Source organism: Rhinoderma darwinii, chromosome 2, assembly GCF_050947455.1.
Source record: "Rhinoderma darwinii isolate aRhiDar2 chromosome 2, aRhiDar2.hap1, whole genome shotgun sequence".
Lineage (NCBI taxonomy): Eukaryota > Metazoa > Chordata > Amphibia > Anura > Rhinodermatidae > Rhinoderma > Rhinoderma darwinii.
The window spans coordinates 142,404,911-142,476,999 of record NC_134688.1 but is presented as its reverse complement, the minus strand read 5'-3'; positions in this window follow the sequence as shown (position 1 = coordinate 142,476,999).

The window sequence follows — 72,089 nt, the reverse complement described above, 5'->3', positions numbered from 1 at the left end:
GTATTTGACCTTGCCATCACAACTCTCTTACTCATATAAATAAATATTTACCATATTGGAATAATGTATATATATTTATGTATATATATATATATATATATATATATATATATATATATATATAAAATGTATATATCTATAAATAACAAAGCACAGTACTGCGTGTTTCTGCTAAAAATCTGATCTATTTTCGATCGGAATAAAAAAAGTGTATAAAAGCCCATCCTTATTCAGCAACAATGGGCAGGATAAAAACTAACTGATTTTGATAGAAACATATGAATATGACCTGGTTCAACACTCAAATTTGTGCTGTTTTTACAAAGGTGCCAAAAATGTATAGTAAGGCTACCTGAAATTGAATTGATGATATATAGTGCAAATGAAATATCCTAACCATAGCGCTGTCATCCTTTACTAACATTAATGTTTGCATCACATGAGATTGTATATTTTAAACATTTTTAAATGAAAGGTGCTTTAGAAGGTTAAAAAGGTCCCCTGCGGATGTTTTGTCATTGGTTGCCCCTGGTTGCACTGTATTATTAGGTTAACCAATAATATTGGATTATTTTATATATATGCTATTTGATACTGAGGGCCCCATATGATATATATATACATATATATATATATATATATATATATATATATATATATACATATATATAATTTAACAATTAGCAGAGGCTAACACTAACCCCCCAATATTACACCGATACCCACTGCCATCAGAGGTACCGGGAAGAGCTGAGTACGATCCAGTACACCACCATCTGTAGTGAAAGCTGGGAAAGCTCAAAAGCAGTGGGCCTTCCAACCCTGATAATGCTAGGCTAATGCTGCTATGTTATATCTGGCTGGTTATCAAAAATGTGGGAGACCCCACGTAATTATTTTTTCTAATGGGAAAAAAAACCGTTGTGCGGTCAGCCCAATTTTTCATAACTAGCCAGGGTCAGATGACCCACTGTTTTTGGCCTTTCCCAGCCTAATAATACCAGCCTGCAGTCGCCCCAGTACCCGACCATCACTACAGATGGTCGGGTACTAGATCGTACTCAGCTCTTCCCAGCAGAGGCGTAGCTAGGTTCTCCTGCACCCGGGGCAAAGATTCAGATTGGCGCCCCCCTCCCCCAACTTATTTCCCGACATCTCCTTCCCCCTCGCCATGTTTTCTTTCCCTACCAATCAATGAGGTGTAGTTTTTTTTTTCACAATTTTTTTTAATGTAACTCGAGTATAAAAGCATTTCTACATTTTACAAGCAATATAGTTCTATAATGTAATTAACATAAAAATAAATTAAAAGAAAATAAATTAAAGAGGCCACACACAGCCCCCTGTAGATAGTGCCACACACATCCCCCCTTGTAGATAGTGCCACGCACAGCCCCCCTTGTAGATTGTGCCACACAGCCCCCCTTGTAGATAGTGCCACACACAGCCCCTTGTAGATAGTGCCACACACAGCCCCCTTCCCCCCTTGTAGATAGCAGCACACTCCCCCCCCCTTGTAGATAGTGCCACACACAGCCCGCTGCCCCTTTGTAAATAGTGCCACACTCCCCCCTTGTAAATAGTGCCACATTCCCCCCCTTTTAAATAGCGCCACACTCCCCCCTTGTACTAAGCGCCACACTGTAAACAGAGTGGTGACCTACTGCTACCACTCTCCGCTCTGCCTGGTGTGACTTACAGGATGAGCCGAGGAGGTCATGCGGCGCAGGCAGCAGCGGAGTTTCTTCTGACTAGGGTCGGTGACAGCCAGTGCCGGCCTTAGCTTGGATGGCGCCCTGTGCGGGACTCTCTATTGCCGCCCCCTACACAAACCAAAAATGAACCACATATATGGACACGCTGGAACATATATACTGTACATACATAAAGACAGATATTTAGACATACAGGCAAATATACATACACACATTCTGGAATATATACAAACAGGTAAATATATAGACGTACAAACACATATACACACACACACACCGGCAGATAAATACACAGACAGGGACATATACAAATACATGAAAGGCACAAATATAGAAGCACAAAGACACATTCACAAACAGACCCATATATACCAGTCCTATGTAACATCACAGATAACACAGTGATAATTCTCTGAGTACAGATAATATAGTGGATGGTACCTGCAGTCCTATGTAACACCACAGATAACACAGTGATAACTCTGATTACAGATAATGTAGTAGCTGTTGCCTGCAGTCCTATGTAACACCACAGATAACACATTGTGCTAAATTACAATCTCAGCTCTGCTACACAGTACAGATAATGTAGTAGCTGTTGCCTGCAGTCCTATGTAACACCACAGATAACACATTGTGCTAAATTACAATCTCAGCTCTGCTACACAGTACAGATAATGTAGTAGCTGTTGCCTGCAGTCCTATGTAACACCACAGATAACACATTGTGCTAAATTACAATCTCAGCTCTGCTACACAGTACAGATAATGTGGCAGACGTTACCTGCAGTCCTATGTAACACCACAGATAACACAGTGATAACTCTCTAATTACAGATAATGTAGTAGATATAAGAGACAAACACATGCAGAGACACAGACAGACAGAGACACACACACACACACACACACACACTGTAACATATACGCATACAAACACAGAGACACACATTACACACACTCACCATGTCTCCTTGCTGACAGCATCACAGGTCAGGACGGGCTGTGGGCGGAGCTTCCTCTTCTGCTTCTCGGCAGAGCACAGAGTAGAGGCAGAGCTGGAAGGCTGCAGCACGGGAGTGGACCTGTCCCCTGACCTGAGTCATCTGACCTCATGTCACTGACGTGAGGTCAGGTGACTGGACTGGTCCACTCCCTGGCCGTCACAGACCCAAGTAAAATGTCCTGGCTCTTCCTAAGCTGCTGCAGGTGTCCCACATTCGCGGCGCCTATCAGCAGCGATCAGCTGCTCTTCAGCGCCCCCCCCCCTTCCCTACCACCGGGTTGCGCCCGGGGCACATGCCCCGCCTGCCCCCCCCCTAGCTACACCCCTGCTTCCCAGTACCCCTTGTGGCAGTGGGTACTGGGGGTAATAATGGGGGGTTAGTGCTAGCCTTTTCACCAGCTAACTATAAGCCCGACCTTAGTAATGGACGCTGTCAATCAGGCGGTATTAATAAAGTTTAAAAAAATACATAGACATAGACATAGAAAAAATATTTTACTGAAATAAAAAAAAACACACACAACCCTCATTAACCATTTTATTGAGAATAAAAAAGCCGTAACCAAAGTAGTCCTCGAATCCGACGTAGTCCAACAACCAAACTTGTAAAAAAACACAAACTCACCCCAAAAAAATTAGTAACACATACTAGTCCTATCATGTGTGATACTGTCTGCTGAGCCAATGTATCTAAACCTATCCATAGCTATAGGGTCGTAGTGCTATAGATATGCTGCCTCACACACACATATATATATATATATATATATATATATATATATATATATACATATACATACACACACAGTTTTTTTGGGGGTGAACATATGTTAGTACAAGGATACTTAGTGTTGGGGCTCTGTATATAAGTCTATCATGTGTGATACTGTCTGCTGAGCCATGTATCTAAGCCTATCATGTGTGATACTGTCTGCTGGGGCCATGTATCTAAATCTATCATGTATGATACTGTCTGCTGAGACAAGGTGGGTATGTCGGACTACCTACAGGGGTCTGCATGGTACTGTCTACAAGGGGGATGTATGGCAGGGTGACTGAGTGTGGAACCATACATGGGGTTGTGACACTATACACAGGGGGCATTGTGTGGGGAGCTCTCTACACGTGTCTTTTGATTAGAGCCACAAGACATTACTTTGCTTGGGGCCTTAGAAATGCCAAATTTGCCCCTGAGGTTTAGTACAAGGATACTTACTGCTGGGGCCCTGTATGTAAGGCTACATTCACACGAGCGTGACAGATTTACGTGCGTAAAAAACACACCTAAATCTGTCTGTGTGTGTTGTGTTTTTACATCAGTATTTTTCACGCACTTGCAAGCACTTTTTGGTTTCTCAGTGTGATTGATGCGTGAAACACGGAAAGCACATGGATGTGCGTCCGTGTACTGTCCATGGTTTTCATGCACCCATTGACTTCAATGGGAGACTAGGCGTGTGAGAACGCACCAATATAGGACATGCAGTGAGTTTCACGCAACGGAAACTCGCTGTGTGAAATCTGAGGCATGTGTGAATGTGTGAATAGCCACATTGAAATCAATGGGGCCGTGTGCTGTGTGTTGTTTCAATGCACAGCACATGGACGAGAACCACGATCGGCTGAATGAGCCATAAGTCTATCATGTGTGATACTGTCTGCTGGTGCCATGTATCTAAGCGTATCATGTATGATACTGTATGCTGAGACAATGCATCTAATTTTATCCAGTGGTGTATCTATAGGAGCCTTAAGGTATGTTCACACGATGAGAGGCATTTACGTGTGAAAAGACAGACTGTTAACAGCTGCCTCGTTTCACACGTAAATGATCCTCCTCGTAATTTACGAGGCGTCTGAGACGCTCGTAAATCTTGAGCTGTGCTTCATTGAGTTCAATGAAGAACAGCTCAAATTACGTGGCAAAGAAGTGCCCTGCACTTCTTTGCCGAGGCAGTCAATTTACGCGTCGTCGTTTGACAGCTGTCAAACGACGACGCGTAAATTACAGGTTGTCTGCACAGTACGTCGGCAAATCCATTCAAATGAATGGGCAGATGTTTGCCGACGTATTGCAGCCCTATTTTCAGACGTAAAACGAGGCATAATACGCCTCGTTTACGTCTGAAAATAGGTCGTGTGAACCCAGCCTTAGGGTATGTGCACACGGTAGCAGGCTTTTACGTTTGAAAAGACAGACTGTTTTAAGGAGAAAACAGCTGCCTCGTTTCAGACGTAAATGCAGCTCCTCGTATTTTGCAAGGCTTCTCTGACAGCCGTAAATTTTGAGCTGTGATTCATTGAGTTCAATGAAGAACGGCTCAAATTACGTCTGAAAGAAGTGCCCTGCACTTCTTTTGACGAGGCTGTATTTCTACGCATCGTCGTTTGACAGCTGTCAAACGACGATGCTTAAATGACAGGTTGTCTGCACAGTACGTCGGCAAACCCATTCAAATGAATGGGCAGATGTTTGCCGACGTATTGTAGCCCTATTTTCAGGCGTAAAACGAGGCATAATACGCCTCGTTTACGTCTGAAAATAGGTCGTGTGAACCCAGCCTTAGTCTTATAGGTATGCTATCTCCGATATGTATGTAAAAAAATAAATATTTTTTTTTGGGGGGAGGGGGGTAAATATATTTATCGATGATTGTGCCTCTTATCTTTTAAGAACTTAGCAACACCTCTGCCCCTAAATTCTATGGCTAGATACCGTGTCATTTGGTCAAAGAATTCTTTAATTTTGTCTTAATGCAAGTAGGTAGAGTAGTGATGAAGCCTTCCCATGATGCAAAGAATTTCTCAACCCTTGATTCCACCCAGCCTATCCTAAAGAGGAAGGACAGTTTATCTAGAAATAACCTACGGGATGGTATGTAAATGAGAGGGCAATCCATTCTTGTAATATTGCTTAGCGAGCTTTAGCAGACACTATGTGTAGTAGTCTTTTGTATCCCCAATCACATCTATAATATTTAGGGTCTACCCAAACAATAGGACCTAACAGAACATCAAAAGTAAATAAATAGCTAAATGGGATATTGCGAAGTCCTCGACTTTTTTCCAAAATTAAGAAATGCAGTCTAAGATTTAGACAGTGTAAACTTAGAGAAGGCAGTCAGAAGATGCATCAAATTCATCACAGTGGTGAATTCTTTAAAATAGATGATAAATTTGGTGCATCTTGCTTGACCTGTTAGAAACTTTTTTTTCTTCTTAAACCATATTTTATTTGGCTTAGTTTGCAACTGACTTTTGTGCCAAATTTGTTGCCATATGATGACGCTTCTTAAGCCAGACCCTTTTTAAGAACGCTTTTTAAAATGTGTCTAGTAAGGCACAAACATCTAGTTTAACAAGAAATGCGCTAAACTACACCAGATTTTGGTGCAATGTATGACACATTCGAACTGCAGGCACATTAGTACATCTGCTCCAATGTGTTATGTCTGCCTGTGCACCACGTATAAAACAGGTATCAGTTGAGAATATACATATTTTGCAACCCCTGGATTGAGAGTCATTTCCTTGTATCTAGCTGAGAGTAGCTTTTTCATTGAGTACTCTAGGACAGTGATCCCCAACCATTGGGCCGTGGACCAACACTGGGCCGTGGATCATTTGGTACTGGACCGCGGTATCTGGTATTTGCCCCGGTTGCCTCAGGGAATTTCGGGCGAAAAACCGTACCAAACTGTGGTGCAGTTTTTCGCCTGGAATGTCCGCTGCAGAAAACTGCTGAGCTGGCCTCCTGGGATGACGTTTCATCCCAGGAGACCGCTGCAGCCTGTCATTAGCTGAAGCAGCGGTCACATGGGATGAAACGTCATCCCTGGAGGCCGGCCCTCTAACGTTATCCAGGCCGGTCTCCTGGGATGATGTTTCATCCCATGTGACCGCCACTGGTCCCAGTTCCAACTGCATCTGTATCCTTAGGATGCAGATACAGTTGAATTGAATGCTGGAGAGGGAGTGACAGCTCCTTGCCCCAGCATTCACTCTGCTTTGAGCGGCTCGGCGCAGGCAGGCACAATGTTGTGACGTCATTGTGCCTGTCTGCGCCAAGTCGCAGGATATTATGCCAGTGGCCTGGGGTATCAATATAGACAATCCATGGTTGCCACGTAATAGATAGCCCTCCATTGTGTGGGTTATAGTAGCATGCATTTTCCCACAAAGCATCATAAGTGAAACCCTAAAAACCGCCGCTCGTAGAGAGAGAGAAAGAGAAACTGATTTTTATTTTGAAGCCAAATGAATCTAGGTAGCCCTCAAAATGTTTTGTGACATTTTGTTAACCTGATGTACTTTTGGGGATTTGTCTCCCTAAAGAAATATGGAAGAAGATATAGAAAATAAAGACCTAAACACTTTAGACAAGAAGTCTGTAATCTGTTTCCAAAAAGTCACAGTGGCAAGTCCACCCTATATGTAAATGTGAACCAATACTAGAAGACCCATGAAAGCATAATAGGGAACTAGAGAGAAACATTTTTTTACATGTGTTGAGGAAGTAGGTAAGTTCTATGTAACACTTATGCATGTTTCTGCTAAGGTCGTCCAATGGCTTTAATTTTGTGGTTCAACACTGGTGCCGCCTAGGCAACGATAACAATATTTGGAGATTTGCTCTCCTCTTTAACATAAATGGCAATTTAGAATCATGCAGAGGTTGCATAAATACGGAATATAACATACAGTAGAGAAGATTTCCTTTTCAAAAAGCAGTCAGATAAGCAAATACATTCATAACAAGTAGGAATTGAAAACTCCAATTAATTACACTGGCCCTAAAAAAAAGTTTGATATTTATTGTAATTTGATCGGTTCATGTGTGAATGGATATATATATATATATATATATATATATATATATATAAAGAAAGAAAATTTGCAGCACTCCAATGTGAAAAAAATGGTGGTTTATTCAATCCAAGAACAACAGCAACGTTTCAATCCTACAATAGGATCTTTATCAAGCCTAGTGACACATCTACTACAGGAAACTAATATAGGGTTGAGACTACTTGACATAATTAGTCTCATTATAATACAATAAAGTATATAGTGTTGGAAAACTCATATAATGCATGGTATAAGGTATCATTATAAAACATAAACATGATACAAAAAGTGCAAATGTGTATATATAACAGTGTAAGTGGCAATATGCAATGACACAAACGTTAAAAACAACTGATTAGAACATAATCATTTATGCCTCAGTGGTGTTAGAATCAATCGTCATAACCCCACTCACCACCCAGAACTTCAGATACATCGGTTGAATCATTAGTATGTAAATTCGTAGGCATATATTGTAGCAAACAGCTGCACACCTAATGTCATTAGACTTCGATACATCCGTATAAAGCCAAGAGACGGAAGTGTATCCTCGATCAGCAGCAAGACGCATCGGACGCATCAATATGATGTAATGCGTGTCAATGCGTTCCACTGAACTGATCATGTGTGAAGCGGCATCATATCACAATATTATGTTATTATATCAGCTTCTTATGGATGATCCACACGTTGGCAAAGAGAGCTCTGTCCGCAATTTGAAGACGATGCTATGTGGTTCCTAATCTCTAGGTAGAAGGACGCTCTGGATACTTAATTGCGGACAGAGCTCTTTTTGCCAACGTGTGGATCATCCATAAGAAGCTGATATAATAACATAATATTGTAACACTATTTTAATATCTCCATTCCTTACCATGAGGAGCATTGATTCATTTATTTGTATTGTTTACAATTCAGACTTTTTGTCCGACACAGCCGTGTTACTAGTTATCCGTTACATAGTTGCATCAGTTGCCTGGCAACCTATGATGCCGCTTCACACATGATCAGTTCAGTGGAACGCATTGACACGCATTACATCATATTGATGCGTCCGATGCGTCTTGCTGCTGATCGAGGATACACTTCCGTCTCTTGGCTTTATACGGATGTATCGAAGTCTAATGACATTAGGTGTGCAGCTGTTTGCTACAATATATGCCTACGAATTTACATACTAATGATTCACCTGATGTATCTGAAGTTCTGGGTGGTGAGTGTGGTTATGACGACTGATTTTAACACCACTGAGGCATAAATGATTATGTTCTAATCAGTTGTTTTTAATGTTTGTGTCATTGCATATTGCCACTTACACTGTTATATATACACATTTGCACTTTTTGTATCATGTTTATGTTTTATAATGATACCTTATACCATTCATTATATGAGTTTTTCAACACTATATACTTTATTGTATTATAATGAGACTAATTATGTCAAGTAGTCTCAACCCTATATTAGTTTCCTGTAGTAGATGTGTCACTAGGCTTGATAAAGATCCTATTGTAGGATTGAAATGTTGCTGTTGTTCTTGGATTGAATAAACCACCATTTTTTTCACATTGGAGTGCTGCAAATTTTCTTTCTTTATATACTACTACACGTCCGAGGATCGGGACGTTTTGCTGGGCACCTGATCGATCGATTCTGTGTGAGTGCTGCTGCTTTCTTGTTTGCTATATATATATATATATATATATATATATATATATATATATATTTATATACATATATATATGATTTGTTGGGTGGTAAAGACCTTAGACAATGTGCTAAAATGGGCAAGGCGGGTAGGACCTTTATGAAATCCCCAGGTAAAGGTTTTCCTATCCACTTTATAAATTAAATCGAAATTTGTGGCTTCTTCACAAAAGTATAGAGTGATAGGGCTTTGGGAAAAGAGGCATGTAGGTATTGGCCCTACCATCCACATAAGGTCAGATATTGAGAAGGGCCCATCGATGGCCAAGGCCAAGGAAACCCACAACAAGGCCCTCTGTCCCGCCGCTGTCGTTGCGCTAATTGTGCAGCAAAATAGTATTTAAATAAATAAGGGACCGAGAGGCCTCTAAGTCTTTTTGGATGATAAGTAAGAGAGGCCTTAATGCAGGGTTTTTCCCAACTGAAATGAATCAGTAAATCTATTTTTGGTGGCACTCCATGTCTCTCCTGTCTATTGGAACCGAAAGACATCCAAACGCATAGAATATTTGGGGTATGATGGCCATCGTAGTTGGACCCCCACCAAACAAGCATTAATGGCATATCCTAGCAATGTACCATTAATGTGAGAAGATCTTTTTAATGAGTACATGTAGCATACTACTGTAACACTCTTCTTTGTCGCCTGCCCACAAACAGACTAACATCTCTCCAATCTATCCTGAACTCTGCTACACAACCTTTCTACCTCTTCCATTTTTCTTATGACACGCTCCCCCTCCTCTGTCAGTCGCTCCACCGACTGTCTATAACCCAAAGATTCCAATTTAAAATCCTCACTGTAAACACAATGCCCTATCCAATTTTTCCCTATTCTAACAGATACCACCCTACATGTAACCTTCACACTACAAATGACAACCCCCTCTTTACTACTTTAACCACCTCCTCACCCTCTCGCATACAAGATTCTTTCCAACATTGTCCAATCTTACAAATCTTAAATTGCTGAATGAAAATACACCTAACCATATAATGTGTTATAACCTATACAATATATTTCCTACTAGTAATTATACTCAAGATACCACAAAATTCACATATTAAACCAAAAAAGGAAATCTTGAAATCATGTAATAAATTTCATCAAAATGCAATTTTATTAAACAAATTATACAATATTTTACATCAGTACATAGTACAAAAATAACCCCCCTCCCAAGTATATACTATAGACATTTTTAAAAATAGGTTAAAAGAAAGCCAGGTGATTCCCGATATAATATCGTAAATAATGAGTTGTAATTATTCCTCACAAACTATCTCACCATTTTATGGTTATTTTTGTACTATGTACTGATGTAAAATATTGTATAATTTGTTTAATAAAATTGCATTTTGATGAAATTTATTACATGATTTCAAGATTTCCTTTTTTGGTTTAAAACCATATAATGTGGCCTAAAGAGTCCCCCAACCGATATTCCAACACTGCCTCTACCTAACATTACAAGAGCTACTTGCTACATTGTCTGACTTCTTGTATCTATTATTTGTTCCTTGTAGATTGTAAGCTTGTATTGGAAAATGTATGCTGTAAACCACTGTTTCACTTATCTGTATCACATTAGCTTTTGTAATTGCTACAATATGTTACCCCAATATTGTGCTCTGTAAAGCACTACAGAAGTTGACGGCGCTATATAAAAAATAATAATAATAAATGAAGCAACAAGACGCACAAATAAAATCGCTCAGCACCAGGTCCAAAAAGTTAGTCTTATGAGCTTTTAGTGGGACTATTATTCTAAACCAATAGAATAGAAAATATGAAAAGAAGGAGAAGGACGGACATGTGACCTATATACAACGTCCTTCCATTAAATTAACAATTGGTTGGGTTTGAAAGGGCTATTGAAATATTCTGCGGTTTTAAATACACTCACACGCACGCACGCGCACACACACACACACACACACACACACACACTTATGTCAGTATCCACTTTTGCTAATATTCCAGCGCTAATTAGTTATGAAAGGACTGCTAATAAGAAGTGGCAGCTAGACACTTCATTGCCTTCCCTGTCAGCAGCCAGGGATGTTCTTCTTTATACACTGCATTGATTCATTGTAGCCTCAGTTTCCGGCTCTGATTGTGCTGAATGAATAAGAGAAAATCTGAGCTCTGACTCTTTTCTAAAGAAATTGTAACAATTTAATTCCATCAAATTCCATGTATTAGCTGCATATTTAAGTAAATCACATTATGATATGAACATTACTAGAAACTATTAACCTATGACAAAACATACACCATTTTTTTTTTGTGTTTGCTTTTTTGTTTTATACTTGGCACATATACTTGGTCATACATGGTGCTTGAAAACGTTGAAAGTAGAAACAAGACTGTATTCATGAACTGATAGTAATTTTAAAGTAATGTGGATGCCAATTCAATTTAATGTGCTCTTCTAAAGCCTTACAGCTTAGTTCCACTTAGTAAATATGAATAATTATTCCCCAGATGTTTCCTGGCAGCATTACATTTCTTTTTTGTTTTATATTCTTTTGACCTATTGTACTTTAAGTGTATTGTTGCGTAAAAGGCTTAAAATACATCAACCCTAACTATTATTTTAAAAGTTTCATTTTACGTATCGCTTTGACACATGTGAATATGCTGTGCTAAAACTGAAAATATGCAACAAATTATATACATGAAAAATAACTATAGAAAAATTCTTGTGACAAAGGTTTAATCAACCCCATTTAAAATTGTATAAATTAACTTCCCGGTGGCATCAGTGACCCAGGAGGTCACCAAAATTATAATGCCACTTCTAGAAAAAAGGAGAGACTTCCTTCCTGCCTCCATAAATACAGCCCTGGCACAAATTACCAACAATGCCCAGTAGTTTAATAAAGTAGAATTCAGAGTGGTGAAATATGAAACATCTCTTAGTGCCCTACAGGAAAGGGTCTGCAGCCAGGAAGACACAACCAAAACCATACAGGAGCAATTGGATGACCTAGAAAACTGGTGCAGGAGGAACAGTCTTTGCTTTCTGTGCATACCCTAGCTACTCAAAGGTGATGACCTACTTAATTTATCATGAAAGACATCCCATGGCCCTGGGCTTTACACTGGAGCTTACTGCCTTGGTCATGGAACGGGTCGAAAGACTTGGTCCAGAATGTAAAAGCAATACGCACACCCTCAACAAGTGATTTCCTGATTCTTCCACTTTCAAATGAAAGACATTCTACGAGCTACAAAATATGTTCCACAATGTATGTGTATGGACACAAAATCTTATTTTTTAAATACTATTCAGCATTAGTCACCCAAAGAAGAATAGCCTTTATGACAATCTGCAAGTACCTTGTAATGATGGGGGTAGGGAAACAGACAAGTGAGCCCTAATCTACTCGCCACTCAGTCCCTGCCTACTTGCAACGACCCGCCCTAGGCGACGGGGTACAACTGGGCGACGGTCCCTACGCTCAATAAGTGCACGACAGACAAACAGACAAGGGTACACAGAAGCTAAGAGAAATGGGGCAACACCATGAGCAACAAGAGTGGTGAACGAGCCGAGTCAAACCAGAAGTGTACGAAGTACCAAACGCAGAGCAGGAGAGTAGTGAACAAGCCGAGTCAAACCAGGAGTGTACGTGGTACCAAACGCAGAGCAGGAGAGTAGTCAGTAAGCCAGGGTCAGTAGGAAGCAGGGACAAATAGTTCAAGAAGCTGCAGCAGGGCCAGGAAACCAAACGAGAAGAATCACAAGCAAGGAGGAACAGGAAAGGCAGGTATAAATAAACAGAGGGCGGGAGCTAGCTTCGTCTGGCCAGGCTGTGATAGGCTCTCCCACTCCTAAGCCTGAGATCCTGAGTGGTGGAAGATGGAGTCAGTCTCACAGACATAGAAGCAGGTGCAGACTGATTACCTATGGGCGTAGACACAGAAGCTGTGCCTGGCAGATCCTTTACATACCTACTAAACAACAACTACAAGTCCCCTGTAAAATTGGAGTCACGGTGAACAACTGCACTCTTCTATTTGATGATCTAGAGTCTGCCCACAAGCACTTTCACATTCTAGACTAGCAGAGGTTACCATCTTTCATCCAGAATATATGCCCTGACGTTCAACCGACACTACCTACCCCTGATCCTGGGGACTTGACTGCTTGTCTTTTTTTAATGATAATGTCATTTCATTTACACTTGTTAACTTTGATGTTTTGGCCTTGTGACTAATCTAACTGGTTTTTCTCAAGCCCCCATCCCTTCTAGATCCACCTTCACTGACCCTGCTCATTGGTCCTTCTGCATTTTATGCTCTATGAAACAAGCAGTGTTACCTGAGATGGGATTAGACTACACTCAGACACCCTCATCTGACCTCCACAACTGTTTTTTTCAGGAGTTCATATAAGAACACAAATCATACATGGTGCAAACACGTATACTGCACCCACAAACATTTTTCTAATGGAATGTAGCAGGCTTGAATACTCCTGTTAAAAGAAAGAACTTGCTCACTCACCTTCAAAGTCTAGAAGCCAATGCTGTATTCCTTCCAAGGGATACATTGGAAAACAAATGACCACCCTGTTTTGCATGCCCCACGGTTAAGCCAATGTATTAAAGAGGCTCTGTCACCACATTATAAGTGCCCTATCTCCTATATAAGGAGATCGGCGCTATAATGTAGGTGACAGTAATGCTTTTTATTTAGAAAAAAAATCTATTTTAAACCACTTTATTAGCGATTTTTAGCTTTATGCTAATGAGTTTCTTAATGCCCAAGTGGGCATGTTTTTACTTTCGACCAAGTGGGCGTTGTACAGAGGAGTGTATGACGCTGACCAATCAGTGACCAGTCAGCGTCATACTCTTCTCCCCATTCATTTACACAGCAGCATCGCATTCTTACTAGACATAAGTGTGTGTGTGTGTGTGTGTGCATGTGTGTGTGTGTATTTAAAACGGCAGAATATTTCAATAGCCCTTTCAAACCCAACCAATTGTTAATTTAATGGAAGGACATTGTATATAGGTCACATGTCCGTCCTTCTCCTTCTTTTCATATTTTCTATTCTATTGGTTTAGAATAATAGTCCCACTAAAAGCTCAAAAGACTAACTTTTTGGACCTGGTGCTGAGCGATTTTATTTGTGCGTCTTGTTGCTTCATTTATTATTATTATTTTTTATATAACGCCGTCAACTTCTGTAGTGCTTTACAGAGCACAATATTGGGGTAACATATTGTAGCAATTACAAAAGCATCATCGCGTTCTTACTAGAACGTGATGTGCAGCCACATACACAGACATTAACGTTAATCAAGTGTCCTGATAATGAATATACATTACCTCCAGCCTGGACGTCATGTGTATTCAGAATCCTGACACTTCTGAATCTTTTCTGTGAGATTTCCAGCAAGGGAAACAAAATATTGTTTACAACGTAAACTCTCGCGAGATTATGCGTGGCTTGCTGGAATCTCACAGAAAAGATTCAGAAGTGTCAGGATTCTGAATACACATGACGTCCAGGCTGGAGGTAATGTATATTCATTATCAGGACACTTGATTAATGTTAATGTCTGTGTATGTGGCTGCACATCGCGTTCTAGTAAGAACGCGATGCTGCTGTGTAAATGAATGGAGAGGAGTGTATGACGCTGATTGGTCAGCGTCATACACTCCTCTGTAAAACGCCCACTTGGTCGAAAGTAAAAACACGCCCACTTGGGCATTAAGAAACTCATTAGCATAAAGCTAAAAATCGCTAATAAAGTGCTTTAAAATAGATAGTTTTTCTAAATAAAAAACATTACTGTCACCTACATTATAGCGCCGATCTCCTTATGTAGGAGATAGGCCACTTATAATGTGGTGACAGAGCCTCTTTAAGGCCTCTTTCAACTTTAAACGCAGAGGACTAGACACCCGTTTAAGCAAAAGACTGCCATATTCCATGGAAAACCATTATGTTGACCCAGAGAGGAGGTTTCGTTCTGCAGAACAGCCAACAAACCATACACGTATTTGAATGTATATGCACTAAAAAACTCCCAACCGGGATTTATACTCATCTTTGCTCTCCTATCTTCTATCTAGAACATTCTGCCCCCTTATCCTGGCAGGTGATCTAAATCCTCCAATTCAATCTACTCTATGCAGGTCATGATACGCAAGACGCATATCCCCACCATGTTAGACACTTTACTCACACAATTAAACCTGTATGATCTGTGTCGCCTCTTCCATCCTAAGGCAATACACCTATTACTCACACGTACATGACACACACTGTCATATTGACTTTATTCCGAAAAAAATTACATTCTGTTATCCGCCCCATAGCCATTTTAGGAGATGCCCTGATCTTGCTTCCCCCTCACAGTATAATGCCCCATAGTATAATGCTCCCCATAGCTGCCCCCACACAATATTATGCTCCCCATAGCTTCCCCCACACAGTATAATGCCCCCATAGTATAATGCTCCCCATAGCTGCCCCCACACAGTATTATGCTCCCCATAGCTTCCCTACACAGTATAATGCCTCATAGTATAATGCTCCCCATAGCTGCCCCCACACAGTATTATGCTCCCCATAGCCTCCCCCCACACAGTATAATGCCCCCATAGTATAATGCTCCCCATAGCTGCCCCACACAGTATAATGCTCCCCATATCTGCCCCATACAATATAATGCTCCCCATTGCTGGCCCTCACAGTATAATGCCCTCCATAACTGCCCCCTCACAGTATAATCCTCTCCTTAGCTGCCCCAACAGTATAATGTCCCCATATCTGCCCCCATTGTATAATGTTACCCATAGCTGCCCCCACAGTATAAGGCCTCCTATACAGTATAAGGCCTCACTTAGGTGCCCCATACAGTAAAATGCTCCCATAGCTGCCACCATATCAGTCCCCACTTCCATACCCAGTATAATGCCCCCATATGTGCCTAATAAAAAATAATAACATAATTTCTTAGCTATCCCCGTTCCCACGATGGGTGGAGGATCCTTCTCCTCCGGTCTGTGCTATGAGCGACTTGGCGTAGACAGGCACAATGACGTCACAACATTGTGCCTGCCTGCGCCGAGCCGCTCAAAGCAGACTGAATGCTGGGGCAAGGAGCTGTCACTCCCTCTCCAGCATTCAATTCAACTGTATCTGCATCCTAAGGATACAGATGCAGTTGGAACTGGGACCAGCGGCGGTCACATGGGATGAAACATCATCCCAGGAGACCGGCCTGGATAACGTTAGAGGGCCGGCCTCCAGGGATGACGTTTCATCCCATGTGACCGCTGCTGCAGTTAATGACAGGCTGCAGCGGTCTCCTGGGATGAAACGTCATCCCAGGAGGCCAGCTCAGCAGTTTTCCGCAGCGGACATTCTGGGCGAAAAACTGCGCCACAGTTTGGTACGGTTTTTCGCCCGAAATTCCCTGAGGCCACCGGGGCAAATACCAGATACCGTGGCCCAGTACCAAATGATCCGCGACCCAGTGTTGGTCCACAGCCCAGTGGTTGGGGATCACTGTCCTAGAGTACTCAATGAAAAAGCTACTCTCAGCTAGATACAAGGAAATGACTCTCAATCCAGGGGTTGCAAAATATGTATATTCTCAACTGATACCTGTTTTATAAATGTACGATCCACTTTAAGTTATGTGCTCATCTCTTCACCTCTGATGAGGCCAAGGTAGCATTAATTATTTCTCTCCTCGCTGGCAAAGCCGTGGCATGGGCAAACCCCATCTTGGAACGAGAGGGTCCAGAATTCTCTAATCTATCACTGTTTCTAGAGACTTTCCATACAGTGTTCGAGGACCCGCTGCCTCACTGCTAGCCTTTAAACAAGGGGAGTCAACTGTAGGGGACTATGCTATCTCCTTCCGTACACTGGCGGTGGAGCTGGCTTGGAATAATGAGGCCGTTTTTGGCAGGGTCTTGCTCCTCATATTAAGGATAAACTGGCAGCTCGAGAGCTTCCTGTTACCTTTGATACCTTAAAAATTCTGGCTAAAAGGATCGATATGCGGATCCAAGAGCGAACTCTGGAAGTCCATCGGGAGAGGAGACCTTGTTGACTGGCACCAAAATTTCAAAGGCCGCTACCACCCTGTGCTACTACACCTTCTGAGGAGCCTAGATAGATAGACTCTGATTGTCCTACCTGAAACAGCAATGCAGACGATCAACTGGATTGTCTCTGTACTGTGGCCACAAGGGACATTTTGTGTGCCAATGCCCGCCAGGAAACTCCAGCACCAAGGTTTGATTGAAGAGACTAACCTAGGTGAATCACTCCCTACCACTAAATTCTCTCCTAAATTGTCTTTTCCAGTGTCAATTGTCACCAGTGAAAGATCACACTGCTTACTTGGATTCTGGAGCGGCTGTAAATTTTATCCAGCAGGACTTTAATGATTATCTCCATTTGACCACAGTTCCTCTAGACAAACCCTTGACAGTCGCCCCTGTAGATGGACAACCTCTGCCTGACTCTATCCTGTCTATCACCAAACCACTGAGACTACACATAGGAGTCCTTCATTCAGAGCTAATTGCTTTCTATGTCTTGTCCAAAGCTATCAACCCCATGCTACTGGGATTGCCATGGCTTCGCCAACATGCTTCAGTCCCTGATTGGAACTCTGGAGAGGTCCTCCAGTGGGGACCCCGATATCTGCAACGCTGCCTGCCTTAGGTGAATCTCATTCTTTCTCCACTGCCTTAGTCACTCTCTGGATTACCTCCACAATATGCCAGCTATGCGGATGTCTTCAGCAAGAAGGAAGCAGAGGTCCTTCCTCCTCATCTTCCATATGACTGTCCTATAGAGTTGCTTCCTAAAACCTCTCTCTCTTGTAGACGGGTCTACCCGCTTTCCTTGCCTGAAACCCAGACATTGTCGCAGTATGTCATGGAGAACCTGCTGAGGGGGTTCATCAGGAAATCTACTTCATCAGCCGGAGCTGGATTCTTCTTCATGGAGAAAAAGTATGCGTCACTCTGACTGTGCATCGACTACCGTGGATTGAACAAAGTCACGGTAAAAAAATAAGTACCCCTTGCCGTTTATCTCTGAGCTCTTCGACAGGATTTGTGGACATAAGGTGGACACTAAGCTGGATCTACGCGGGGCCTATAACTTGATTCGTATACGCAAGCGTGACGAATGGAAAACCGCATTTAAGACAAGTCGGATCCCTGGAGGCCTGCACCCTGCTACCCTGGAGGTTTTGTTCTACTGTGCCTATATCTTTTCTGTATGGGGGCACTATCTACAGGGGGATCTATTCCGGACACTATCTATAAGGGTCTCTATGGGGGCACTATCTACAGGGAGCAATGTGTGTGTGGGACACAGTGTATGGTCCTATTATAATCAGGGACACAGTGTATAGTGCTATTCTAATCAGGAACAGTGTATGGCGCTATTATAACTAGAAGTGCAGTGTATGACACTATTATATTTGTATTTAGGGTGTAGTGTGTGGCATCATGAGAATTTTATCTTCGTTTATAGGTGCAAAAATGTTTGAAACGTGAGCAGCTGAAGACACCTGACTGGAAAACTGCAGAAATCAGCTGTGACCAGGAGAAGTCATCATAGAGGTCAGGACCAGATGGATTAGAAAAGATAAAATGAACAATTAAAATCTGAAAAGACGTCACCAGTGAGTCACTTAACATAAATGTTTATTCTGCCTCTAATCAGTACTGTAGTCACTGTATGATCTGCAGCGAGATTATGGTTTGTATGATTTTTTTTTTGTGAAACAGCAACTCCCAGCATAATCTTACCATTGTTTGGGTCATGCTGGGAGCTGTAGTTTTATGCCGTACAAACCTATACGGCAGGGGTTGCACTAAATTGAGCTGTATTTGTGCGGGTGTTGTATTTATGTACTGAGCTTGGGTCTGTTGCTGTATATATGTACTGAGCTTGGTTCTGGTGTTGTGTCTAGAACTATATTGCTTGTAAAATGTACAAATGTTTTTATGCTCAAGTTACATAAAAAGAAATGTGGAAAATAAATGACACGTCATTGATTGGTAGAGAAAACAAACACGGCGAGGGGGGAAGGAGATGTCGGAAAAGAGGTGGGGGGGCACTGAATCTTTGCCCAGGGTGCTGGAGAACCTAGCTACACCTCTGGACTGGCATATCCGAACTCAGGGGAACATAATCTTCACAACTGTCTGGCATATCCGATATGTGATGGAGTTGTATTTATGTGCTGAGCTTGATTCTGGTGTTGTATATATGTACTGAGCTTTGTTTTGGTGCTGCATTTATGTGCTGAGCTTGGTTATTGTGCTGTATATATGTACTGAGCTTGGTTCTGGAGTTGTATATGTGTACTCAGCTTGGTTTTGGTGCTGGATTTATGTACTGAGTTTAGTTCTTATGCTGTATATATCTTCTGAGTTTGGTTCTAGTGTTGTATTTATGTACTGAGCTTGGTTCTGGTACTGTATATATGTACTGAGCTTGGTTCTGGAGTTGTATATATGTACTGAGCTTTGTTCTGGAGCTGTATTTATGTACTCAGCTTTGCTCTGGTGCTGTATATATGCATTGAGTTTGGTTCTGGAGTTGTATATATGTATTGAGCTTGGTTCTGGAGTTGTATATATGTACTGAGCTTGGTTCTGGTGCTCTATATATGTACTGAGCTTGGTTCTAGTGTTGTATATATATGTATGGAGCTTTGTTCTGGTGCTGTATATATTTATTGTGCTTGGTTCTGATGCTGTATATGTCTGAGTTTTGTTCTAGTGTTGTATGTATGTACTGAGCTTTGTTCTGGTACTGTATATATGTATTGAGCTTGGTTCTGGAGTTGTATATATGTGCTGAGCTTTGTTCTGGTGCTGCATATATGTACTGAGCTTGGTTCTAGTGTTGTATATATGTATTGAGCTTTGTTCTGGTGCTGTATTTATGTACTGAGCTTTGCATCTGTGCCAAGTGTCTGCTACACCACGTGTCTGTTTCTCCGAGTATCTGCCAGATCATCTTCCCAGGTACTCTTACCCCAGAGACTGTTATTGAGTGTTGTTTGGCCAGCTGCTTCTCCGCTACGACGGATCGGCCTAGTTGATCCACATACACCACTGGCGTGACATTTACTATTTAACATTTCCTTTATGTCTACTTTATGAAGACAATATTTTTTTGTACATCCTTTTATTTTTTAACAATGTTAGGAGGCTTATAAGTTTATCAGTTATTTTTTACCTTTTAATGAAAATTTCCAAGACCTATTTTTAATTGACTATTTAAATTCTAAAGTGACTTAATGGGGACAATATGCTATAAACTCCCTATAAATCACCCCCAATGGCGGATCATCATATGGGCGGTTCGGGCGGCTGCCCGGGACCCGAGGCACCCAGGGGGCCCATGGCTGCCCGAACTGCACATCTGTCGCTGCAGAGATGGGGAGAAGGTACAGGTAGAGCATTTTGGGGCGGGCTTAGCCGGGATAGTGAAAGTTACACCTCTCTACATAAATGTGCTCCGAATTGTAGGCTAAAGGACCTTTGATGACGTCATGCCCATGTGACCCCGCCCACCGATCAGGTCCTTCTACCACAGTGAAGAAGCAGAATATCTGCAGGCGAGAAGGCCCACCCACCAGTCAGGTCTTTACACAGAGCTCCAGGCTGGTGAGTGCTTTTCCAAACCCCCATCCCTTCATCCCTCCCTCCATCTCTTCATCAATTCATCCCTCCATTACCCCCTCCCTTCATCACTCACTCACTCCTTCCATCACTCACTCCCTACATCCCTCCATCACTCACTCCCTTCCTTCATCCCTCCATCACTCCCTCCCATCATCCCTCCATCACTCCCTCCCTCTCTTCATCCCTCCATCACTCCCTCCCTTCATCACTGCTGTGTGTGGCACTATCTACAGGGGCTGTATGTGTGACACTATCTACAGGGGCTGTGTGTGTGGCGCTATCTACAGGGGCTGTGTGTGTGGCGCTATCTACAGGGGCTATGTGTGACGCTATCTACAGGGGCTGTGTGTGTGACGCTATCTACAGGGGCTGTGTGTGTGACGCTATCTACAGGGGCTGTGTGTGTAACGCTTTCTACAGGGGCCGTGTGTGTAACGCTATCTACAGCAGCTGTGTGTAACGCTATCTACAGGGGTTGTGTGTGTGTAACGCTATCTACCGGGGGAGATGTGTGTGTGGCGCTATCTACAGGGGCTGTGTGTGTAACGCTATCCTCAGTGGGATGTGTGTGTGGCGCTATCCTCAGGGGGATGAGTGTGTGGCGCTATCTACAGGGGCTGTGTGTGTGACGCTATCTACAGGGGCTGTGTGTGTGGCGCTATCTACAGGGGCTGTGTGCGTGACGCTATCTACAGGGGCTGTGTGTGTAACGCTATCTACAGGGACTGTATGTGTAATGCTATCTACAGGGGCTGTATGTGTAACGCTATCTACGGAGGCTGTGTGTGTGTGGCGCTATCTACAGGGGCTGTGTTTGGCGCTATCTACAGGGGCTGTGTGTGGCACTATCTACAGGGGCTGTGTGTGGCACTATCTACAGGGGCTGTGTGTGTGACGCTATCTACAGGGGGATGTATGTGTGTGACGCTATATACAGGGGGATGTGTGTGTGTGATGCTATCTACATGGGGATGTGTGTGTAACGCTATCTACAGGGGGATATGTGTGTGTGGCGCTATCTACAGGGGCTGTGTGTCTAACGCTATCCTTTATTGGGATGTGTGTGTGGCGCTATCCCCAGAAGGATGAGTGTGTGGCGCTATCTACAGGGACTGTGTGTGTGATGCTATCTACAGGGGCTGTGTTTGTGGCGCTATCTACAGGGGCAGTGTGTGTAACGCTATCTATAGGGGGATGTGTGTGTAATGCTATCTACAGAGGGGCTGTGTGTGTAATGCTATCTACAGGGGGACTGTGTGTGGAACTATCTACAGGGGGATGTGTGTGTGTGTGTGTGTGTGTGTGTGTGTGTGTGTGTGTGTGTGTGTGTGTGGCGCTATCTACAGGGGCTGTGTGTGTGGCGCTATCTACAGGGGCTATGTGTGACGCTATCTACAGGGGCTGTGTGTGTGACGCTATCTACAGGGGCTGTGTGTGTGACGCTATCTACAGGGGCTGTGTGTGTAACGCTTTCTACAGGGGCCGTGTGTGTAACGCTATCTACAGCAGCTGTGTGTAACGCTATCTACAGGGGTTGTGTGTGTGTAACGCTATCTACCGGGGGATATGTGTGTGTGGCGCTATCTACAGGGGCTGTGTGTGTAACGCTATCCTCAGTGGGATGTGTGTGTGGCGCTATCCTCAGGGGGATGAGTGTGTGGCGCTATCTACAGGGGCTGTGTGTGTGACGCTATCTACAGGGGCTGTGTGTGTGGCGCTATCTACAGGGGCTGTGTGCGTGACGCTATCTACAGGGGCTGTGTGTGTAACGCTATCTACAGGGACTGTATGTGTAATGCTATCTACAGGGGCTGTATGTGTAACGCTATCTACGGAGGCTGTGTGTGTGTGGCGCTATCTACAGGGGCTGTGTTTGGCGCTATCTACAGGGGCTGTGTGTGGCACTATCTACAGGGGCTGTGTGTGGCACTATCTACAGGGGCTGTGTGTGTGACGCTATCTACAGGGGGATGTATGTGTGTGACGCTATATACAGGGGGATGTGTGTGTGATGCTATCTACATGGGGATGTGTGTGTAACGCTATCTACAGAGGGATATGTGTGTGTGGCGCTATCTACAGGGGCTGTGTGTCTAACGCTATCCTTTATTGGGATGTGTGTGTGGCGCTATCCTCAGAAGGATGAGTGTGTGGCGCTATCTACAGGGACTGTGTGTGTGATGCTATCTACAGGGGCTGTGTTTGTGGCGCTATCTACAGGGGCAGTGTGTGTAACGCTATCTATAGGGGGATGTGTGTGTAATGCTATCTACAGAGGGGCTGTGTGTGTAATGCTATCTACAGGGGGACTGTGTGTGGAACTATCTACAGGGGGATGTGTGTGTGTGTGTGTGGCACTATCTACAGGGGGATGTGTGTGTGACGCTATATACATGGGCTGTGTGTGTGGCGTTATCTACAGGGGCTGTGTGTGTAACGCTACCTACAGGGTGTCACGGACACTGGGTTTGTGGACCCACTAGGCCGCTCCGCCGTAGCGGGGAGGCAGCTGACCAGGTCACAGTCTATGTGAAAGCAAGATAGCAGACAGTAATGCTTAGGTACCTGAAATAGTCCGGACAGTGACTGTGGCTTCAGCACGGATGGAGGCAGGTGCGGAAAGTGGCGCCAGACGTGGCGGGCAGTATCCGATGAGCAGATGGCACTTGATGTGGCAGATGGCACTTGACGTGGCAGATGGCACTTGACATGGCAGATGGCACTTGACGTGGCAGATGACACTTGACGTGGCAGATGGCACTTGACGTGGCAGGTGACACTTGACGTGGCAGATGGCACTTGACGTGGCAGATGACACTTGACGTGGCAGATGGCACTTGACGTGACAGATGGCACTTGACGTGGCAGATGGCACTTGACGTGGCAGATGACACTTGACGTGGCAGATGGCACTTGACGTGACAGATGGCACTTGACGTGGCAGATGTCACTTGACGTGGCAGATGACACTTGACGTGGCAGATGGCACTTGACGTGGCAGATGCCACTTGACGTGGCAGATGGCACTTGACGTGGCAGATGACACTTGAACACGGGTAGGCACAGGAACAATGCGGAATACAGGAACGGTAACAGGGCACAGGTAACAGCTGGAACGGGAGACACTAAGGGACCATTTGCGAGACAGACAGGGAAAGACTAACAACGCTCAGGCAAGGATCAGAAGGGCTGGGGCATTCTTGTTTTCATGTGCGCACGCTGGCCCTTTAAGAGCGGGCGCGAGCGTGCGCGCGCACCCTACGGGACCCGGCCGGACGGAGCGGAAGTGAGCATCTCCTAGGAGGGAGACGGAGGCCAGCGCTCACAGATCCATGGCTGCGGGCGTCGGGAGGTGAGTGAACCCGACGTCCCACGGCCATGGGCACTACAGTATCCCCCCTCTTACACCCCCTCTTCTTGGGACCAGAGAGAGAGAGGAACTTTTTAATAAGAGTAGGGGCGCTGAGGTTCTCTTCTGGCTCTCAGGACCTCTCCTCAGGACCAAACCCTCTCCAGTCCACCAGATAGAAAGTCATTCCTCCAACCCTCTTGCGGTCCAGGATCTCCTTTACCTCGAATACATCAGAAGGACCGCTGGAAGCAACTGTGGAACTAGAGATCTTGCTGTAGCGGTTCAGGACCACTGGTTTCAGGAGGGACACATGGATGGAGTTAGGGATTCTGAGGGTAGGGGGCAGCCGCAGCTTATAGGAAACAGGGTTAATTTGTTGCAGGATCTGGAAGGGACCAAGGAACCTGGGAGCAAACATGTATGAAGGCACCCTCAAGCGAATGTTTCGAGAGGACAGCCAGACTTTAGTCCCAGGAAGATACTGAGGCGGCTCTCTTCTTTTGGTATCTGCCTTACGCTTCATGCGATCTACCGCCTGCAAAATAGAGGACCGGGTCTGTTGCCAGATTTGCAGGAAGTCCCCATATGCAGAGTCAGCTGCGGGTACCTGAGATGAAGTCGACACTGGAAGAGGAACTCTGGGTTGTTGACTGTACACGATGTGAAACGGAGTGGAGGTGGTGGACTCACTTGTGTGGTTATTATAAGAAAACTCCGCCCATGGTAGAAGCTGTACCCAGTTATCGTGCTGTGAAGAGATGAAGTGGCGGATATAATTCTCCATGATCTGGTTGATCCTCTCAACTTGCCCATTGGACTGGGGGTGATAGGCAGAGGAAAAGTCCAAACTCACATCCAGGAGTTTACAGAGGGCTCTCCAGAACTTGGAGGTAAACTGAACCCCCCGGTCGGACACAATGTGAAGAGGCAAGCCATGCAAGCGGAAGATGTGCTGAATGAAGAAGCTTGCCAGTCGAGGAGCAGAGGGTAGGCCGGTCAGCGGGATAAAATGTGCCATCTTAGAGAACCGGTCCACCACCACCCAGATGGTGTTGCATCCTGCCGAGAGAGGAAGGTCCGTGACGAAGTCCATAGCGATGTGCTGCCAGGGGGCACTGGGTACAGACAGGGGTTGAAGCAGGCCGGCAGGCTTGCTGTGAGCCACCTTGAAAGAGGCACTCACCGTGCAAGCAGAGACAAAGTCCAGAACATCCTTAGGTAGCGTGGGCCACCAGAAGTGACGAGCGATCAGGTCTTGGGTCTTACGGACACCGGCGTGCCCAGCTAGTTTAGAACTGTGTCCCCAGCGGAGAATTCTTTTTCTGTCTGCCAACCGAACAAAAGTTCTCCCTGGAGGGATATTTCTAAGCTGCAGAGGATTGGCGGTGACAACGCAGGATGGGTCTATGATCGTCTGAAGGGACTCCACCGTGTCTTCCATTTCGAATGATCTGGACAGGGCATCGGCCCTCACGTTCTTGTCAGCGGGACGGTAGTGGAGCAGAAATTGGAAACGGGTGAAGAACAGTGACCACCTGGCTTGACGAGGATTCAGTCTTTGAGCGGACTGAAGGTAAGTGAGATTCTAGTGGTCGGTGAAGATCATAATGGGGTGAGCAGCACCCTCCAGAAGATGTCTCCACTCCTCCAGGGCCAATTTGATAGCCAGTAGCTCCCGATCTCCAATGGAATAACTGCGCTCAGCAGAGGAAAACAGTATTGAGTAGTAGCCACACACTACTGCCTTTCCTTTGGAGCTCCTCTGGTACAGAAGTGCGCCTGCACCAACAGAGGAAGCGTCCACTTCCAGTGAGAACTGCCCAGATATGTCAGGGTGATGGAGGATCGAAGCTGAAGTGAAGGCTTTCTTGAGGCTAATGAATGCGGACTCTGCCTCCGGAGTCCACACCTTGGCGTTCACACCCTTCTTGGTAAGGGTAGAGATGGGGGCCGTCAGAGAAGAAAAGTTCGGAATAAACTGCCGGTAGAAATTGGCGAAACCAAGGAACCGCTGTATGGCCCTTAGGCCTTGAGTACGTGGCCATTCCAGGACAGACTTTAACTTCTCAGGGTCCATCTTAAGGCCTTGATCTGAGATGACATAGCCCAGGAAGGGCAGAGACCTCTTTTCAAAGGTGCATTTCTCTAACTTGGCATACAAGCGATTCTCTCTTAGTCGCAGAAGAACTTGACGAACGTGCCTCCGATGGGTCATCAGATCTGGGGAGAAGATTAGAATATCATCGAGATAAACTACAACACACTTATAGAGGAGATCTCGGAAGATGTCATTAACGAACTCCTGAAATACTGCGGGAGCGTTACACAGTCCGAAGGGCATCACTCGGTATTCGTAGTGCCCATCGCGGGTGTTAAATGCCGTCTTCCATTCGTCACACCTGGCGAATCCGGATTAGATTATAGGCCCCTCGCAGATCTAGCTCGGAATAAATTTTGGCTCCTCGTATGCGATCAAACAGCTCGGAAATGAGTGGCAACGGGTACTTGTTCTTGACCGTGATCTGATTGAGACCACGGTAATCAATGCAGGGTCGGAGTGATCCATCTTTCTTTTTAACGAAGAAGAATCCTGCCCCGGCCGGGGAGGAAGACTTTAGAATAAAACCCCTCTCCAAGTTCTCCTTGATATAGACTGACATCGATAAAGTCTCTGGCAAGGAGAGAGGATATACTCGTCCACGGGGAAGAGAAGCATTGGGAACCAGTTCAATGGGACAGTCATAATTCCGATGTGGAGGCAACATCTCAGCCTCTCGTTTGCAGAAGACATCCGCAAAACTGGCATACTGAGAAGGTAGATCGGAGAGTGACTGAGGCAGAGGGGGCACAACAGGACGGACTTGTGACAGGCAATGGCTATGGCATCTGGAGCCCCATTGAAGAACCTCTCCAGAACTCCAGTCGAGTGTCGGGGCATGTAGACGGAGCCATGGCAGACCCAGCAGGATAGGATTGATAGCCTTGGGTAGTACCAGGAAGGAGATCTGTTCTGAGTGAAGAGCTCAGACCCGTAATGTCACCGGCTCAGTGATGAGCTTGATTGGATCAAGCAGCGGTAGACCGTTCACAGAGGCAACTGCCAGGGGTCTCTCCAGACGGACTGTGGGTAGTTGAAACCGATCCACTAGATCTTGGTGGATAAAATTAGCAGCCGCTCCAGAGTCAAGATAGGCGGAGGAAGGATGTGAAGTCTGTCCGGTGACGATGGCCACAGGTATCGATAATTTGGAAGAGGTTTTAACGTTTGGAGACTTTCCACCTAGAGTTGCCTCTCCAACCAACCCTAGGTACTGGAGTTTCCCGGTTTCTGTGGGCATTGACGCACAAAATGACCCTTGAGGCCGCAATACATGCAAAGTCCAGAGGAGCGTCTGCGCTGCTTCTCCTGTTCAGATAACCGGACTCTGTCTACCTGCATGGGTTCCTCAGGTAGCGCACTAGGAGTGGACAATTGTGGTCTCTGGGCAGGGGGTGCTGGTCTGTGGGCCCGGCTCTCCTGACGAACCTCTTGAGAGCGCTCCCGGATTCTCATATCAACCCGGGTGGCTAACAGGATGAGGGCATCCAAGGTAGAAGGAAGGTCGCGGGCTGCCAGTTCGTCCTTGATGTGAGAGGACAGTCCCTGCCTGAAGGTCGCCACCAGTGCCTCATTGTTCCATGCCAGCTCGGCTGCTAGGGTACGGAAGGAGATCGCATACTCCCCTACTGTGGAGCCTTCTTGCTTGAGGGTCAACAGAGTGGCTGCGGCAGAGGATGTTCGACCCGGCTCCTCGAACACGGCACGAAAGGACTGCAGGAACAAGGCTAGGTCCGCGGATACAGGTCCTTGTTGCTCCAAGATTGGGTTTGCCCATGCGAGGGCCTTGCCAGCAAGGAGGGAGATAATGAACACTACTTTAGCCTCCTCGGAGGGGAAGAGATGAGGCCGTAGCCTAAAATGCACCGTGCATTGATTAAGAAATCCTCTGCATGCTCTGGGGTCACCGTCATAGCGAGGAGGAAGAGGCAGAGGAACTGAGGATCCGGAACAAACAGGGGGAGCAACAGGCAGTGGCACGGCAACAGCTTCTGGAGGAAGAACCGGGGGTGGAACAGCGAGTAGATCCAGGCGGACCAGAATAAAATTCACCGCCTCAAGGAGTTGATCCTGACGAGTGCGTAGGTCATGCATCTCTGTCTGAATCTTCTGTACTGGGGTCTTGGGCTGGCCAGCGGGTTCCATGGCCTGAGCGTACTGTCACGGACACTGGGTTTGTGGACCCACTAGGCCGCTCCGCCGTAGCGGGGAGGCAGCTGACCAGGTCACAGTCTATGTGAAAGCAAGATAGCAGACAGTAATGCTTAGGTACCTGAAATAGTCCGGACGGTGACTGTGGCTTCAGCACGGATGGAGGCAGGTGCGGAAAGTGGCGCCAGACGTGGCGGGCAGTATCTGATGAGCAGATGGCACTTGACGTGGCAGATGGCACTTGACGTGGCAGATGACACTTGACGTGGCAGATGCCACTTGACGTGGCAGATGGCACTTGACGTGGCAGATGGCACTTGACGTGGCAGATGACACTTGACGTGGCAGATTGCACTTGACGTGGCAGATGGCACTTGACGTGGCAGATGACACTTGAACACGGGTAGGCACGGGAACAATGCGGAATACAGGAACGGTAACAGGGCACGGGTAAAAGCTGGAACGGGAGACACTAAGGGACCATTTGCGAGACAGACAGGGAAAGACTAACAACGCTCAGGCAAGGATCAGAAGGGCTGGGGCATTCTTATAGGGCAGGAAATCATGTGGGTTAATGAACATTGTTTTCATGTGCGCGCACTGGCCCTTTAAGAGCGGGCGCGAGCGTGCGCGCACCCTACGGGACCCGGCCGGACGGAGCGGATGTGAGCGCTGGCATCTCCTTGGAGGGAGACGGAGGCCAGCGCTCACAGATCCATGGCTGCGGGCGTCGGGAGGTGAGTGAACCCGACGTCCCGCGGCCATGGGCGCTACACAGGGACTGTGTGTGTAACGCTATCTTCAGGGACTGTGTGTATAATGATACCTACAGGGGCTGTGTGTGTAACGCTGTCTACAGAGGCTGTGCGTGTGGCGCTATCTACAGGGGCTGTGTTTGGCGCTATCTACAGGGGCTGTGTGTGTGACATTATCTATAGGGGGATGTGTGTATTTTGCCATCTATAGGGGGATGTGTGGGTGGCGCTATCAACAGGGGGATGTGTGTGTGGCGCTATCTACATTGGGATGTCTGTGTGGCGCTATCTACAGGGGCTGTGTTAAGGATCTGCCAGGCACAGCTTCTGTATCCACGTCCATAGGTAATCAGTCTGCACCTGCTTCTATGTCTGTGAGACTGACTCCATCTTCCACCACTCAGGATGGCAGGCATAGGAATGGGAGAGCCTATCACAGCCTGGCCAGATGGAGCTAGCTCCCGCCCTATGCCTATTTATACCTGCCTTTCCTGTTCCTCCTTTGCTTGTGATTCTTCTCTGCTGGTTTCCTGGCCCTGCTGCAGCTTCTGTACTATTTGACCCTGCTTCATATGACCCTAGCGTACTGACTACTCTTCTGCTCTGCGTTTGGTACCTCGTACACTCCTTGTTTGACTCGGCTTGTTCACTACTCTCCTGCTCTGCGTGTGGCACCTCGTACTCTCCTGGTTTTACTCGGCTCGTTTACTTCTCTTGTTGCTCACGGTGTTGCCGTGGGCAACTGCACTGTTTCCCTTTTTTCTGTGTTTCCTTGTCTGGTTGTCTGTCGTGCACTTACTCAGTGTAGGAACCGTCGCCCAGTTGTACCCCGTCGCCTAGGGCGGGTCGTTGCACGTAGGCAGGGACTGAGTGGCGGGTAGATTAGGGCTCACTTGTCTGTTTCCCTATCCCTGTCATTACATAATCACAAGCCCATATACCTACACTACCCTGGTCCCTCACACCACCATGTCGAACGCCCTGAAAGACCTGCTAGTTAGCTATCCCTCTTCTGACTCCCTAGACCAGGTTATGGCTTTAGCGGTACGACTTGACCGATGTCTCAGGGAACAACAACGTGAACGTTTATGTGTTTTCTCCTCTGACTCCCCCATGATGCCTCCCGAGGTTCCGTTGCTTCGTTCTTGCACGGAAGACTCGGAGGTACCCATGCAACTCGGGTCCTCCGTGTCCCCCCAACAACGTAGAGAGTTCCGCAGGAAGAATGGTCTCTGCTTCTATTGTGGGGATGACAAGCATCAAGTGAACACCTGTCCTAGGCGTAAGAATAAGCAGCCAGAAAACTTCCACGCCTAAGTGATCATCGGGGAGGTCACTTGGGCGCACAGTTATTTCCCGTAAATATGAAACGTAATAAAATCTTGCTTCCCTTTCAGGTCTCTTTTGGTGGTAGGTCTGCTACCGGCAGTGCCTTCGTGGATTCAGGGTCGTCTGCTAATATCATGTCTGTGGAATTTGCTATGTCTCTAGCTATGCCTTTGATTGATTTGCCTAAACCTGTCCCGGTAGTGGGTATCGACTCCACTCCTCTTGCTAATGGTTATTTTACACAGCATACCCCTGTTTTTGAACTCCTTGTTGGCTCCATGCATTTGGAGCAGTGCTCTGTACTGTTGATGCAGGGATTATCGTCCGATTTGGTTTTAGGCCTTCCGTGGTAGCAGTTGCATAATCCCACGTTTGACTGGAATACTGGGGATCTTACCAAATGGGGTAATGAATGCTTGACGTCATGTTTTTCTGTTAATTCTATTTCTCCCCCTGAGGAGGTGAACACGCTTCCTGAGTTCGTTCAGGACTTTGCTGATGTTTTCTCTATGGAGGCCTCCGAAGTGTTACCTCCTCATAGAGAATACGATTGCGCTATCGACTTGGTACCAGGAGCTAAGCTCCCTAAGGGTAGGGTATTTAATCTCTCTTGTCCCGAACATGAAGCCATGAGAGAGTATATCCAGGAATGCCTGGACAATGGTTACATTCGCCCCTCTACTTCTCCGGTAGGTGCTGGCTTCTTCTTCGCAGGGAAGAAGGATGGTGGTCTTAGGCCATACATTGACTACCGTAACTTGAATAAGGTCACTGTAAGGAACCAGTATCCCCTTCCTTTGATTCCTGATCTCTTTAATCAGGTTCAGGGGGCCCAATGGTTCTCTAAGTTTGATCTACGGGGGGCGTCTAACCTTAACCGCATCAAAAAGGGGGATGAGTGTAAGACTGCATTTAACACGCCCGAAGGTCATTTCGAATACCTCGTCATGCCCTTTGGGTTGTGTAATGCTCCCGCGGTCTTCCAGAATTTCATAAATGAGATTTTAAGAGATTACCTGGGGGTATTTCTTGTAGTGTACCTTGATGACATACTTGTGTTTTCCAAGGACTGGTCCTCCCACATTGAGCATGTCAGGAAGGTGCTCCAGGTCCTTCGGGAAAACAAACTGTTTGCGATGACCGAAAAATGTGTGTTTGGGGTGAAGGAGATACCATTTTTGGGTCAAATCCTCACTCCTCATGAATTCCGCATGCACCCCGCCAAGGTCCAGGCTGTGGCGGAATGGGTCCAACCTGCCTCCCTGAAGGCGTTACAGTGCTTCTTTGGGTTCGCTAATTATTACAGGAGATTTATTGCTAACTTCTCGGTCATGGCTAAGCCTCTTACGGACCTCACTCGCAAGGGTGCTGATCTCCTCCACTGGCCTCCTGAGGCTGTCCAGGCTTTTGAGGCCCTTAAGAAGTGCTTTATTTCGGCCCCGGTGTTGGTTCAGCCCAACCAAATGGAGCCATTTATCGTGGAGGTTGACGCGTCCGAGGTGGGAGTGGGAACTGTCTTGTCCCAGGGTACCAGGTCCCTCACATATCTCCGTCCCTGTGCCTACTTCTCCAGGAAGTTTTTGCCCACTGAGAGTAACTATGATATTGGCAACCGCAAACTCTTAGCCATTAAATGGGCATTTGAAGAGTGGTGCCACTTCCTGGAGGGAGCTAGGCACCAGGTAACGGTCCTTACCGACCACAAGAATCTGGTTTTCCTAGCATCGGCCCGGAGGCTAAACCCGAGACAAGCTCAATGGGCGTTATTTTTTACCAGATTCAATTTTTTGGTTACCTATAGGGCTGAGTCTAAAAATATTAAGGCTGATGCACTGTCGCATAACTTCATGGCTAGCCCTCCTTCGGAGGAAGATCCTGCTTGTATTTTGCCTCCAGGTATAATCATTTCCTCTATTGATTCTGATTTAGTCTCTGAGATTGCTGCTTATCAAGGTTCAGCTCCCGGGAACTTTCCTGGGAACAAGCTGTTTGTTCCCCTGCAATTCCGGCTAAGGGTACTTAGGGAAAATCATGACTCCGCACTATCTGGTCTTCCAGGCATCCTGGGTACCAAGCACCTCATTGGCAGAAACTATTGGTGGCCTGGGTTGCATAAAGACGTTAAGGCCTACGTCGCCGCTTGTGAGGTTTGTGCTAGGTCCAAGACTCCCAGGTCCCGACCAGCGGTCTTACTACGTTCTTTGCCCATTCCCCAGAGACCTTGGACCCATATCTCCATGGATTTTATCACCGATTTGCCTCCATCTCCAGGCAAGTCGGTGGTGTGGGTTGTAGTAGACCGCTTCAGTAAGATGTGCCACTTTGTGCCCCTCAAAAAACTACCCAATGCTAAAACGTTAGCTACCTTGTTTGTCAAACACATCCTGCGTCTCCATGGGGTCCCTGTCAATATTGTTTCTGACAGAGGGGTACAATTTGTTTCTTTGTTTTGGAGAGCCTTCTGTAAAAAGTTGGAGATTGATCTGTCCTTCTCCTCTGCCTTCCATCCTGAAACTAATGGCCAAACCGAGAGGACTAATCAGTCTCTAGAACAATATTTAAGGTGTTTTATCTCTGACTGTCAATATGATTGGGTCTCATTCATTCCCCTCGCCGAATTTTCCCTTTATAACCGGGTGAGTAACTCGTCAGGGGTCTCCCCCTTTTTCTGTAATTTTGGGTTTAATCCACGGTTCTCCTCCGTTTCACCTGGTAGTTCCAACAATCCCGAGGTAGAAGTCGTTCATCGGGAACTGTGCACAGTCTGGGCCCAGAGCATACAAAAAACTCAGGCAGATAGAAGACGTTCTGCTAACCCCTTGTTTATGGTCGGGGATCTGGTGTGGCTATCGTCTAAGAACTTGCGCCTTAAAGTCCCGTCCAAGAAGTTTGCTCCCTGGTTTATAGGGCCGTACAAGGTCATTGAAGTCCTCAATCCTGTCTCCTTCCGACTGGAGTTGCCCCCATCTTTTCGAGTACACGACGTGTTTCATGCCTCCCTCCTTAAACGCTGCTCCCCGTCCTTGGCTCCCTCGAGGAAACCTCCTGTCCCCGTTTTCACCCCTGAGGGGGTAGAATTCGAGGTGGCCAAGATTGTGGACAGCAAGATGGTCCAAGGCTCCCTCCAGTACCTGGTCCATTGGAGAGGATACGGGCCTGAGGAGAGGACTTGGGTACCCGCCCGGGATGTTCACGCTGGGGTATTGGTCAGGAGGTTCCACCTTCGTTTCCCCAATAAACCAGGTCCATCTAGAAAGGGTCCGGTGGCCCTTCATAAAAGGGGGGGTACTGTTAAGGATCTGCCAGGCACAGCTTCTGTATCCACGCCCATAGGTAATCAGTCTGCACCTGCTTCTATGTCTGTGAGACTGACTCCATTTTCCACCACTCAGGATGGCAGGCTTAGGAGTGGGAGAGCCTATCACAGCCTGGCCAGACGGAGCTAGCTTCCGCCCTCTGTCTATTTATACCTGCCTTTCCTGTTCCTCCTTTGCTTGTGATTCTTCCCTGCTGGTTTCCTGGCCCTGCTGCAGCTTCTGTACTATTTGTGTGTGTGATGCTATCTACAGGGGCTGTGTGTGTAACGCTATCTACAGGGGCTGTGTGTGTAACGCTATCTACAGGGGCTGTGTGTAACGCTATCTACAGGGGCTGTGTGTGTAATGCTATCTACAGGGGGATGTGTGTGTGGCGCTATCTACAGGGGCTGTGTGTGTAACGCTATATACAGGGGGATGTGTTTGTGGCGCTATCTACAGGGGCTGTGTGTGTGACGCTATCTACAGGGGCTGTGTGTGTGGCGCTATCTACAGGGACTGTGTGTGTAACGCTATCTACAGGGGGATGTTTGTGTGGCGCTATCTACAGGGACTGTGTGTGTGGCGCTATCTACAGGGACTGTGTGTGTGACGCTATCTACAGGGGGATGTGTGTGTAATGCTATCTACAGGGGGGCTGTGTGTAAAGCTATCTACAGGGGGGCTGTGTTTGGAGCTATCTACAGGGGGATGTGTGTGTGGCACTATCTACAGGGGCTGTGTGTGACGCTATCTACAGGGGCTGTGTGTGTGGCGCTATCTACAGGGGCTGTGTGTTTGGCGCTACCTACAGAAGCTGTGTGTGTAACGCTACCTACAGGGACTGTGTGTGTAACTCTATCTTCAGGGACTGTGCGTTTAATGCTATCTACAGGGGCTGTGTGTGTAATGCTATCTACAGGGGGATGTGTGTGTAATGCTATCTACAGGGGGCTGTGTGTGTAATGCTATCTACAGGGGGCTGTGTGTGGAGCTATCTACAGGGGGATGTGTGTGTGTGGCACTATCTACAGGGGCTGTGTGTGACGCTATCTACAGGGGCTGTGTGTGTGGCGCTATCTACTGGGGCTGTGTGTGTGGCGCTATCTATAGGGGCTGTGTGTGTAACGCTACCTACAGGGACTCTGTGTGTAACACTATCTTCAGGGACTGTGTGTGTAATGCTATCTACAGGGGCTGTGTGTGTAACGCTGTCTACAGAGGCTGTGTGTGTGGCACTATCTACAGGGGCTGTGTGTGTGACGCTATCTACAGGGGAAAGTATGTGTGTGACGCTATCTACAGGGGCATGTGTGTGATGCTATCTACATTGGGATGTGTGTGACGCTAACTACAGGGGGCTGTGTGTGTGGCACTATCTACAGGGGCTGTGTGTGTGACGCTATCTACAGGGGCTGTGTGTGTAACGCTATCTACAGGGGCTGTGAGTGTAACGCTATCTACAGGGGCTGTGTGTAATGCTATCTACAGGGGGATGTGTGTGTCGCGCTATCTACAGTTGCTGTGTGTGTAACGCTATCTACAGGGGGATGTGTGTGTGGCGCTATCTACAGGGGCTATGTGTGTGACGCTATCTACAGGGGCTGTGTGTGTGGCACTATCTATAGGAATATCTACAGGGTTATGTGTGTGGCGCTATCTACAGGGGGATGTGTGCGTTGCTATCTACAGGGGCTGTGTGGGTGGATGCTATCTACAGGGGCTGTGTGTGTGGCGCTATCTACAGAGGGATGTGTGTGTGACGCTATCTACAGGGGCCTTTGTGCATGTGGTGCTTTACTATACAGTGTTTGACACAATTATTGTAAAGGGTTTGCCTGACACAGGTTCTGTGTTGACGCCCGGGGTTAATCAGCCTTCATCAGCTCCAAGGTCTGCTATAGTGATGCGATCTGTTACCACTCAGGCTTGCAGGCTGAGGAGAGGGAGAACCTATCACAGCCTGGCCTGACGGTTCTAGCTCCCGCCCCTGGTCTATTTATACCCTCACTTGCAGCATGTTCCTTGCCTGTGATTCTCTTGTTTCCTGGCTCTGCTATTCCTGCTATTTACCTGATTGATCGCTGTAACTTTTTGACCCTGACTTGCCTGACTATTCTCCTGCTCTGTTTTGCTACTACGTACTCTCCTGGTTTGATTTGGCTCGTTCACCACTGCCTGTTGCTCACGGTTCTCCGTGGGCAACAGCCCTTACTCCCCTTTGCTTCTGTGTGCCCTTGTCTTGTGTTGTCTGTCTTTGCACTTACTGAGCGTAGGGACTGTCGCCCAGTTGTACGCCGTCACTTAGGACAGGCCGTGCAAGTAGGCAGGGACTGAGTAGATTAGGGCTTACCTGTCTTCTCCCCACCCCGAACCATTACTATTATATTCAGGGGCGCAGTGTATGGTGCTATTATATTTAGAGGCACAGTGTGTGGCACCATGATAATTTTATATTCGTTTATAGGTGTAGAAATGTTGGAAAAGTGAGAAACAGAAGACATCTAAGTGGCAAATTCTGCAGAAATGGGTCATAAGTTGTCATGAATTCTGGACTGGATGGAGAAGAAAAGAGGAAAAAAGTTACCAGAATCTGAGAAGTCGTCACCTGTGAGTCACTAGATTTATAGAGAATCTGTCACCTCTCCTGACATGTTTATTATAGGAAATCCTAGTGTTTCACAAAAAGTCTTTGTGCAGTCCAGGACTGATAGACAAATGCGTGTTACCATTCCCCTTGTCAGGAGGATGTGTCCCTGCACAGTGTGATACTGTCAGCGATGGTTGGAGACTGCCAGTATGAAGGGCCACAGCCCTTTGACAAGGGGAATCGTAACACCCATTTGTTAATGCTTGCACAAAAATGTAGTGTTATGGCACGGTGGGGGAGAAGGGGGCCCAAGTTTAGGTAACAGTCCAGGGTCTATAGTCTACTTAATCCGCCACTGATCACCCCATTTTTAAAACTGCAACCCTCAAGCATTTTGGAAGTTTCTTAATACTTTTTACGTATTTAACAGGAATTAAATCAAAGTGAATTCCTTGAAATCCTTTTTTTTCTGTAAGACAGCAAGTGCTACCAGAGGAACGCATCTCAATATTTATCATTCTGATTTGGAAGTTTTTAGAAATATTCAATTCATGGCCCTAGTGAGCTACTTGACTGAAACACAGGCCTCAGAAATGAAGGAGCATCTTGCAGATTTTGGGGCCTCCATTTTGTTAGGATGTTTTCCAGCACCACTATAGGTTTACAGAGGTCTTGATGTGCTAAAACATATGAAGAACTTCCAAAAGAACTTATTTTTGGAAACTACACCCCCAAGGAGTTTCATAGATTTTATTAGAATTGGACTGTACTGTAAACAAATATATATATATATATTTTTTTATTTTTATTTTTTTTTCAAATAAAATGTAGTTTTAGCTCAAGATTTTTAATTTCCATAAGGAACAAAGAAGAAAAAGCATCCAAAAGTTTTTGCAGCAAATTCTACTGAGTACGGTAAGACTCCGTATTGGTCATAAACTGCTGTATAACACACGGCAAGGCTCAGGGCTCAGGTAGGAAGAACCGTTATTTTTCTTCTGGAGTGCAGTGTTAGCTGAATTGGTTTTTGAGCACCATGCCACATTTACAGAGCCCCTAGGGTCCCAGTACAGTGTAAACCCTTGAGAAGTGACTCAATTTTGGAAACTACACCTCTTGAGGAATGAATTTAGTGGTAGAGTGAGCATTTTGACCCCACTGTTTTTTTGCTGAATATATTAGAATTGGGCCATGAAATGAAAAATATATTTTTTTACAATAAGATGTAGTTTTATCTAAAAAATTTAATTTCCACAAAAAAATTAAAGTTTTTTATTATATTATCACCGAAATCAATATGTGAGTTCCCCAAAGAAGCAAGTAGTTTTACAGAGTAGGAACTCTTCATAAAACATAAACATTATTCATTATTCAGATTAAAATACTCTATGTAATTCTTTTGAATATAAATACCCCCGACACAACCACGGTTTTCAATCCACAATAATCACCTGGAGTATGTCACGTTGGGTACGTGGACCCACTGGACCGTACCGCCTTGACAGTATGGCAGCTGGCCAACAGGACACGGGTCACAGTCTATAGTTCGTATAGTGTACCTGTGGTAGCTCAGACAGTAGCAAGATAGGCTCGGCTGGGACTAGGCAGCAGGCAGGCTCCAGGCAGTGTGTAGCAGGACAGGCGTGGTACACAGCACAGCACGACTTCAGCTCAACACGGTACTTGACCAGGATAGCACGGGATACAGGTTACAGGTGGCAGGAACGAAAAACACTGGGAACTGGGAAACACTAGGAGACCATTTGCTTAGACAGACTAGGGTAAACAAAAAGGCTCAGGCATTGCAGGGAGGGGTAGCCCAGGATGCTCTGGGAGCAATCAGCTCAATCTCCCACCTGTGTGCGCTTTGGCTCCTTAAGTCTGGACTAAGCTCGCGAGCGCACCCTGGTGGTCACTGTGGAACAGGACGGCCGCATGTGCAGACATCTCTGGAGAGAAGGGCGTCGACTGGATGGAAGGAGTTCGTGGTCAACGACCACGGACGTTACAGATTATCCATAAAATTATATCTAGCATGCACGGTATCATACACCATCTATGGACAAACTCCGGGGATACAAAAAATTATATTACACACAATTAGTGTAATTACTAATCACCAAATACTGCATAAAATGACCACAACACTGACACTTCATAACCATCCCAGCGCGTTTCCCCAACCTAGTTGGTTCAACAGTGAACAATATTGGACAATTTGTGTGTAATTGGAGACCTATAAAGGTATATATATATATATATATATATATATATAAAATAAATATTTGCTTGTATCGGCACATTTGTGCCAGATTACAACTCACGACACCTGAGAGTAAAGATGACAATTGGTTGAGGAAGGAATAGGTGAATAAAGATAATCCATTTTACAAGGCATTACAAACCCCCTAAGTGACACCATTTTGGAAACTATATGCCTCAAGGCATTCCCCTAGGGGTGTAGTGAGCATATTGACCCCAAAGGCGTTTTCTAAAAATTAGTACGGAGTAGATATTGCAAAGTGAAAAAGGCAATTTAAATATGCCATTTAAGGGCTCAATATGGGGTCCCAGCTCCTTGACACTATAAAAAAATAAATAAAAACTCTCTAATTATTATGCTGTTTCCTGGTTTTAGAAACACCCTACATGTTACCATAATCTTTTGCCTAGACATATGAAAGGACTGGTGATTTGCACAGCATTGGTCCACATTTGCAGGGAATCCGAGGTCAAATAGTAAAGAAAAAAGACCCTAGGAAGTGACTTTATTTTGGAAACTACACACCTCAAGGAGTGTACTGAGCATTTTAACCATGCAGGTTTTCCAGAAATTAATGCACAGCAAATGGTGCAAAGTGAAAATTGAATTTTTCTAACAGATATGCCATTACAGTGCCCAATATGTAGCGCCCAGCTTGTGTCACTGGAAACAAACATGCCATTCATTGTTTAGCAGGTTCTCTTGGTTATGATAATGCCATATATGTGAACAAAAACTGCAGATGTGTCTCACTGCAGGGCGCAGAATTAAAGGACCACTGTTTGACTGTTGGAGCACATATTTTGCTTGGTAATAGTTTTGCTTGGGGTTTTACTGGTAGTTTAATTTATAATGTGGCGGCATATGTATGCTGTGCAGAGTATATCAGGTTATAATAAGGTGGTATAATTGGGTAAATAAATAATAAAATTAATAATTCATAGATGTGTGGTACGCTTTGAAGCAACTCTTATGCACAGGCCAGTGTCACACTTATAAATGGTGTCCATTCTTATCCCCCTTTTGTAACACTCAGCAACTTTTACAGTTTAGAGAATTTAGAAAGTGCTGACCTGGTACAACACGGACACCCTCGCTTCCAGCAGATGTGCTTGGGTCCTCCCCTTCCAGGTTTCCAAATTTTAGGCTCTTGATAACCACTTGAAACAGAAGGAATGTTCCCCTTTGGGCTGCACATCAGAATGTTTTTTTCATGAAGGAGCTATGTGAGGGCTTGTGTTTTTGCAGGACAATCTTGAGCTTTTATTGGTACCATTTTGGGGTTCATGTGACATTTTCAAATCACCTTTTATTCCATTTTTTGTAAGGAAAGTTGATAAAAAAAATACAAAACAAAAAACAGGAATTCCTGCAAAGTTGTTTTGTTTTTTTTTGTTTTTTAAATATGCCATATAAATGACAAGTTAACTTTAGTCTACAGGTCAGTATAATTACAGTAATACCAAGTTTATATTGTGTTTTTTTGTTTTACAATTTTTGCACAACTAAAATTTGTTTGTTTGTAAAAATCTGTTATTTTCTTATGTCACCATAACTGTTTTATTTTTTCGTCGATGCAGGTGTGTGACGGTTGTTTTTTTGTAGTTTTTCTTGGTACTATTTGGGGGTTCAACTTTTTGATCACTTTTTATTTTCCGATTTATGTTAGGCAAGGTAATCAAAATAAGCAATTCTAGCATTGTTTTATAGTCTGATACAACTATGTTGACCTAAAATTAGAAAAGTTATGACCTCAGGAATGCAAAGGCCAAAAGCAAAAAAAAAATATTTTGGTTCTTAAGGGCTATAAAAACATATGACATGGAAAAAAATATATATAATCTTCATTCCTTCATTCATTTTCAGATCCCTTTATATTCCGTTTGCAAACTGCTCTAGTGTCAGACTTTTCTCCTGAAAACGTGTCCCTTCCAGTAATACGTATTGGATGTGAGGTCTGTGCAGGGGCGTAGCTAAAGGCTCATGGGTCCCAGTGCAAAAGTCTTTCTTGGGCCCCCCACAACTTCTTCTCATGGCCGACGGCCCGCAGTTTCAGCTGCATCACTGGGTCTCCTAAGTGACCCAACGATGCAGCACTAGCAGACATGGGCTAGGGTCTTAAAGTTTAGCAAACAGACCTGTAAAAAAAAGCACAAACACAAAAAAACCCTATTAGTAACACATGTGGTAGGCTTAGATACAGGGCCCATGTGTGATACTGTCTTTTGGACCCCGTGCCTAAGCCTACCATGAGGTAGGCTTAGATGGAGGGCCCCAGCAGACAGTAATGTTATACTTACCCACCTCTTCGGCTCTGGGCGCAGCGGAGGACCTGACGACAATCAGTGTCACGACGTTGTGCTTGGCGAACAGCATCGTGACGTTATGAAGTCAAAGACGTCAGGACCGCCGCTGTGCTCGGGAACGAGGAGGATAAGTATACTGTTACTATAGTAACAGGGGGCCCATGTAGTTTATTACATAGGCCCCAGTTACTATAGTGGCTCCTAATAAACGTGGTGCAGGGGACACAGGCCCCCCTGGCTTCAGGTGCCCGGTCGCAAATGCAACTGCTGCGACCCCTATAGCTACGCCACTGGGTCTATGACTCCAAAATGCTGCTGCTTCACTTGCTCTCATGTATCAACACAGCTTTCTTTACACTGGCCTCGGTGATTCTCCCTCTGCTCTCCTCCCTATATACACTCTGATACTGACAGCCTGTGTGATCTTCCTTCCCTGTAGACTTGGAATCTTTCCACTTCTCTACACTCTGATATGCTGTGTGCAACCTCCTCCCCCTCCCTGCTGCTGTATCTAACACAGAAAAGGGAGGGGGAGAGCAGATTATGTCAGCAAATCAGGAGAAGTGGACTGATGGATTTGAGTTATAAACAACAGTTATCTACAGGAGAGGCACAGACTCTAAGGCCTGATTCACATGAATGTGTTAAACGTCTGTGGGACGGTCGTTGAAACAGCGGCCGTCCCACGGACCAATGTAATTCAATGTGGCCGTCCACACAGTCGTTGTTTTAAAGGACCGCGTGAAGCTTCAGTGAGAAAATAGGACTTGTCCTATCTTTTCACGCATCACGCATCCCTCCATAGACTCTCATCTATGGGGGATGCGTGACATAGCATACCGCAGCGCTGAGCACGGATGCACCTCGGACATGAAAAACTGCAGTTTTTCATGTACGAGATGCGCAGCGCTCGTGTGAATCAGGCCTAAAGCAGCAAAATGGTAGGATATTTTAATGAAGACTATGTAGAAAGTTGCTTAACCTTGCATTTAGGAAGCAAATGAACAAAACAAAATTCAGTGAAAGTGCGTTCATAGCCTTTAAGGCTAAAAATGGCCTGGTCTTTAAGTGACTAAGGACTAACATTGTAATTGTACATCGCTGACAGTAGTCCTTAAAGGACCTGCATTATGCTATCATGGTTCACTGGAGCGGAACAATAGCTATAATGTCCCACTTTAAAATTGCTGATCTCCTTTGTTTAACACCTGATATGTAGTAAACAAAGCTGATTACGGCTGTTCTAAAGAAAAAAAAAAGAAAATAGGGCATCCCTGTGATGTTGGTAGACAACCCAAAGTGTTTTGGAGGACCCAAAAAGTTTCTGCCCATGATACCTGTTAATACGCATGCTAATTTAATGCATAAATATAGTGATGCAGATATATAATGGTATAACCATTTGACTAATTAATTAAAAACAATTATTTATGAGATTAAAATAAAGTAAGGAAAAACTCAACTATGGAATTTGCCAAACAAACAAACATTAAAATGGAATGGATCATTATGGAAACATTTTAATTTTCTGTAACAGCAATTTAACAAAAAGTCATAGTGAAAAATGCTAGTATGAACAGAACCATATTGAACAAGGTTCATTTTGTAAGATTTAAACGAAAATTGGACATATGTTGACTACTTGTTTGCTGCTCAAGATTATGTTTTTTACCCCTCTAAATTGATAATGTAGCTTACCTTGGATTGTATGTGTTACTTGATAATGAAAATTATGTGGTAGAAGATTTTGTGCCCGATATTTTTATTTGCAGAACAGTTGCAGAGAAGGATAACTTATATGATGCATTAGTTATAAATAAAGTTATCAAATCTTTTGTCAGGATTCTGGACCATCATTTTTCTCACTTTTCCTAGTGTCAGAAAGCTGCCAGGTCAAATGTGCTATTAATCTCTCTGTAAGCTGGCAGCATTAGGAAACAGCAATCACATTCTTTTTTTAAACAAATGTGTACATGCAAGGAAAATAATGTGCTGGATTTAGATACTTTCCATTGCAATGTATTTTTTTCCCAACTCAGACATCTTAATAGCTGATTTTTTTAATGACATTTTTTAACATAATACATTATATTACAAGGCTAAAAAAGTGAAAGGTTATAATGCTGCATCTATGGTAGTAGTTTAAAGGCAGGGAGGGGCTGGTCCTCCAGTAGATGTTTAGGGCCGCGGGGAGTAAAGGGTAGCGCAGGGGAGCGCTGGGGAGAGGAGTGGGAGCTGTTCTACACAACGTCTGTGAATCTCATGAACAGAACATGTGACCTCCTACCGGGTGGCTGCATTATATGACGTCAAGTCTGAGGTAGGAGAATCACAGGTCCTCTCCCTGACCAGGCTGTAATAAAATATGGGGCCCTGCAGTTTACTGCAGTGCTCGGCCCCATCTAGTTCAGAAGCAGGCAGGGAGGATGGAGGAAGAAGTAACACACAGCTCTCCTCCCTACTGCCTGCAACCTGTGACAGGCAGCTGATGAAGATTCCCCGACGGAGCTCTGGACAGCTAACAGGGAATTGTAAATGCTATATTTGGGTGAGGGGATTCTATGTAAAACGTTTTTGTGAGGGAGGGGGGGACCTAACTGTAAATGCTATATGTGGGGGAGGGGATTCTGTGTAAAACTTGTTGTGGCTGAGGGGGACATAACTGTAAATGCTATATGTGTTGGAGGGAATTTTGTGTAAAATACTTTTGTGGGGGACGGTGGAACTTGGCTGTGAATGCTATGTGTGGGGGAAGGGATTCATTATTCATTTTTTGGGAGAGGGGGAACTTAACTGTAAATGTTATGTTTGGATTGATGGGATTATGTTTAAAGGCTATGTACATCTTTGAAAACTTTTATCTTTTTTAATAAAACAGTGTATCAGTGTGATTCAAAATATTTTTTACTTTTTCAGATACAGCTGCTTTACATTTCTAGGTATATTATGTGCAGGATTGCCTTTACATATTAGATTGTAAATATTAAATATAGATAAAATCTTCTTTAAACTTAAAAACATTTAAAAATATGTTGCAATTACTGGCCCGTGTAAAAAGGCCTTTATGTTCACTCAATGGTAAATTTTGTGGAATTTGCAATAGCAGAAGCAACAGCATATACATTTAATGCATCTTAAATAGAAAAATAAAAAAATGTTTAATAAAAATTGTGTTTAGTCTGATCCTGCAATTGTGTGTTAATCGCCTTCTTCTCAATCCTCTTACTGTTAACCTACATACTATACCGTAGAAGAGGGGGCAGATGGAAGAGAGTAACACATGACTAAAGGATCGGACTTCAGAGTAAATATTATTTATTTACACCACAGGGTGGGACAATCTGTAATATGTGGTTCTAGCCTTTAAAAGATGATGGGTTCATCTTGCTTGCTCAACTCATCCAAAAGTCAAGACTTAAAAGGATTGTCCAGGAAAACAAAAAAATATATAATTCCCCCCCCCCAAAAAAAAGAGCCACACCTGTATATGGGTTTTGTCTGGTATTGTAGCTAAGCACAATTTATTTGATAAGGGATAAGTTGCAATACCAGTACATCCCATGCATAGGCATGCCACTGTTTCTGGAAAAATATCTTGGTCTATCCCTTTAGGTTTTGAATGTACAGCTCAGGTCTAATCACTGCTCCATAAAATCAAGTATATCCTAGAACGAGAGAGAATGTTTTTTGGAGGGTGAGCAGTTTATATGGAACTAATAAATCTCTGTTATGTGGGAAGACTAACTGAATAAGATTTATGTATAATACAGTATTTTACCGGTGGATATGATCACATTCCATAACTATGTTAATGGACCATACCAAAAATCTCATGGTGATTTGTTTAAATTACTGTCATTACAAAGGACACAAGGTCACACTTTTTAGAGGGAAGCAAACAGATTTAATTTTGAACTATGATTTGTATTCACTGCTGTAAATTATTTAAATTATGTGATGTACTCATGTATCTGTTGTGTTAGAAGTAATTAGCACCCTAACTATTGTAGGTAAAGTGAATGTAAAAAAAATTGTTGGTCACGTTATAAAAAATTGTATTTTATCCAGCACCTGTCTGATTACATTTCATTTATAAATTTTTCTTTCCCTTTCTACAATAGTGGTCATAATAGCCTGAATAATTTATTGTTGTTGATACAACCTATAACAGCTATTGCAGAGGCGTAGCTATGTTCTCCAGCACCCGAGGCAAAGATTCAGTTTGGCGCACCCCCCTTTCCGGACAGCTCCTTCCCCCTCGCCATGTCTGTTTTCTCTACCAATCAATGACGTGTCATTTATTTTCCACATTTTTTTATGTAACTCGAGCATAAAAACATTTGTACATTTTACAAGCAATATAGTTCTATACACAACACCAGAACCAAGCTCATTACATATATACAGCACCAGAACAAAGCTCATTACATATATACAGCACCAGAACAAAGCTCAGTACACATATACAGCGCCAAAACAAAGCTCAGTACAAATACATTTCAGTACAGAGATCATTTGCAAAGTCAGGTTAGCAGCTTCCAGTATGACCAGAATAATGGTAATCATATACTGGGAGTTGCTTATACCCCAAAAAATAGTACCCTCCACCATCTGTAAAGATCATACACTAGTAATTAGGCTTCATTCTCACCTGCGTCGTGGTTCTATTCATGGGTTTCGTCAGACCTTTCCGTCAGGGGAACCCACGAACGGAAACCAAACGGAAACCATAGCTTTCCATTACCATTTCAATGGTAACACTTTCGTTGCTAATGGTTTCTGTTTGTCTCTGTTTCACAAGGTTTCCGTTTTATTGCCGGTATCAATAGAGTAGTCGACTGTATCCACCTGTAATCTATCACATCTAACTTAGATGTGATGTATTACAGGTGGATCCAGTGTGTCAGAGACACACAGGACCCGCTGACACTGAACCCATCAGTCCCACAGACCTGACAAGTTCAGGACTCAGCGTAAGATACAGCTGCTCTGTATACAGGATACAGAGCAGCTGTATCTCAAAAAGTAAAATGATTTTTTAATAAAAACTAATTATAAAGTTGCACAAAACACACCAACATTTAAAAAAAATCCCTTTCAAAGGTGTACATAACCTTTAATGCAAACAATCAGATCGTAACAACCATTGTCCAGTAAAACACGCAGCACACGCAGTTTTACCAAAAGTCGGTGCAGTTTTTAAATGATTGTTAATGTCTGCAGAAAACTCCATGGACATTAACAATCATTTGAAAACTGAGCTGACTCGTGGGAATGCAGCATGTTGACTTGGTTTTCAGCTGTATCATTGTAAGACAGCAGCTACTATATGTATATACTGTACGGGTATGTTTACACAGGGCAAATACGCTGTGTAAAAGCACTGCCCTGTGGTGCAGTTTTTCGGCAAGGAATGGCCGCTCTGGAAAACTGAGCAGAAAAAAAAATGGATACTTACCATGGCGACGCTTCCCTCCTACATCCTGCAGCCCTGACATGATGTTTCATCTCATGTGACCGCTGCAGCCTGCGATTGACTGCAGCGGTCACATGGGATGAAACGTCGTCCCAGGAGGTCGGCCCGGAAAAAGAAACAGAATTCTAGGTAAGTATAAGATAAAACATTTTCCTGAGTTGCGATTTTTGCAGCGGAATCGCTGCATTTCCGCCGCAAAATAACACAACATCTATTTGTTCAGAGTTTTACTTCCCATTGAATTAAATGGGGAAAACCCCAAACAAATAAGCAGCATTTACGCAAATACAATTAACATGTTGCGGATCAAAAAAACGGACCGCTGGTCAATTACTGAGCCTTTTTCCCGCTTATCATGTGGGTGAGATTTGTTCAAATCTCATCCACTCTGTTGCTACTGCATTTGGGCTTGTCCACATGTAACAGAATTGCTGCATATTTAAATACCCAGCAAAATACAGTAGCAGCAAAGTGGGTGTACTTATTTGATCCCATCCACGCACTGCGTAAAATTTCTGACCAGAAATTGACCTGCGGTACATATTTTTCGTACCGCAGCATGTCAAATTTCTGCTGCAGAAAGTGGACTGAATTGCTGCGTTTTTCAGAGATGTCAGTCACCCTCCCCCAGCATTGTGAAAAACGCAGCAAAATCCGCACCATTTTATGCCGCAAAAAAAACGCAAGAAATGGTGCTGTTTTTCCACAGCAGAATTTCTGATAGTTGCTGCAGAAATTTTCTGTAGCAATTACAATACGTGTGGAGAAGCCCTTATACTGCGGATTTAGGGTTTGTCCTAACACACAATAGAATTGCTGTAGAAAATTTCTGCAGCAATTTAGTTGAAAGTCACACATGAACACACATGAACACATCACACACTATATACACACACACACCTGAACACATCACACACTATATATACACACATGAAAACATCACTCACACACTATATATACACACATGTACACATCACATACACTATATATACACACATGAACACATCACACACTATATATACACACATGTACACATCACATACACTATATATATAGACATGAACACATCACACACTATATAAACACATGTACACATTACATACACTATATATACACACATGTACACATCACATACACTATATATATAGACATGAACACATCACACACTATATAAACACATGTACACATTACATACACTATATATACACACATGTACACATCACATACACTATATATACACACACACACACACATGTACACATCACAAATATGCACATTACATGGACACATTATACACATATAAAGTACACATTGTAACCTCACATGCACTTACCTTTTATGTAGGATATTTGTGAAGGGAGTTCTGCAGCCTGATGGCCCGACACAGTGACGCAGACAGTCTCCCCTCCTCTCCCTCAAATCCGGAACGATAACAGAAGCAGCCCGAGGAGAGGTGTAAAGAGTAGGGAGGGGGGCTGGAGGGGGAGATTTGTTAGCAGCACAGACTACAGCTGTTGTTACAGTCGGGTGGCAGTTCTTAGCTGCTGTGCCCTGTGCCTGAGTTCAGAAGCTAACCTAGAAGGCAGGCCGCCGACACTGATCGTTGGCGCCCTCCTCTAAGTTGAGCTGGGGCACATGCCCCGCCTGCCACCCCTAGCTATTCCCCTGGCTTTTGCTAATTTTAATAGTGTCAGAAGTTTTTGACCTCTTCTAAATGGCACCAAAAACTAGATATTTGTCACTCTAAATGGTTTCTAATCTTAACAAAGTAATATTAAACAATTGGAACCTAGGGGGCGTGACCTGACTGGAGATGTGAGAGGCAGCACAATGTGTTAGCTCCTGCCTATAATCCTATATTTATCCTGTTTTCCAGCTTTCTGATCCTTCCATCTCCTCAACATCACTATTACGTACCCTGGAGAACGTTCCTGCTCGTTTGTGACATATTGCAGTGACTTTGAAGACATGACATTCCGAAATATAGATGGGATGGCGGATAAGCAAGGCCAAGATGGCGCCGGTACATCCTCTGCAACAGCACGCATGGCCTCCAAACTGGCGGGCTATATCAGAACCTCTACTGCTAGTCCAAGCAAACACCAGCCGATGGCAGATACACACAAACTCCCGCCAGCCCCAGCTTTGGTGGAGGAGAACGAGGTGAGCTCGGATGTGGTATGTGGAGAGCATGAACAACTTGCCGTGCATAGATCCTTGACACTTACAACTGACTTACCTGTGTCAGGAAAAAGAGAGCCCTCCATTATGGATGTTTTATTGGCCATTACTAAATGCAATACTACGCTATTATCCCTATCTTTGCAAATAGGAGGTGTGAGTGAAGATGTGGGCCTTATTCGTCATTATTTACAAAAAGTCTTAGACAGTATCTCAGCGGTGGTAGGCCACATCAGTGCACCGGAGGAGGCCATTCTGCCTATGCAAATTGATATCCGGAAACATTTTTTAATTTACAAGCTAAAGCAGACGACCTCGAAAACAGGTTCCACAGAAATAATAGTCGTCTGGTGGGCATACCTGAAAAAACAGAAGGGTCTGCCCCCACTGAATTCATTTAAATCTGTCTGAAATCCACTTGTAGTGAGACTGTTGTTTCACCCTTATATGCTATTGAGTGTGCCCATAGGGTACCTATGAGAAATCTTCCACCAGGGTCACCACGTAGGACTATGCTAGTCAAACTTTTTCACTATCGAGAACATGATGCCATTTTGAAAAAGGCTAGAGATATGAAAGAGGTTACTATTGATGGTAACTGGATAGCCTTCTTTCCAGACTACTCGGCTGAGATACAGAAAAAACGTCTTCTATTTCCAGAGGTGAAAAGTCGACTATGTGCATTACAGGTACCATACGCAATGCTATATCCTGCAAAGCTACGAGTGGCTGCATTAGGAGAATCACAATTCTTTGATAATTCCAAAGTTGCTGCAAGATGGATCGATTGCAATGAACGACGTGTACGAGATTCTGATGGATAGAGTGTGGACGGCGCTTTAACCAACTTTCTTCCATACAACATAAGAGATAATGGCTCGAAGACCTACAATGATCCTGAGAAGCTGAATTGATGGATGTTCCTTCGCTTCAGGATGCTCTGGCAGGACGCTCTGTTATTTTTGGAAAATGTTTTCCAGGTTCATGGAGGACTGGTGCCCCGATTTGTTCCAGACGGAGGAAGTATATTGGCATATTGGGGAAATTATGGTTTGGGAGGGGGGGGTTTGTTTTGTTTCTTTGTTCTTCTTTAAAGGTACATGTAACTGCATTTATTGCTCTGCTATTCACCATCTTATCTGTCTGCAAATGTTGCAATGTTCCTGTTAGTTTTTTCCAACAAATCCTTATGGCTAACAATGTCACATTTATATCTTGGAATGTTAGAGGTTTTGGCGACCAAGTTAAGTGAACTGCTATATTTGAATATGTTAAGGACTTATTTAGACGAACGTATAATAGGTCGGTGCAATGCACGTGATTTTCACGCGCCTCGCACGGACCTATGTTAGTCCATGGGGCCGTGCAGACATGTCCTATATTTGTGCGTTTCTCACGCTTCACGCACCCATCGAAGTCAATGGGTGCGTGAAAATCAAGCGCAGAACACGGAAGCACTTCCGTGTGACGCGCGTGATTCGCGCAAGAGCAGTAAAAAGTATGACTTAAAACAGAAAAGCACCACGTGCTTTTCTGTTTACAAACATGCAAACCGAGTGTCATAATGAAGGCGGCTGCGCGAAAATCACGCAGCCACGCATCATATGGTGATGACACACGGAGCTGTTAAGTTCCTTTTGCGCGCGCAAAACCCCGCGTTTTCTGCGCGCGCATAACGCACACGCTCGTGTAAATCCAGCCTAGGTCTATAGGATATGAAGTCTACATCGAGCATGGATGGGTCATGAGTATCATTCCATTTACACTGGATACTCCAGGGGTGTAAGTTTAGTGATTCATTGTTTAATACCCTTTACCAGCCTACAGGTAGACATGGATGATGAAGAAAAATACATATATATTCATTGTATCATATATTCCATGCAATATATTATTATTGGCGTATATATTTCACCACTGTTTAGTTATGACATGTTCCTGTAGGTATTAACTTTCACTGGTAATAGACCAGGTGTACCATTTATTATACTAGGAGACTTCAATAACTATATTCATCCCTACTGAGACAAGTTTAGATCTGATGGTACGCATGAGGATGGGCCCTTAGTTATCTTTGGTTCTATCTACAGGAGGATTTATTGTTGGATCTCTGGAGATTGAAACCTCTCTGATAAGCAATACCCTTGTTATTCTAGTTCTTATAATAGTCTGTCACGTATTGATTTAGGATTAGTTCCTGACACTGTAGCTGGAGAAGTCGTCTGTAATGACGGGGTAGGGAGACAGACGGGTGAGCCCTAATCTACCCGCCACTCAGTCCCTGCCTACTTGCAACGGCCCGTCCTAGGCGACGGCGTACAACTGGGTGACGGTCCCTACGCTCAATAAGTGCACTACAGACAAACAGACAAGGGTACACAGAAGCCAAGGGAAATGGGGCAGTTGCCCACGGCAACACAGTGAGCAACTAGAGTAGTGAACGAGCCGAGTCAAACCAGGAGTGCACGAGGTACAAATCGCAGAGCAGGAGCGTAGTCAGTAAAGCCAGGGTCAAAAATTAAGCAAGGTCAATAATCATAGCAGGAGCAGTAGAGTCAGGAAACAGAAAAGAATCACAGGCAAAGGAGGAGCAGGAAATGCAGGTATAAATAGACAGTGGGCAGGAGCTAGCTCCGTCTGGCCAGGCTGTGATAGGCTCTCCCACTCCTAAGCCTGCCATCCTGAGTGGTGGAAGATGGAGTCAGTCTCACAGACATAGGAGCAGGTGCAGACTGATTGCCCACGGGCGTCGACACAGAAGCTGTGTCTGGCAAATCCATTACAGTCCCCCCCCTTTTATGAGGGGCCACTGGACCCTTTCTAGGTGGACCTCGTTTATTGGGGAAACGAAGGTGGAACCTCCTGAGCAATACCCCAGCGTGAACATCCCGGGCGGGTACCCAAGTCCTCTCCTCAGGCCCGTATCCTCTCCAATGGACCAGGTACTGTAGGGAGCTTTGGACCATCCTGCTGTCCACAATCTTGGCCACCTCGAATTCTACCCCCTCAGGGGTGAGAACAGGGACCGGAGGTTTCCTCGAGGGAGCCAAGGACGGGGAGCAGCGTTTAAGGTGGCAGGCATGAAAGACGTTGTGCACTCGAAAATACGGGGGCAACTCAAGTCGGAAGGAGACAGGGTTAAGGACTTCAATGACCTTGTACAGCCCTATAAACCGGGGAGCAAACTTGTTGGACGGGACTTTAAAGAGGCTCTGTCACCAGATTTTGCAGCCCCTATCTGCTATTGCAGCAGATAGGCGCTGCAATGTAGATTACAGTAACGTTTTTATTTTTAAAAAACGAGCATTTTTGGCCAAGTTATGACCATTTTCGTATTTATGCAAATGAGGCTTTCTAAAGTACAACTGGGCGACTTACCTGCAAACGCTGATGCTGCTGCAGAATCAACTGTAGCCTCTGGTGCCGATGTGGCCGTCATGATGCAGGACCTGTGAGTGACGTCACAGATCTGCACTGTCAGAAGCTGGGCGTTCTGAAGAGAAGAGGATGTTACTTCTCTTCAGAGCGCCCAGCTAGTAAAAGTATTAAAAACGCCCCGATGTACGCACCTAATACACGCCCACTTGGACTTTTACTTTTAAACACACCCACTTGGACTTTTGCAAGCCTCATTTGCATAATTACAAAAATGGTCATAACTTGGCCAAAAATGCTCGTTTTTTAAAAATAAAAACGTTACTGTAATCTACATTGCAGCGCCTATCTGCTGCAATAGCAGATAGGGGTTGCAAAATCTGGTGACAGAGCCTCTTTAAAGTCCCGTCCAACAAGTTTGCTCCCCGGTTTATAGGGCTGTACAAGGTCATTGAAGTCCTTAACCCTGTCTCCTTCCGACTTGAGTTGCCCCCGTATTTTCGAGTGCACAACGTCTTTCATGCCTGCCACCTTAAACGCTGCTCCCCGTCCTTGGCTCCCTCGAGGAAACCTCCGGTCCCTGTTCTCACCCCTGAGGGGGTAGAATTCGAGGTGGCCAAGATTGTGGACAGCAGGATGGTCCAAAGATCCCTACAGTACCTGGTCCATTGGAGAGGATACGGGCCTGAGGAGAGGACTTGGGTACCCGCACCTAATACACGCCCACTTGGACTTTTACTTTTAAACACACCCACTTGGACTTTTGCAAGCCTCATTTGCATAATTACAAAAATGGTCATAACTTGGCCAAAAATGCTCGTTTTTAAAAAATAAAAACGTTACTGTAATCTACATTGCAGCGCCTATCTGCTGCAATAGCAGATAGGGGTTGCAAAATCTGGTGACAGAGCCTCTTTAAGGCGCAAATTTTTAGAAGATAGCCACACCAGATCCCCGACCACAAACAAGGGGTTAGCAGAACGTCTTCTATGTGCCTGAGTCTTTTGTATGCCCTGGAATGCCTCTAGGTTCTTCTGAACCTGGGCCCAGACTGTGCACAGTTCCTGATGAACGACATCTACCTCGGGATTGTTGGAACTACCAGGTGAAACGTTGGAGAACCGTGGATTAAACCGAAAATTACAGAAAAAGGGGGAGACCCCTGACGAGTTACTGACCCGGTTATTAAGGAAAAATCGGCGAGGGGAATGAATGAGACCCAATCATTTTGACAGTCAGAGATAAAACACCTTAAATATTGTTCTAGAGACTGATTAGTCCTCTCCGTTTGGCCATTAGTTTCAGGATGGAAAGCCGAGGAGAAGGACAGATCAATCTCCAACTTTTTACAGAAGGCTCTCCAAAACAATGAAACAAATTGTACCCCTCTGTCAGAAACAATATTGACAGGAATCCCATGGAGACGCAGGATGTGTTTGACAAACAAGGTAGCTAACGTCTTAGCATTGGGTAGTTTCTTGAGGGGCACAAAGTGGCACATCTTACTGAAGCGGTCTACTACAACCCAAACCACCGGCTTGCCTTGAGATGGAGGCAAATCGGTGATAAAATCCATGGAGATATGGGTCCAAGGTCTCTGGGGAAAGGGTAAAGAACATAGTAAGCCTGCTGGTCGGGACCTGGGAGTCTTGGACCTAGCACAAACCTCACAAGCGGTAAGGACCGTTACCTGGTGCCTAGCCCCCTCCAGGAAGTGGCGCCACTCTTCAAATGCCCATTTAATGGCTAAGAGTTTGCGGTTGCCAATGTCATAGTTACTCTCAGTGGGCGAGAACTTCCTGAAGAAGTAGGCACAGGGACGGAGATGGGTGAGGGACCTGGTACCCTGGGACAAGACAGCACCCACTCCCACCTCGGAGGCGTCAACCTCCACGATGAATGGCTCCATTTGGTTAGGCTGAATCAGCACAGGGGCCGAGATAAAGCACTTCTTAAGGACCTCAAAAGCCTGGACCGCCTCTGGAGGCCAGTGGAGGAGGTCAGCACCTTTGCGACTAAGATCCGTAAGAGGCTTAGCGATGACCGAGAAGTTAGCAATAAATCTCCTGTAACAATTAGCAAACCCCAGGAAGCACAGTAACGCCTTCAGGGAGGCAGGTTGGACCCATTCAGCCACAGCCTGAACCTTTACAGGGTCCATGCGGAATTCATGAGGAGTGAGGATTTGACCCAAAAATGATATCTCCTGCACCCCAAACACACATTTTTCGGTTTTAGCAAACAGTTTGTTTTCCCGAAGGGCCTGGAGCAACTTCCTGACATGCTCAATGTGGGAGGACCAGTCCTTGAAAAACACAAGTATGTCATCAAGGTACACTACAAGAAATACCCCCAGGTAGTAATGCAGTCTGGCTTGGGGGTCATGGTGGTGCTACCTCTGACAGGGACAGGGGTGCTGCCACTACCGTGTATTGTGGTCAACATAAGGAGTCAAGGACGTCCCTCTTGTCCTTATACTTGACCAGCAACAAGTTATCGCTGTGTAGTGCCCTGCTTTCTCCTTTTCTTAGGGGTTGCCCAATCAGATTTTTAGAGAGGCCTCACTGATTTTTGCGCACGGTGCCGCATGCTACAGTACTTCTGGTGGAGAGGCATTTAAATAGTGGGATGCTGGTATAGAAGTTATCCACGTAAAGGTGATAACCCTGGTCCAACAGTGGGTGCATCAAGTCCCACACTATTTTTCCACTAACTCCCAGGACAGGGGGGCATTCTGGAGGTTCTAACCTGGTGTCCTTCCCTTCATAAACCTGAAACCTTTAGGTGTATCCTGAGCTGCTCTCGCACAGCTTGTACATTTTAATTCCATACCTTGCTCTCTTGCTTGGCAGGTATTGGCGGAATTTTAGTCTCCCCTTAAAATGTACAAGGGACTCGTCTATTGCTATGTTCTTTTCGGGGGTGTACATGTCCGGAAATTTGGTGCAGAAATAATCAATCATTGGCCTGATTTTGAATAGGCGGTCGTATGTGGGGTCATCACGGGGTGGGTACTGTGCATTATCATTATAATGCAAAAATTTCAGAATAATTTCAAATCGTGCCCGGGTCATTGCCATGCGGTATAATGGGGTGCTGTATAAAATGTCCGCACTCCAGTATTGCCTAATCTCTGTTTATTTTACTAGGCCCATATGTAGGACAAGGTCCTAAAAATTTTGGGTGTATAGATTTGTTTGGGCCGCCATTACATTAACAAAATCCTCAGAGAAAAGGAGCTTGAAATAGTCAATTTCTGCGAGGCCTACAGTCTCAAATTGAATTCCTGAGCTCCCTGTGAAATCTGGAATGTGAGGCTCATAATTATCAGGGGGTGGGTTCCACAGGGTATCATTCATTTGGGGGGTTGCCTCAGCTGATGTCCTGGGGCGTCTTTGCGGGGGTTCCTCATCACTGGATGAGGATGAGGTGGTCAAGTGGAATGGGGCTATTTCCTCTTCTCCCTCGCTGGCCGATTCAGTGTCAGATGCCAGGATGGCGTATGCCTCCTCAGCTGAGTAGACCCTTTGAGATGATTGGGACATTTTTATTAGGGGGTATGTAGTGCTTCAACACGTGGAATACTCTTTATAGAGGTGGTTGTGTAAGTTGTGATTTTACACGTGTAATATGAAATTTATAGGAAAAAAAAAGAAGAAACATTTAGGAGAATAAGAAAAATGTAGGAGAAAGAAATTTATTGAATGTTCAATATAGAACTGTAAAAAAAATTGAGCTACAACTGTGTCGCTACGCTATCAAAAATTTAGTGAACAAATTTCAGTTAAAATAAAATGAATGTCTGTCACTAAACGGACGCTGAATATAGGCTGTAAATTTACACTAAAACTGTCTCTACGCTATCACAAATTTAGTGAACAAATTTTAGTTAAAATAAACTGAATGTCTGTCACTAAACGGACGCTAACTAGAAACTGTAAATTTACACTAAAACTGTCGCTACGCTATCACAAATTTAGTGACCGAACTTCAGTTAAAAAAAACTGAATGTCCGTCACTAAACAGACGCTGACTAGAAGATGTAAATTTATTCAAACTGTATGAAAAATATATAGCTATAACTTCTGCTACTCTAATGCTACACTTTTTTTTTTACAGTTTTATAAAAACAAATAAAAGGCCGAAAAAAAACCTGCGTAAACAAATTACCACTGAGACTGATTATTAGACTCAGCACTCAGTGGCCGCAGGACGCACGCAAAAAAAAAGGTGCAGTAATAAAAAAGGCCAAAAAATAAAAAAACTTGCGCCCAAAAAAAATTAACACGGATGCTGATCAGTGATGGCGGTTACTGATCAGCACTCGTGGCCGCAGGGCGCACACAGGGAGGTGCAAAAAAAAAAAAAAGTCCAAAAATTGGCGGTCAGTGATGGCGGTCACTGATCCGCACTCAGCGGCCGCAGGACGTAAAAAGGGAAAGAGGGGGAGAGGGAGGGGGAAGGGTACAGGGATAAGAAGTTTAGGAAAAAAACAAGTACTGCTGCTAAAAAAAAAAAAAATTACCAGCAGCACAGATGATGATGATGACGGTTCACTCTTCTGCAGGAAGCAGTCGGATGAAGACGTCACAGACGGATCGCAGCACAGAAGGCCTCAGAATCGGTGTGAATGGCTTCACAGATGGTCACACCAGCTCTGCTCACCGTTCCTAACCACAATGAGGTGGGCAGAGCTGGTGGAGTTTCTTTCAAACACCCGCCATGGATGCGATTGGTCGGTCGGTGCAGACCGACCACTCGTAGCGATCGGGAGTGTGGCATCACTGACAACTCATCATCGCTACATGGCAGGGATTGGTGCTGTCCTAGGCAGCACCAATCACCACCATATCACTGTGCCCTGTTGCACAGTGATTGGCGAAAGCCGCAAACGGGCGCAATTGGCCGGTATGAATTGACCGGCCATTTGCAGCGATTGCCGATGCGGGGTGGGTGAGCCACCCCCCTCATCCTCGTGTAAAGATGGCCTGCTGTTATGACCAGCAGCCATATTTACTTTGTAACTTTTATTTTTGACACTGTAACCCCTTCTGCATTTGGCGTATGGATACGGCAATTTGCGGCAAGTCATAGCTTTCCATGCCGTACCCATACAGCAAATGTCGGGAAGGGGTTAATGGAAATCTAGCATAAAACTATTTGTACATGTTACAAGCAATATAGTTCTAAAAGGGAGTTACCATAACAATAAATTAGAAGAAAATAAATTAAAGAAGCCACACACAGCCCCTTGTAGCTAATGCCACACACAGCTGCCTGTAGATAGTGCCATACACAGACCTCTTGTAGACAGCGCCACACACCGCCCCCTGTAGATAGCGCCACACACAGCCCCCTCTTGTATATAATGCCACACACAGCCCCCTCTTGTATAGAACGCCACAGAGCCCCCTGTAGATAGCGCCACGCACAGCTGCCTGTAGATAGTGCCATACACAGACCCCCTCTTGTATATAACGCCACACAGCCCCCTGTAGATAGCTCCACACACAGCCCCCCCCTTGTAGTTAACGCCACACAGCCCCCTGTAGATAGTGCCACACACAGCCCCCCTCTTGTATATAACACCACACAGCCCTCCCGTGTAGTTAACGCCACACGGCCCCCCTGTTGTAGATAGTGCCACACAGCCGCCTTGTTGTAAATAGTGCCACATACAGCCCCCGCTTGTAGATAGTGCCACACATCCCCCTTTGTAGATAATGCCACACTGACCCCCTTGTAATTAGCACCACACTGACCCCCTTGTAAATAGCACCACACTGACACCCCTTGTAAATAGTGCCAAACACAGCCCCCCTTGTAGATAGCACCACATACAGCCCCCTTGTAAACAGCACCAACACAGTCCTCCTTGTAGATAGTGCCACACAGCCCCCCCTTGTAGATAATGCCACACTGACCCCCTTGTAAATAGCACCACACTGACCCCCTTGTAAAATAGCGCCACACTGCCCCCTTGTAAACAGCGCCACACAGCCCCTTTGTAAATAGTGCCAAACACAGCCCCCCTTGTAGATAGCGCCACACACAGCCCCCTTTTAGATAGTGCCACACACAGCCCCTACTTGTAGATAGTGCCACACTGACCCCCTTGTAATTAGCGCCACACTGACACCCCTTGTAAAATATTGCCACACTGCCCCCCCTTGTAAATAGCGCCACATTGCCCTTCCTTGTAAATAGTGCCAAACACAGCCCCCCTTGTAGATAGTGCCACACACATAACCCCTTGTAAACAGAACCAACACAGCCCTCCTTGTAGATAGTGCCACACACAGCCGCTGCCCCCCTTGTAGATAGCGGCACACTCCCCCCTTGTAAATAGCGCCACACTCCCCACACCTTGTAAATAGCGCCACACTGTAAACAGAGCCGAGAGCGGTAACCTACTACTCTCCGCTCTGTCTGACATGACTTACCGGAGGAGCCGAGGAGGTCATGCGGCGCAGGCAGCGGCAGAGTTCCTTCTGGCTAAGGTCGGTGACAGCCCGGGAGTGGACCAGTGAGGTCAGGTGACAGGACTGATCCACTACCGGGCCATCACAGACCCCAGTCAGAATGCCGCCGCATGAAATCCTGGCTCTTCCTAACACAGATCGCTGCTGCTGGTGTCCGACATACAGGGTGCCTATCAGCAGCGATCAGCTGCTCGGCCATGGCGCCCCCCTTCCCTACCACCTAGTTGCTCCCGGGGCAGATGCCCCTCCTGCCCCCCCCCTAGCTACGCCCCTGCTTACTATGAAGTGTGTAAAGATGGCGGCTGCCATTCCTGCTGGCAGCCCCCGCCGTTGGGACTCATACCTGTTGCGCCGGAGGCCTGGTTCTTCTGCATTGTGTGGCTGTTGGCGCCTTCTGCCGTCCTCTCCCCCTGCTTGCAGCCGTGTTCTCCTTAGGGCACACACTCTGGCAACCTTTTAAAAGGCCAGCGCGCATTGCAAAAACCTGCTATCCAATTGCTGTTGCTCCTGGACAATTTAATGCACCTTCTCAGATCACCTGGTGCCTGAGAAACTTAGGTGAAACCTAGTTGTGTCCCGCAAAGGTTTCTGTTTGCATCCTGATTCCAGTGGGCACCTGCTATCTGTTATCAGCCTGTATCCAGCTATCCGCTACCAGCCTGAATCCAGCTATCTGCTACCAGCCTTTATCCAGCTATCCGCTACCAGCCTGCATCCAGCTACCCACTGCCATTCTAAATCCTGCTACCCGCTACCAGTTTGTTTCGTGTTACCCACCATCAGACTGCACTCCGCTGTCTACATCCAGTTTGTATCCAACTACCTGAGACGAGTCTGAGGCTTTCTACTTTTGATGAACTGTGACTTCTGATCCTCACCCATCTGCCAAGGTATCATCTGCCAGTGCCTGTACCCTTTGAGTACTACACCGTTGTATCCTGGTCTGCTGGGCAAGCCGCTACTCACACCGGTACCACCTCAAGAGGTAGCGACCTGATAGTCTCCCCTCCACAAAGTCCAGATATGGGTGTTAAAGGTTGAAGACCGGGGAGGCTACTTACATAGAGGTGGCCCTAAGTCAAACCAGTAGAGTAGCACAGTGGGTCCACAACCCGTTGGTCCCAACAAAATGAGAACCTGTGATCTCAATAGAGTTTTACTTTGGATTTATCTTTTGATGGCTTTGTAACCCCTTTTAGAAAGATATATTTCAACAACTTTTTCTCATCTTTTTCATTGCAAGTTCATGCACAAAACAATATTAATGTGATTACCAATGTCTTGGAATTCGATATGTTTTGCAGAGTAAAATAGGCTTAAATTCCTTAACAGTGGTTTTAAAAATGTCAAATTATATATATATATATATATATATATATATATATATATATATATATATATATATATATATATATATACAGTGAAGGAAATAAGTATTTGATCCCTTGCTGATTTTGTAAGTTTGCCCACTGTCAAAGACATGAGCAGTCTAGAATTTTTAGGCTAGGTTAATTTTACCAGTGAGAGATAGATTATATTTAAAAAAAACAAAAAACTGAAAATCACATAGTCAAAATTATATATATTTATTTGCATTGTGCACAGAGAAATAAGTATTTGATCCCTTTGGCAAACAAGACTTAATACTTGGCGGCAAAACCCTTGTTGGCAAGCACAGCAGTCAGACGTTTTTTTGTAGTTGATGATGAGGTTTTCACACATGTTAGATGGAGTTTTGGCCCACTCCTCTTTGCAGATCATGTGTAAATCATTAAGATTTCGAGGCTGTCGCTTGGCAACTCGGATCTTCAGCTCCCTCCATAAGTTTTCGATGGGATTAAGGTCTGGAAACTGGCTAGGCCACTCCATGACCTTAATGTGCTTCTTTTTGAGCCACTCCTTTCTTGCCTTGGCTGTATGTTTCAGGTCATTGTCATGCTGGAAGACCCAGCCACGAGCCATTTTTAATGTCCTGGTGGGGGGAAAGAGGTTGTCACTTAGGATTTGACGGTACATGGCTCCATCCATTCTCCCATTGATGCGGTGAAGTAGTCCTGTGCCCTTAGCAGAGAAACACCCCCAAAAAAACATAATGTTTCCACCTCCATGCTTGACAGTGGGGACGGTGTTCTTTGGGTCATAGGCAGCATTTCTCTTCCTCCAAACACGACGAGTTGAGTTAGTGCCAAAGAGCTCAATTTTAGTCTCATCTGACCACAGCACCTTTTCCCAATCACTCAGATGTTCATTTGCAAACTTCAGACGGGCCTGTACATGTGCCTCTTGAACATGGGGACCTTGCGGGCACTGCAGGATTTTAATCCATTACGGCGTAATGTGTTACCAATGGTTTTCTTGGTGACTGTGGTCCCAGCTGCCTTGAGATCATTAACAAGTTCCCCCGTGTAGTATTCGGCTGAGCTCTTACCTTCCTCAGGATTAGAGATGAGCGAACCGGGACAACCGAACCCGGTTTCGGTCCGAACTTCCGGAAAAGTTCGGTTCGCAGCGAATCCGAACTTCACCGGGTTCGGCCGAACCCGTTTTGACCGAACCCGGTCAAAAACATTATACAAATCGGCAGCCACTTGTCTCTATCAATCACTGATAGAGAAAAGAGGCTGCTGATTAAAAATAAATAAAAAGCATTTCATACGTACCCGGTCGTTGTCTTGGTGACGAGTCCCTCTTCTTCCTCCAGTCCGACCTTTTCTGACGCGGCAGCCTGTGATTGGCTGCAGAGGCCGCGGCAGCCTGTGATTGGCTGCAGCGCTCACATGGGCTGCATCGTCATCAAGGAATGTCGGGCCGGATGTCGAGAGGGACGCGTCACCAAGGCAACGGCCAGGAGACCGGACTGGAGGAAGCAGGGAGTTCCCGGTAAGTATGAACGTCTTTTTTTTTTACAGGTACTGTGATCGGTAGTCACTGTCCAGGGTACTGAAACAGTTACTGCCGATCAGTTAACTCTTTCAGCACCCTGGACAGTGACTATTTAGGGTATGTGGACACACACTAATTACGTCCGTAATTGACGGACGTATTTCGGCCGCAAGTACCGGACCGAACACAGTGCAGGGAGCCGGGCTCCTAGCATCATAGTTATGTACGATGCTAGGAGTCCCTGCCTCTCTGCAGGACAACTGTCCCGTACTGTAATTATGTTTTCAGTACGGGACAGTAGTTCCACGGAGAGGCAGGGACTCCTAGCATCGTACATAAATATGATGCTAGGAGCCCGGGTCCGTGCAGTGTGTTCGGTCCGGTACTTGCGGCCGAAATACGTCCGTCAATTACGGACGTAATTAGTGTGTGTGCACATACCCTTACTGACGTCGCCTAGCAACGCTGCCGTAATGACGGGTGCACACATGTAGCCACCCGTCATTACGGGGCCTCATGCACACGACCATAAAAACACCCGTTATCACGGGTCGTAATTACGACCCGAAATAGCGGGCCCATAGACTTCTGTTATCCACAAGTACCTTCCCGTTTTCTCACGGGAAGGTGCCCGTGCCGTTAAAAAGATAGAACATGTTCTATTTTTTTATTTTACGGGCCGTGCTCGTAATTACGACTCGTAACTACGAGCACGGCCGGCCGGCCACGGGCAGCCGGCCGCTTTTGCGAACCGTGCTGTCATTATAATTATAGCAGCACGGCCCGTAAAATAGAAAAATAGAACATGTTCTATTTTTTTAACGGCACGGGCACCTTCCCGTGAGAAAACGGAAAGGTACCCGTGGGTAACAGAAGTCTATGAGCCCGTTATTGCGGGTCGTAATTACGACCCGCAATAACGGGTGTTTTTACGGTCGTGTGCATAATGGGAGCACGGCTCGGAAAAACGAACGGCTGCCCGTGCTCATCTCCTGAAATACTCTGTGCTGCCTTAAACTCTGTGGACAAGTCAGGATCCTGTTTCTTTTAAATGCTGCTAGGGAACCCGCTCGATCCACTATATAAGGCTACGCTACAGTGCAGCATTTAAAAGAAACAGGATCCTGACCTGTCCACAGAGTTTAAGGCAGCACAGAGTATTTCAGGAGATGAGCGTGCAGATTCAGTGCTGCTGTGAACTCTGCTCTTACCATTACGTAGCTCTCAGTCTGTTACCTCTCCTCCACTCCTGTCCTCAAGAACACCTTCACATGATTGGCAAGTCACCACGTAATGGTAAGAGCAGAGTTCACAGCAGCACAGAGTATTTCAGGAGATGAGCGTGCGGATCTTGTGCGTGGTGGTGACTTGCCAATCATGTGAACGTGTTATAGAGGACAGGAGTGGAGGAGATGTAACAGACTGAGCTACGTAATGGTAAGAACAGAGTTCACAGCAGCACAGAGTATTTCAGGAGAGGAGCGTGCAGATTCAGTGCTGCTGTGAACTCTGCTCTTACCATTACGTAGCTCAGTCTGTTACCTCTCCTCCACTCCTGTCCTCAATAACACCTTCACATGATTGGCAAGTCACCATCCCGCACAAGATCTGCACGCTCATCTCCTGAAATACTCTGTGCTGCTGTGAACTCTGCTCTTACCATTACGTGGTGACTTGCCAATCATGTGAAGGTGTTCAGGAGGACAGGAGTGGAGGAGAGGTAACAGACTGAGAGCTACGTAATGGTAAGAGCAGAGTTCACAGCAGCACTGAATCTGCACGCTCATCTCCTGAAATACTCTGTGCTGCCTTAAACTCTATGGACAGGTCAGGATCCTGTTTCTTTTAAATGCTGCACTGTAGTGCAGCCTTATATAGTGGATCGAGCGGGTTCCCCAGCAGCATTTAAAAGAAACTGTGTTTGTGTATGTGTGTGTTTGTGTATATATGTGTGTTTGGGTATGTGACTTTGTCTGTTTTTGTTTTTATATGTGTGTTTGTGTATATGTGTGTGTGTGTGTGTGTGTGTGTGTGTGTGTGTGTGTTTATATATGGGTGTGTTTGTGTATATGTGTTTGTGTATATGTTTGTGTATATATGGGTGTATTTGTGTATATGTTTCTGTGTAGATGTTTGTGTGTGTTTTTGTATATGTGTGTGTTCGTGTATATGTGTGTATATGGGTGTGTGTTTGTGTGTATATATGGGTGTGTTTGTGTATATGTGTTTGTGTATATGTGTGTTTGGGTATGTGTGTTTTTGTTTGTATATGTGTTTGTGTATATGTGTTCGTGTATGTGTGTGTGTATAACTGTGTGTGTGTGTGTGTTTGGATATGTGTGTTTTTGTTTGTATATGTGTGACTTCGTGTATATGTGTGTGTGTTTGTCTGTTTATGTGTGTGTATATCTTGTTGTGTTTGTGTATATATGTGTGTGTCTGTGTATGGTTGTTTGTTTGTGTGTGCGTGTATATATGTGTGTAGGTGAGTAGAAGTATTGGTATTGTTCACATTGATAACTGTTTTTTTATGTTGTTGCAGATTTTGATGTACCGATTGGACTACATCTTCGATTCGTTGGACTACTGCGTAGATCTACGTTTTTTCAAATTTTAATAAAATGGTTAACGAGGGTTTTGTTGGGGATTTCTTATTTCAATAAAAAAGAATTGTCTTTGTGTTTTTTTTTTAAACTTTATTAGTGCCTAGATAATGGCAGTTGGCTGATTGACAGCATCCATTATTAAGGCGGTACTTAGTGTTAGCCGGTGCAGAGGCTAGCACTAACCACCCATTATTACCCTGGTACCCACCACCACCAGGGGTGCCGGGAAGAGCTTGGTACGATCCAGTACCCGACCATCTGTTGTGATGGTCGGGTACTGGGGCGGCCGTAAGCTGGTATTATGAGGCTGGGAAGGGCCAAAATCAGTGGACCTTCCCACCCTTGTAATGCTAGGCTGCTGCTGCTGTGTTGTATCGGGCTGGTTATAAAAATGGGGGGACCCCCACGTCGTTTTTTTTTTTTGAATTTAACAATTTAGCAATAGACGGGTCCCCCACATTTTTAATAACCAGCCATATTCAAGGCCGCAGCAGTCTGGCATTACATTGGTGGGAAGGGCCACTGGTTTTGTCCATTCCCAGGCTAATAACACTGTGTTGTATGTGGCTGGTTATGATAAATTGGGTGGAACCCCATGTCTTTTTAAAAAAAAAAAATTAAATAAATAAATAATTTAAAAAAATGACGTGGGGTCCCCCCACTTTTATAACCAGCCAGATACAACACAGCAGCAGCAGCCTAGCATTACAAGGGTGGGAAGGTCCACTGTTTTTGGCCCTTCCCAGCCTCATAATACCAGCCTGCGGCCGCCCCAGAGCCCGACCATCACAACAGATGGTCGGGTACTGGATCGTACCTGGCTCTTCCCGGCACCCCTGGTGGTGGTGGGTACCGGGGTAATAATGGTGGTTAGTGTTAGCCTCTGCACCGGCTAACACTAAGCCTCGCCTTAGTAATGGATGTTGTCACTCAGACAGCGGCCATTACTAAAGTGGTAGTAATAAAATTTGAAAAGAAAAAGACAAAGATATAGATAAAATATTTTATTGAAATAAAGCACCCCCAACACAACCCTCATTAACCATTTTATTGTAGAAAAAAAAACGTCATCTAAGTAGTCCTCGAAACCGACGTAGTCCAAACACCAAACCTGTAAAAAAAAAAAATGAAATAAAACATGTCGTAGGCTTAGATTCAGTTTAATGTGTGATACTGACTGTTATACCATGTATAGAAGCCTGCCGCAAAGTTGACTTAGATACAGGGCGCCAGCAGACAGTATCATACATGGCCATACATACATATATACAAACATACATACAAGCATGCACATATATACATGCAAATATACATACATGCAAACATACACACATATATACATGCAAACTATCATACATACATGCATACACACACACATGAAAACATACATACATACATACATACAAACAAACATGCAAAGATACATACATAAATATATACAAGCATGCACAAATATACATGCAAACATAAATACATGCAAACATAATTACATACATGCACATATATATATAAACATACATGCAAAAATAAAAACATGCAAACATACATACATGCACATATATACATACATACATGACAACATACATACATGCAAATATATACATGCAAATATACATACATACACACATGCACACATATACATACATGCCAATATACATGCACATATATACATACATGACAACATACATACATACATACATGACAACATACATACATACATACATACATACATACATATATATACACACATGCAAATATACATACAAACATGCATATATACATACATGCAAACATACATTCATGCAAACACACATACATGCAAACATACATACATTCATGCAAACATACATACATTCATGCAAACATACATACATACACACATGCACATACATACATGACAACATACATGCAAAAATACATACATGCAAACATACACACATGCAAACATACATACATACATGCAAATATATACATGCAAATATACATACAAACATGCACATATATACATACATGCCAACATACATGCACAGATATACATACATACATACATGACAACATACATACATGCCAACATACATACATACATACATGCCAACATACATACATGCCAAAAAAAAATTATAATACGTTCATACTTACTTTCCTCCTGTCCGGCCTCCAGCGATGACGTTTCATCCATGTCGCCGCTGCAGCCTGTGATTGGCTGCAGAGGCGGTCACGTGGGATGAAGCGTCATCCTGACGTGCGTGACTGCCCCTACAGCCTGTGATTGGCTGCAGCGGCGAAAGGGATGAAACGTCATCGCTGGAGGCCGGACAGGAGGAAAGTAAGTACGAACGTATAATTTTTATTTTTTTATTACATTTAAATTGTATTTTCCGCGCGCCGAGCATGTACTGTGAAGGTTGCTGAAAGAGTTAGTGCAGCCCATTAACTCTATCAGCACCCCGGACAGTAGCATGCTCGGCGCACGGAAGTGACAGGTTCGGTCAGAACTAGTTCGGTCCGAACCAAACTTTTTTGTGAAATTCGGCGAACTAGCCGAACCGAACTTTTGATAAGTTTGCTCATCTCTACTCAGGATCAAGGATACCCCACGAGGTGAGATTTTGCATGGAGCCCCAGATCGATGTCGATTGACAGTCATTTTGTATGCCTTCCATTTTCTTACTATTGCACCAACAGTTGTCTCCTTCTCACCCAGCGTCTTACTTATGGTTTTGTAGCCCATTCCAGCCTTGTGCAGGTCTATGATCTTGTCCCTGACATCCTTAGAAAGCTCTTTGGTCTTGCCCATGTTGTAGAGGTTAGAGTCAGACTGATTAATTGAGTCTGTGGACAGGAGTCTTTTATACAGGTGACCATTTAAGACAGCTGTCTTTAATGCTGGCACCAAGTTGATTTGGAGCGTGTAACTGGTCTGGAGGAGGCAGAACTCTTAATGGTTGGTAGGGGATCAAATACTTATTTCTCTGTACACAATGCAAATAAATATATATATTTTTGACTATGTGATTTTCTTATTTTTTTTTTTATATAATCTATCTCTCACTGGTAAAATAAACCTAGCCTAAAAATTCTAGACTGTTCATGACTTTGACAGTGGGCAAACTTACAAAATCAGCAAGGGATCAAATACTTATTTCCTTCACTGTATATTTATATATATATATATATATATATATATATATATATATATATATATATATATATATATATATATATAAATATTGACCAAGCTGTTTTTACATGTGAGACATATGATTTTAACCCCTTCCTGCCGCAGCCATTTTTCGGTTTTTATATTTATTTTTTAGTCCCCACAAAGCCATAACTTTTTTATTCTACTTGTTCTTTTGTTTTTATGCAGGGTGAGCTGTAGATTTTATTGGTAACATTTTTTGGTACATACCAAATATGTTTACTAAAAACTTTATTGAATTGCTTTCTACATTTTTTTTAATCCCCCTAGGAGAATTGAACAAGTGATTGTTTGATTGCTAGTACAATACACTGTGATCACTTTGTATTCCAGTATATTGTAATTTTTACATACTACTTATTGGGAGCACAAAGATGGCAGACCTGGGGGCCTTCATTAGGCCCCCAGACTTCCATGACAACCATCAGCACTATGAAGGGACGGCGGGTCCCCCTCTTTCTAACGATTTAGATGTTGCGTTTGCTATTGACCGCAGTATCTAAGTTGTATAACGGCCGAGATCACTGTTATCTCAGATCCCAGGCATTGACTTTATGTGTCAGCCAACACCAGCTAGGTATGGATTGGGCTCAGTCTGTGAGCCTGCTCCATACAGCCCCTTCCTGGCCATGACATACAGTTCCCTCAAATGTCAGGGTTAATGGTCAAAAACTGGGTGACACACTACCGGAACACTACTGGTACGTGTGAATATACCATAATTGTTATGAAGATTTAACATTTCTTATTTAGAAAATGACCAGCAAAAAATATGTAATTTAACATTTTATGACTCCACATACAGATAATTCATGTACAAAGCACGACTTTTGAAACATAAACCTTTATAGGATAGACTGGTAAATGACATGTATTGGAGAAAAAAAAAAACAACCTGGAGATTTACAGTACAGTCATACCTGGCAGATTTTCTTGAGAAAGTGAGTTCCATTCATCTGAATGTGGTTATTTCTGCAGCAGGTGTATGTATTTCTGCAAATTCTATTCAGAGGAATGAAACAGATTTTCATACGCAATTTCTGCAACAAACTATGCCGCGTGTGACTGAACCCTAATAATTAGGTATGACTAATGAGAAACAACCTTGCACTACAGCAAGTAACGCAGTGAATTCACTAACATTACAGTGATTTGCTAAAGGTAGCAATCTAAATATTGATCGGATCACATGCCAATCTTTAGATCATCTTACCAGTGTAGCTTGCTAATTATCTTTGGCAATTTACATGTGTATATATTTATACTGTGTTCTGCAAAGAGTCAGGAAACGTTGATTTGTAAAATTAATTCCCAACTATACAATAACTATATTCAGATGGATGATTAAAAATAACTTCATTTGTATAAGGCTGGGACTACACTACATTGCCCGTGAATCACAGCTAATTTGCAACATTGCCATGACTCTAGCCTTCAATATTTTGAATTTGAATAAAGGGGAAAAAAGAAAGACAAGGCACTCCTCTATGGTGATATTGTAGGGCAACTGTAACGAACAGTTCTTCAGGTACTGGATTGGAACGCGTAGCATGCTTTTATATATATATTTTTACATATGTATTTTATACAATAAATAAGCATCTTATTCACATCATTGTGAGGAACCTTTTTCATCACCAACCATCTGGTAACTCGACACCGTGCAGGAGCGCCGTCATCACGGAGCATTTCTTTCTCCCTTGTCCCTTCAATATTTTGCATGCTTATGCAATTATCTCAATAAATCTAACATGGTTGGATTTTTTTGCGATGTCACAAAGTTGCTTGGAACTTTTTCCTTTAGGCAAATATTAAATTTGTAGCGTGAATCATTTGCAGCGTAAGTGCAATTTACAGGTTATTTCTTTTTTTATCTGTGTTGTACGTGTTACTAAAAAATATTTCATATTTTTTTCTCTAACATTGGTGCTTTAGCCCATTATTCTGTAGGTGTATACATTTAGGCTATATGGGATGCATCCTCCACTGGTCCTTATGTAATTGCATGAGCTGATTTATAACTGATGTTATATCAAAACACCATTGCATGCTCTCCTTTTTTTGTTATCTATGTTGTAGTCCATGTTGCTGTGGAGCCCATTTCAGGATGATAGAAAACTACCAGTCACTTAGATGGAAACCAAATATTAATAATATAATGATGATATGACTTATAGATAGGCTTATAGATGCCTATTGACTATTTTTTTTAACTAGTTTTTATTGACATTTAATCAATAAAATATTTTATTAATAACAATTTTACAGGCAAAAAAATTACAACTTAGTAATTTGGGGTAGACAAGGGAGAGTACATTGGGGATATAGGAACGGAAGACGTCCAGTCCATTAAGTAAGACAGTCATACTTTAATATAAGATAGCTCTAAAAAAAAGTATTTAAGAGTAAGGGCATTTGTGCTCGAGCATAATTTTTGAAATGATCCTTTAACTCAATGCTGTGATTCCTTCAAGTTTGTTGGAAAGGGTCCATAGTAACATCTGTATTTTTTTGGTCTTGTAAGAGATCTTATTTAATATGGTGATTGGGCATTTTTTCACGTTTCCATGGAAGCCAGGGAAACTTTATAAACGCATCAAGACCTTGTTAAAGTGTGAAGCCAGAACTCAACATTACAACAACAATAAATGTTGTACATACACGTATCATGTGCAAGAGTTATCAAGGCAGCTAAATGCTTAATGTCCACCATTTAAATAGATGATAATGTCCGAAGAAAGGGACCTTGTAAATATCACATTTCTAAATAAGATCTTCTGTGATTAAACATGCAAATTGGATAGAATTTAAAGTATTCTATGGAGTGGTTTGGATACAATAGATATATCAATAGCTGCCAGCTAATGCTTTTTGTTATATTGTTACTATTTATAAGAGATTGGTTTCAAAATAGAGGATGAGTCTATTGTAATGCTATGTATCTGCTCTAGCAGGGGCAGAGATAGACAACATAGGGCCACTGTGCAGGAAAAAAATTGTTGGATGCTTGTTATGTTATAGCTTATTTGTCCAGAGCGATGCTAGAGCTTTTTGTTAGCAAGTTCTTCAATGGCATGGCAATTTTTCTGGTGGATTTTAGTTCTCCTCAGCTGCTGCACGAGACTGGTCGTGAGAGAAATCCGGCTGAGAAGATTCGTTCTAGCTGAACAGCTGACGAGGGGGAAGGGGTTAACTGGACACAGATTCGTTCTAGCTGAACAGCTGACGAGGGGGAAGGGGTTAACTGGACACAGATTCGTTCTAGCTGAACAGCTGACGAGGGGGAAGGGGTTAACTGGACACAGGTGGTATAAATTAGTCAGCAGACCTCATTTTGAGCTTGCTCTTTCTGAGCTTGGTGGTTTAAGTGGCTTGTGAACTAAGTGGAGTTCTAAAACCGGAGTTGAAAAGAGGAGTTGAAGCCCCAGTAAGTACTCTTCTTTTTCTTTGACAATTGTTCGCTGTTTTGGTGTAACTTGGATAATGGATAGCAAGATTGGAGGTTTTCTTCAGTGCACAGTTTGTCATATGTATACACGACTGGAGCCGGAGTTCCAGGGTGAATATCTCTGTGGCAGATGTGAGCATGTTGTTCACCTGGAAGCTCGTATTAGAGATCTGGAGGAGCAGAATGCAACACTGAGGAGGATAGACAATCTTGAGCTGAGCTTGCTGCTCACGGAGCATGCAGTTAGTGGGTTAGAACTGGAGGGTGAAGACATGGGTGAGCAGGATCAGGTAAGTAGCTGGGTTAATGTAGTTAGGGGCAGTAGAAAGGGGTCAAAGACAAGGAAGGCCGATCCGGTTTCTGGCATTCCAAGCAAAATTGCCAGGTTGGGTGATGATGCGAGGGTGTCAGTCTCAGAAAAGGCAGCCCTAGTGGATACTGATCTCCCTAACAGCCGGGAGAACAGCCCAGCTAGTAGTCGGTGGGATGGTAATGCAGGCAAGCCAAGACAATTGATAGTTGTTGGGGATTCTATAATCAGGAAGACGGATAGAATAATTTGTCGCCATGACCGCCTCAACCGAATGGTTTGCTGTCTCCCTGGTGCCAGGGTTCGGCATGTGGTGGAACGGGTGGACAAATTGCTGGGAGGGGCTGGTGATGATCCAGCTGTCGTGGTCCATGTCGGTACCAACGACAGAATAAATGGTAGGTGGAGGAGCCTTAAGAATAATTTTAAAGAACTAGGCTACAAGCTGAAGGGAAGGACCTCCAAGGTTGTATTCTCAGGAATACTGCCTGTGCCATGCGCATCACAGGAAAGACAGCGGGAGCTTAGGGAGTTAAATGCATGGCTGAAGTCTTGGTGTAGAGGAGAAGGATTTGGGTTCCTAGAGCACTGGGCTGACTTTTCATTGGGGTACAAACTGTATTCTGCAGATGATTTGCACCTAAATGGAAGGGGGTCCGCTGTGCTGGGGGAGAGAATTCTAGCTGGGGTGGCGGAGTATTTAAACTAGGGCTGAGGAGGGAGGTCAATGTAGAAAAAAAAGGGGTAGCCAGGTTAGAGAGGGGTCAGACTATATTGGTGGGGGGAGAAACAGAATGTGGGGAGAGGACTAGACAACAAGATAAGGAGATCCTTTCGTTACAAAACATCAGTGTAAATAAAAAGGACCGATTAATGTCAAATCACATTTCTGATAATAAAAGTGAAAAACTGACAGGCAAGTTAAAGTGTATGTTCACAAATGCCAGAAGTCTAGCAAGCAAAATGGGGGAGCTGGAGGCCTTGATACTGGAAGAAAATATAGATATAG